The sequence below is a fragment of the Plecotus auritus genome (genome assembly GCF_963455305.1).
Source record: "Plecotus auritus genome assembly, chromosome: 8".
Taxonomy (NCBI): Eukaryota; Metazoa; Chordata; class Mammalia; order Chiroptera; family Vespertilionidae; genus Plecotus; species Plecotus auritus.
In genome coordinates, this window is record NC_137782.1 from 149125491 (window position 1) to 149197264 (window position 71774).

The 71774-nt window shown below is 47.6% G+C and overlaps 2 protein-coding genes across 5 annotated transcripts in view; one reads left to right on the forward strand and one right to left on the reverse strand.

Moving 5' to 3' along the window:
• Window positions 1-244: 244 nt before the first annotated feature.
• KCNK12 (potassium two pore domain channel subfamily K member 12) lies at window positions 245-36070 on the forward strand. Its single transcript, XM_080684021.1, has 2 exons — window positions 245-1227; window positions 35025-36070. The coding sequence occupies exons 1-2, from the start codon at window positions 837-839 to the stop codon at window positions 35924-35926; spliced, it is 1293 nt and encodes a 430-aa protein (XP_080540147.1). The 5' UTR covers window positions 245-836; the 3' UTR covers window positions 35927-36070.
• A 26243-nt stretch (window positions 36071-62313) lies between these two features.
• The window catches only part of MSH2 (mutS homolog 2), a 61178-nt gene continuing 51717 nt past the window's right edge, over window positions 62314-71774 (reverse strand). For all 4 annotated transcript variants that reach the window (XM_080684020.1, XM_080684018.1, XM_080684017.1 and 1 more), the window contains 5 exons: window positions 71088-71333; window positions 69984-70188; window positions 68475-68722; window positions 66271-66446; window positions 62314-62753 (listed from right to left, as the gene is read on the reverse strand). In XM_080684020.1, the coding sequence (XP_080540146.1) occupies window positions 62583-62753; window positions 66271-66446; window positions 68475-68722; window positions 69984-70188; window positions 71088-71333 (1046 nt within the window). In that variant the 3' untranslated portion in view covers window positions 62314-62582. The remainder of the gene's footprint in view (window positions 62754-66270; window positions 66447-68474; window positions 68723-69983; window positions 70189-71087; window positions 71334-71774) is intronic.

Sequence of the window (71774 nt, forward strand, 5' to 3'; positions counted from 1 at the left end):
TGGAGATAAGGGAGGAATTCTGAAGCCGAAGCGCCCCCGGCGGGGTGGCAGCAAGCACCGCAGTCTCGACACCTGCCTTGATGCCCCGCATTAGTGCCGCCAGAGCGACAGGGAGGCGGGAGGCATCGCAGCAGCTCAACTCCCCACCCCTTTCCTCTCTTCCTTACTCCCCCCACCCCCACCCCAACACCCCGCCCCAGGCGCTGGTAACTCCGCCTCTCCGTGCTGGGCGGCTCTCTGGCTTGAGCTGGAAAGGGAGCGCTTCCCAGGACTAAGCTCGGTGCTGAGGCTGAGAAGCCGACGCCGCCAGCTCAGGCCCGGGGACGGGAGCTGGACTGCCCGCGCAGCCCGCGCCTGGGAGCTGCGGACCCGGGAACGCCTGATGGGACGCCCCCAGAGGTTCTGTTCGCGCCCCGCAGCCAAGTCCCAGTCCTAGGTGCCCGGGCGCACAGCCCGCTCCGCCGCAGCCCGCGGCCTGACTGGAGGGGAGTATGCGGCCCCGGGCCCCGCGGACACCGGCCACAGGGCGGCGGGGACCTAGCTGCAGAACCCCGCGCCCGAGGGCGGCGGGTGAGGAACCGCGGGGGCCAACGAGTCGTCGGGGCAAGGAGACGAGCGCCCCAAGCCGGGCTCCGGAAGGGCCGCGGGACCCGCGTGCGGCCTGAGCGCTGAGGAGGAGGCGGAGGCGCCCGCCGTCCAGGCTCTGGAGAGACTGTGAGGGGCTCCGCAGCAGCCCCGGACCCCCGGCCACCATCCTCACGTTTCTGCTCCCGCGGGGGGGATGCCGCGGCCCGGGCCCCGAGCACCGCCCCGGCCCCGGGGCTGAGCTCCGGACCATGTCCTCCCGCAGCCCCCGGCCCCCGCCCCGCCGCTGCCGCCGCCGCCTGCCGCGTCCCTCCTGCTGCTGCTGTTGTTGCCGCCGCTCGCACCTCAACGAGGACACGGGGCGCTTCGTGCTGCTGGCGGCGCTCATCGGCCTCTACCTAGTGGCGGGCGCCACAGTCTTTTCGGCGCTGGAGAGCCCGAGCGAGGCGGAGGCGCGGGCGCGCTGGGGCGCCACCCTGCGCAACTTCAGCGCGGCGCACGGAGTGGCGGAGCCGGAGCTGCGCGCCTTCCTTCGGCACTACGAGGCCGCGCTGGCCGCTGGCGTCCGAGCCGACGCGCTGCGCCCGCGCTGGGACTTCCCCGGCGCCTTCTACTTCGTGGGCACCGTGGTATCCACCATAGGTGAGCAGCACGCCCCGCGCGCGTTTCTTCTCCGCGCCTTTCACCTGCTGCCCTTTCCGCTGCTGGGCGGCTGAGTCCGCGTCCATCAGCTACCCCGCCTCTTCTAATGCCCCATTGCCTACTTTCTTCTCGCCCTCTCCTCTCCGCCCGGGCCCCTCCTTCGGCCTCCTCTCTCTCTTAACTGGCTTTTGGTGCGGGAGGCCCATCCCTGGAGCTTACCCAGCGAAGACTCACCTGACAGCGTGGCCGGATGGGGTGGAACCCTCACCCCGGCGCTGGCAGACCAGGGGGCTGCCTGCGCTCCAGCACCGGCCAGCTCCATACATGAACCTCTGTGCGACTCCGTTTTTCCTCTATAAAGGACTTGTGAGCACATGGGCCTTCTGCTTCCTTCCTATTTCTCACTCTCCCTCCTCCCCCTCGGCCTCAGTTTCCTCATATAAATAATTTGGAAAGCCCTTTCTCTCCACTCACAGCGTTTTACTCTCCTCTTCTCTTTTTCCCTTTTTCCACGCGTTCTCCCCGCAGCATCCTTTAGCCCTTTCACCGGAGGAATGCAACCACTCTCCCCAGAATCTCTTTCCTAGATCCCCTTCCCGCCTGCTTTTCCTAGAGTTCATACTGCCCCCTCCTCACAGAAAAGCTGGGCGACTTGGAGGCCGGACTTCAGCTGCTCTTGTTCAGGGCCACACTTGGTTTTCTCTCCCTCCTCTGCATGCCCTCCCCCCACCCCCAACTTTCCCTCCAATTTCTCAACTTCTCTTCTGTGTTACCTTGGCACTTTTTCCAATCAATAGTGGCACTAAGGGGTAATTTGGGCAGGGTGGGGGGTAGTATCTCTATACTTTCCATCATGCCTTCTCTCTCTCTCTCTTTTTAAAAAAAGTATATTTTTATTGATTTCAGAGAGGGAGAGAGAGATAGAAACATCAATGATGAGAGAGAACCATTGATTGGCTGCCTCCTGCATGCCCCACACTGGAGATCAAGCCCGCAACCTGGGCATGTGCCCTGACCGGGAATCGAACTTGGTTCATAGGTTGAGGCTCAACCACTGAGCCATACTGGCCAGGCTCCTTCTTTCTTTTTGGTATAAACAGCTCATAGTTTCACAACCTTACAAAAAATGTTTTGCAAGTACTCCTTGAGGCCCCCTACTTTTCCCACTCCCCTCTCCTCTGAGCTTCTTCCGTAGAGATCCAGGAGCTACCACTGCTCCCCACTCCACCCCCACCCTCTCTTCTCCTTTCATGCATTTTCCCCCTCTCCCTGGCCCCTGAGTGTTACATGAAACAGACCTGTACAGGGTGCAGAATAAACACAAGCTTTTCATTTTGGCAAAATTGTGTGTGTGTCCAATCCACGCTTGCTTGGAGTCCCAGAGTAGGAGAAGGCACTGGGCTGTTTGGACCTCTAGTAGTTTTGGAGGAGGGGGCTGGATTCACTGGGCTGAGAAGTGAGGGAAATCATAGACATGCCTTCCATGGGTGGGTTCTGGTCTGGCTTGGTATGCCAGCCTAGGCTGGGGGTCACGGACTAACTGACCAGCGTAAGCCATCACAGATGGCTGCTGGGAGGCAGAAAGATGGCATCCATGCGCAGGATGTGAGCAGCTGGAGATGTCTCGCTCAGTGTGTATGTATCGTTTACTAAAGGGCTTCCTTTCCTTCAATGATTTTTCATGTGTCATGCTTGATCTGATTATTTTAAACTATAAAAGGCAAATATGGCCCAATTCCAATGCACAAATTGGATAAAAATACCCTTTAAAGGCCATATCATGTTGTTATGGTGATTGAAGATATAAAATGACCCCCTCAAAAAAAATCCCCTTTGAAGAACTGCATCAGGTTGCTATAGCAACTAGAGTGTTTTTTTAAGTGCTTTAAAAGTACTAAGGATGCTTAGTCCTGAAGGATGACATCATGTGTTCATAGCTCATTATTGATTTGTGCGCCTCCTTTTGTAAACACACTCTTTTGCTCTCTTCCACCTAGACACACACCTGTGCACATATTGGGAGGCCACAGCATTTCTTTCCCAGTGACAAAGGAAATGGTGTTAGCAGGATCCTCTTTCTCTGTGGGCTGTGAGTTCACACAGATTAGGCCCCATTCCTGGGACCTGCTGTCTCTGCACTTCTTTGATAAGCTCCCATCAATTTTTTCATTCACTGTCCAGCCATAGCTTCGAAAGCTTCTCTCGAGCTTTTTGCACAAAAAAATCAAGTCAGTGTTTTGGCAAATTGTTCCAAGCCCCAGCCTTTAATCTACTGGCAGGAATGGCTGTTCTTCAGTCAAGTGGAAAAGAACTATGTTCTCTTTCTCGATTTGTGTTTTTTGGATGTAGGCAAGTAGTGTAGGAGGGCTCCACGGAAGCGTGTGGCTGTGTTACGAATGACCCAACATTGTTTTCCAAAATCTGCTACAGGAAAACATTCATCTCTGAGAGGAGCTGCACTCAGGGACCAGAACCAGCCTGAGGACAGGTCAGCACTGCACGAGCCCCTTGCAGGGTCTGCCAAGATAGCAGCGCCAGTAGCATGATCTGGGGCAGTGGTCAGATAAGTTCTGCTGAATCCCAGAGTAGCATGATTGTCATTTCAGCCTTCTCTTGCAAAATGTACTTGGATGCGATTTAAGTAAAGACCTACTTATGTACACAGTGATCATCTTTCTGCTAACATCGTTCCTTCCCCTTAAATGCCCTGAGTCTTCAGACACGATGATTACTATTACTGGTGCTTTTATGGATTCAGCAGCTCGGGGAGCCAAAACTCAGTCCCAAAATGGGCATCAGGATTCTCTATCTGCTACCTTGTCCAGTGAAGAGAGAAATTAGCATGCACTCAGTTTTATTTGATTAGTGACTATCACAGCATGAATGGTCCGTGCAGCCGTGGGAACATTTTGAGTGTGTGTTGTGCAGACCCAGCTAAATGATTCATCTAGACCAGTGGTCGGCAATCTCATTAGTCAACAGAGCCAAATATCAATAGTACAACGATTGAAATTTCTTTTGAGAGCCAAATTTTTTAAACTTAAACTTCTTCTAACGCCCCTTCCTCAAAATAGACTCGCCCAGGCCATGGTATTTCGTGAAAGAGCCACACTCAAGGGGCCAAAGAGCCGCATGTGGCGTGTGAGCCGCAGTTTGCCGACCACTGATCTAGACTTTAGTATAGAAAATCCCTTCCTTCATTTATTACATAAACATGATGTATTGTGTATGTGAGACCTGGTGCTATGTTGTGAATAATTAAAGCTTATGCTACAAGGCAAAGGTGAAAGCATATTCCAACATGGGCCATTGGATCGATGATTAGAACAAGGAAGGGACCTTTGGTCCAGTCCCATGTAGCTCAGAATGTTAGGGCACTTGTCTCAGATCACAGTTAATTGTGTGTTCAGCTGGGTCCAGAATCCAAGCTATGTAGTGTTTGTTCTACCAATTTCATTGGGTTTTTGAGACTGAAGTATTTAATAATGGATGTGTGGCCCTGGCCAGTGTTGCTCCATGGTTAGAGTGTTGACTCTGGGCACTGAAGGGTCACGGGTTCGATTCCCAATCAAGGGCATGTACCTAGATTGCAGGTTCGATCCCCAGCCCCAATTAGGGCATGTGCAGGAGGCAACCAATCTCTCACATCTCTCTCTCTCTTCTCTCTCTTCTCTCTCTTCTCTCTCTTCTCTCTCTCTCTCTCTCTCTCTCTCTCTCTCTCTCTCTCTCTCTCTCTCTCTCTCTCTCTCTCGTCGTCCTTCCCTCCCTTTCACTTTCTCTAAAATCAATGGAGAAAATAGCCTTAGGTGAGGATTAGCAACAACAATAAAAATAATGGATGTGTGGGGGTGTGTGTGCCCTTTCTCGAGCCATCCGGGCAGGACTGGACAGGAGGATGCATTGTTAATCAGGCTGCCAACTAATCAAGTCCAGAGAAAACTTGAAGGAACAGGCTTATCTTAAAGGTCAGTCTGACTAGAAGCATCTGGCAGGTCTTAGACAGCTGGGAAGGCAAGATCCAACCGAAAAGGTCATCAGAGACACAGAAGCTACTGGCTCTCAGAGAGAGAGAGAGAGAGGGAGAGAGAGAGAGAGAGAGAGAGAGAGAGAGAGAGAGAGAGAGAGAGAGAGAGAGAGAGTGTGTGTGTGTGTGTGTGTGTTTAGGGGCAGAATTGGACCTTCAGCTAGAGGGAGACATAGAAGGAAAGTTCAGGTGTGGCTGTATGTACCGAGGGTTAAATGGAACATCATGATGAGATGGAATGTTTGTCCTGACAGTTGGCGTGAACAGGGTCCCATATCCAGAGCGAGGCAGCTTGCAACTGTGTAGGCACAAATGTGTGTCCACACAGCACAGACCCCGTGAGAAAACTTGCCTGTGATTATTTAACAATCGCTGAAGCTGTATAGCTCAATCTGAATAGCTCAAGCAAATAAAATCCAATTTTGTGGTCTAAATTACTCATATTGATTGCTTATACTGAACTGAACCCTAGGTAATTATTATTTATCCCACGTATGCTATGCCATATATTCCGAAGAGGTTGAAATCAAGTTTGTTTTAATGTGAATGTATCCATTTATTCACCCTTCCATTTAACAAAGTAACTTATCATAGATGCATGTGTGGCCGTTGGCATGTCATTATCTGCGTGCCCTGTGACTACATGAACTCCTGAAGATAAAGATGGTGGCTTGTATCTTTTTAGTAGTAAGCAATATTCTTGGAGGCAGTGCTCTATAAAGATATTTAAACAATTCAAAGAGTATTAATCCATCACTTGACATCCTAAAGGATGTTTTATTGGTTTACTTTGAAAAGATTAAAAGGAAACTCTCCACTGGGGTTTTAATTATGCAACTGCTGTCAGATTTACACATAGGGAGGAACATATTTAAAAGTCTTTCTCAAATGGCAGCTTGATATAAACAGAAATCTTTTTGCTTCCTTTTATTAGGTTTTCTGGCAGCATATTTCAGCTATAAAGCTAAAGCCATGGCTCCATAGACGAGATGGTGTAGGTATGAGACTTGTCACTTTCAGCACTGCATAATTTAGCTTGCGGCTTTCAAAATTAGGTACACTTAGTTATTCAATTGTGAGATTAGTAACAAGTCCTAACTTTTTCCCTCTTTTTTTAACATGGATTAAAAAAAAATTTTTTTTTGGCTTCAAAGGAAACATTATAAGATTGGAATAGTCACATTTGCATTAGACTTTCTTCTAACATGAATGTAATTCCAACAGAAGTGGTTCTGATACCAGGAGTGAAATACATTGCCCAGAAGGAGAGAAACACCTTTCCTCACTGATATTAGTCTCGTCAACTATTTTTTGTTGAAAGACTAGAGGCCCAATGCACGAAATTTGTGCAAGAGTAGGCCTTCCTTCCCTCCAGCTGCCGGCAGGCACCCGGGACCCGGACTTCCCTCGAAGCCCCACTTCGTCCGGAAGGTCATCCAGTCTAATTAGCATATTATGCTTTTATTTTTATAGATGATGCTATGACAACTTTGAAGGTCACTTAGGGGAAAAGCGGTAGCGTTAGATTTGAAGCTCTAGATGGAGAACAGGAAATGCATTCTCATTCACTGCTCCATCCTCAGCCCCCAGCACTGGACCCAGCCCATGGTAAACACTCGATAATTATTTATTCAATGAATAAGACAACAAGCCACTCGTGATCCAACTGCCCTAACCCAACTCTTCATTTTTGCAGGTTCTCTAAGGTTCTTTTCACACCTTTTGTAGGCAAAAGGAAGGGAACTAACTGATCTGTGCCAAGGTGTTATCAATGTTTCCCTGTTTCCACATAGCCTTCACATACCGATGTTAGTGGGTGCGTGATATGTCTTCCATTTGACTGATGTTCTGTAATTTACTACCCCTGTTGCTGAGGAGCTGGGTGGTTCCCTGTTTGGGGCTATTTTTAGTAATGCCACAGTGATCATCTTTATGCAGATGGCCTTTTCTTTTTGCAGTATCTCCTTGGGCTGAATTTCCAGCAGTGAAACTGCTGAGTCAATGAAACTGCTTGGGCTCTCTCCCGAGCTGAGCCTATACCTTTACAAAGCCTAGCAGAGACTGGACAGTTATGCAGCTAAATGTTTCATGGATTCTTCATTTTCTTTTAAAATATGTTTTATATTGATTTGAGAGAGAGGGGAAGGGAGAGGGAAAGAGATAGAAACATCAATGATGAGAGAGAAACATGAATCAACTGCCTCCTGCATACCCACTACTGGGGATTGATCCCACAACCTAGGTATGTGCCCTGACTGGGAATCGAACCCACAACCTTTTGGTGTATAGAACAACACTCCAACCAACTGAGCCACCCAGCCAGGGCCTTAGGTCTGTTCAAAGGTGAAGGTCAGTGCCCGCAACACCCCAACAATTATAGAAGGACTTCTTGCCATTGTGTGGCTGCCTCAGACTTAGGGGAGCTGGGAGACAGAGCAAAAGGCCATGTGCCCCTGCCGTCACCCGCTGCCCAGGGTCTCCCTCAGATTTCTGGTCCTCCCTTTGCTTCTACCCAGTTCCAGTGACTTTCTCAGGATCCAGGGTTGGGACAGGGGCTGCCAGTCAGCAAACCAGAAGGGGTAGGCGGGCACTGAGGTGAGCACCCTGGACAATCTTGACCTCTGACCTCACCCGAGGCAGTGGCAGGATTTTTATGCAAGGAAGGTTGGGAAAGAGAGGGTCTTGAGACTATGAGGTCATAAGACTTTCCACGGGATGGGAAACCTTTGCACAGTACAGGGGAGGTGCTGGGAGAGAGTAGAGAGAGAACTGAAGTCCATTGGCCCACACCTCCAGCCAGCTCTTGGCTGCCACCCTTCCTATCTGGCTCTGGCCCCAGAAGTTCTATCCTAAACCCTGCCATTCCCTAGCCAGCCACCAGGTCTAGCTCTTCCTCAGGGGAATCTAGGCCGCCTCTGCCAGCCACCTGTGGCTTTGGTGGAGGATGCTCTGGACCCTGTCTGTGAGTGTCACCTCCTCCCTGGGCTTGGGTTCCAGTCCCAACTCGGCCACTTACATGTGCTCCTGGCGAGTGGATGCATCTGTAACGTGGGTTTCCTCTGTGAAGTGAGGATGACAGTGTTTCCTGCCCCATGGGGTAACTTTAAGTATGAATGAGCTACTCTGTGCACAGTGCCTGGCAAGCCCGCGGTAAGCATTAGCTGCTCAGAGCTGGGCTGGCCCCGCTGGTGAAGCCTGCGCTGCCTCGCTACACAGGAGGGACCGGAGCACAGCTCACCCCCTGCGGCTCCCTGGCCACCGCACTCTGTGCCCAGCCCTCTGGGTCTCAGCCACCCCTGCAGTGTGGCATCTGCCTCATTGTGATTGGCCACTGTCTCTGGGGCATGTTGTGTCCTGTTATATAACTGGCCTGGGAGGGTGCTTTGAAAAATGCATTTTCTTTGGTACCTCAACTAGAATGTTTTAATAATTCCTCACATGTGTGTCTCTTTCATCTTTTTAAAGAACATATTTGGCAAATAATGAATGAGTGATGGAGTGGTGGGTTAAACCCCCGGTGCTTCTCTGTGCCCACCACTCCCAGAACAGTGCCTCCACCCACTGTCCTGGTTTCCGGGTGGGCTGGGGCCTCTTGGCTGTGCTTGGACTTAGGGGGAGGTTGTGGAGCTGAGACCAGCAGAGAAGCCAGAGGTGGCTGGGGCCAGGCCCTGCCACACGACTCTGGGGTAGACGGCAGTGGAGGTCGTTGGAGGATGGCACTGCGGCAAACAGCCCCATTGTGGTGGGAGCCACGGTGCTGCTCCAGGCCCCCAGGCCCAGGCCTCACCCTGCACCCTTCACTCTGGGTTGACACAGCTCCCCTGATGGGTGGAGAAAGCATTCCCAGTCAGAGGTCTCTGTGGGCAGGACCGGGAGGCTTTGGGGCCTGCCAGCATCTCCCCTCTCCAGACTCCACCATGCCAGGGGCAAGGCCTTTGTTTTAGGGTTCAGGAGGGGTGACCGAAGCATCAGTGACCTCACTGATTGTGTCCCTACACGTGTGGGACCTGCTTGCCAGTTTACTGTACTGTGTTTTCACCCATGTTTACTCAGGAACCTCCCCAGAACCAATGAGGATGCTATTACCCATTTCACAGACTCAGAGAGAGACTCAGAGAGGTTAAGTGACTTGCCTGGGGTCACACAGCAAGTGAGTCAATGCCAGGATAGAGGATTCAGGGTGCTCAGCATCCTCCCTGCTGCCCTGAGCATTACCACAAAGGGAGCAGAATCACATCCCACTCAGATCAGCTGGGAGGAGGGGCAGAGAATCTGAGGGTGTGAAACAAGGGCTCAAGCACAGTTTAGAACAGGGGTGGGCAAACTTTTTGACTCGAGGGCCACAATGGGTTCTTAAACTGGACCGGAGGGCCGGAACAAAAGCATGGATGGAGTGTTTGTGTGAACTAATATAAATTCAAAGTAAAGGAGCGGAGGGGAGAGCAAGAGAACCGGATAGCACAGCCGGATCCGGCCCGTGGGCCGTAGTTTGCCCACGGCTGGTTTAGAAACTTGGATTTGGCTGTGCTGTGCCCCTTGCAGCCCCAATGGCTAGACTGAACCGGAGGCTGCCTTCTTTCTCTCCTTCACAACCCTCACCTCTCCATGAGGGAGGCCGCCAGGCGGAAGGAGAGGGTGGAAGGGTGTGTGCTCTGTGCAGCTCACTGGAGCTCTGGAGCCCGTGTTGGAGCAAGCTTTGGAGGCCCCTTGCACCAAGATGCTGCCCAGAGAGGGGACTTCGTGACTGGAGGGCTCTTTGCCTTGCATCTGGGATAGCAGCAGTGGGCAAAGAGAGGCAGAAACAGAAACCCAAATAAGCCAGGAGAGTCTGGGGACACAGCCAGCTCAGGCCAAGCCTCCCAACAGCCAACTGGTTTATGAGAGACTCTGCCCAAGGTCCTGTCCTGAGGCACAACTACCTGGATGTTAGGAGAGGGCATGACACCGAGCACCTGCCAGTGCACTACCCTCTCTAGTCACTTAACTGCTGGCCATCCCCCCTCACCCCCTGCTCCACTTCACCCCAACCCCTCCCAGTCACCCCCTCAGTCCCCACCCCTAAACTCCTAGCATTTTAAGCCTCTAGGCCATTGCTCATGCTGTTCTCTCCACCTGGAATGCCCTTCCCTCTCTCTCCATCTTCTACTGAGTGAACTTGATCTTCAAGGCCCAGCTCAAATGGGGCCACTAGAATGAGACCTTCTGTGAGGTCCCTCTTACTGCCCCCAGACTCAATGCTAACTGTTTGATTCTATGCCACTTTCCCTGGCCATCATATAAGCCTCTGTTCAGTGGGGTGAGATATGTCAAAAGCTGGCCCAGGACCCAGCACATAGTAAGTGTCAGAAATCCCTTCTTCCTCTTCCAGGTCAGGAGCTATGTCTCAGCAGTGTTTGTCACTGCCACAATTAATAACAGTAATAGCCATAATGGCAGCAGCTGTGCACTGAATGACTACTTATGAAGTGGGCCCTGTGTCTGGAGATGCAGATCATGAAAGCAAAGAGGTAGTTTCTGTAAATCATGGGGCATAGTGCTTGGCACGAAGTGGTGATTGATCAAAGTATGTTGAGTGGATGGAATAAATAAATGTGACTGCTGGGGCGTTGGGGTAGGGGTGGAAAAGGCTGGGCCCAGGCCAGGCTCCAAGAACCTCCCAGCTCCTTGCTCTCCCTCCATGCCCCTGGAGCCAGAGAGGCTGGCTGTGCACCGGCCCCTCTTCTGGACCTGGTTTAACGATCTCTCAACGGCTGTCAGGTACGCCGCAGGCAGCCAGCTCACTCTGGCTGGGGCTCCCCTGGTGGACACTGCGGTCTCCGTGGCTCTCTGAGTCAGCTTGGTCCTTTTCCCACCCTGCCTGGGGCCCGGCAGGATCCTGACAGTGAAACCAAATCAGAGGATTCTGAGCCTCAGCCCCAATCGCCCACGAGTGGTGGGAAAAGTCCTGGAAAAGGCGGCCAGGTTTCTGGTCCCAGCTCTCCCACCAACTCAGATTCCCCATCTGGACCTGGCCTTGGCGGCACCCCCGACCCTAAAGCCGGCTGAGGTCTACCTCTTAGCCCAGTAGTTCCACCTTGTCCCTCACCTGTACATGGCCCACCCCCTTAGAAAACAGATGTTGGCTCACAAATGGGACCAAAGTTTTATCAGTAACTAAACACAGTTCCACCAACCAGGAAGAACCACCTCCTCCCACACAACCCAGCACCATCACAATGCCTCCAAAAATACTAAGGGAGGCTTTTATTGGAATTGGGTGTCCCAGCTTTCTGGAAAGTTACAGTTAGAGATAAACACAAACCCTGAATCTCACTCTGCGTGACTTCTCCCTAGTCCTTTCCAAATGGCCACGCTCTCATTCCTGGCTGCCAAGTGCTCTGAATTCTGAGCTGCTAACACCAGGACCTGCCAGAAATGCTGCTGGGACAGCCCAGGCCCAGAGGGAACGGAAAACAGAAAATGCTGCCCATGCTGAGGTGGTTGGCATTTCCTATGGGGGCAGGGCGCATTTTGGAGACCATGCAGGTTTTGATGACTGGACTCTATTTTTAAATGAAGGGCGAGGAAGGAAAGCTGAGATGGCACATGAGCCTGATCCGAGGGAGGTCCGGGAACCCGGGCAGGCAGGCAGGAAAGAGGACCCTGCCTTTGTGGGCCCTGGAGTGGGACTGCAGAACCTGGCCCTCCCAGCATCCGGGAGCCTGGCTCTGCCCTTTTCTGCTGTATCTCCCAGTCCCTGGCACAGGGCTTGGCACATCCAGGGGGCTCCAGGAATTTTTGTGGAATGAATGTTTGCCTCCCAGATTCCCAGTTCTCCCTAGGGTCCAGTTTAAGAAAATCCCCACTTACAAATCAGAGGATGATTCACTTTGTAAAAAAGCTTCAGTTTGGGAAAGAATTCGCTCCAGGCTTCTGTACGTAAGCCAGCGCCCAAGTGCATTCAAAGTGAGCTGCAACATGCAACGTGTGTCAGAGAGCCAGCAGCTGCCTGAAGTCCCCTGGACTGCCATTGCCACCCTCACACAAACCCCGAATCCCTAAGGCAGCACAGTCCCTAATGCCAGGGGGTGGTCAAATTAGTGAGCACTACCCATGACCCAGTGGGCAATTAGAATCGAGTATGACACAAGCTCACGTCGGTAGAGTGCCCTGTACTGGCTGGAGCTGGTGGGGCAGCTGGACTGTGTGCCTAATGTAAAGCACCTTACAAAGCCCTTTGAATCACATTGTTCAGCCAGGCAGGTGGGTATTGTTCGTAGCTCCACTTTAAGAATAAATACAGCCCTGGCCAGGGAGCTCAGTTGGTTAGAGCAGTGGTCGGCAAACTCATTAGTTAACAGAGCCAAATATCAACAGTACAACAATTGAAATTTCTTTTGAGAGCCAAATTTTTTAAACTTAAACTTCTTCTAACACCACTTCTTCAAAATAGACTCGCCCAGGCCGTGGTATTTTGTGGAAGAGCCACACTCAAGGGGCCAAAGAGCCGCATGTGACTCGCGAGCCGCAGTTTGCCGACCACGGGGTTAGAGGATTGTCCTGACACGCCAAAGTTGCAGGTTCGATCTCCGGTTAGGGCACATACAAGAAGTCAAACAATGAATGCATGAATAAATAAAACACATCAATGTTTCTCTCCCTGCCTCTCTCTCTCTAAAATTAATAAGTAATTGTTTAAAGTTAAAATAAGGACATCTGCATTATGGAGACAAATTGCCATGTGAAGTAGGGGTTGGGAAGAGGTGCTGAGGGCCTGGTCCTGCGTTTGAATTTCAGCTCTGTCATTGATGAGTGGGGTTGCCAGGGCATGTCTGCTGCTCATTCACTGAAGAAGTCGGGCTCCCCGCCTTCCCCTCCACCGCTCTCCAGCCTCCCATGCATGGCCCACCCAAGACCCCGAGCTCACGTTCCTTGACCATCTCATCCACAATGTTTTTCTTCGTGCCACTCCAGAAGGTACTTTGTTCTACCTACGTCCTTGCTATGACCAGTAACTGCACTGCCTTCGACGTTTTTGACTCCGAACACCTCTCCTTCTGACCGCCCACCTCTCATCCCTCCAGCTCTCCAATGAGGGCCACAAGACCTCCGGTTTCCTACTATGTTTCCAGCATCTTTGGGTCCTTAACTTCTTTTTTAATCCAGCTGAGATTTACTGTATTTCCTCTGCAGGGACCCTTAGCTTCCTGTGCTATTATCCCCACTCTGCCACCATCAGAATGCCAGCTTTCCACCTATTCCTCCCCTGCACTCAAGTTGCTGAATGTGGCTGGAGAAAACCACGCAAAGATGCTGACTGGTCCGAATTTAAATCAGTGACCACGCCAGCTGTCAGGCTCTCCTTTTACATTTCTTACTGTGTGCCCCCCTTCCCACTTCCAGCCTCCCATCCCCCTCATTCTCTAATCAAACCTTATTGAGAAAATAAAGGTAATCAGATAGGGACTCTTATCTTCACACCCCAAATCCACTCTTATGATAGCAGATGAATTATCCACTTTCAAATGCCTGCTGCACTGGGTCCCATTTCCTCTAACTTTCTCAAGGACTCTGTTCTTGTCATTACCCACTCCCATTCGTTGTTAATTTGTCCTCCATGCAAACATACTGTATTTTCTTTCTTCTTAATGGAAACCTCTGTTGACCACTGCGTCCTCCTCCACTACCTCTCCATTTCTCTGCTCTCCTTTACAGAAAAACTTCTCATAAGAGTAGTCAACTTCTCCCTTCCTCCCCTCCCTTCTCTCCTGGATCCATGTCAACCAAGAGTCCACCCCACCTTGCCACTGAGTCTGCTCCTGTAAGGCCCCTAATGGCCTCCTTCCTGCAAAATCAGGGGTTACTTCCTGGGGCCCGGCAGCATCTCAGTAACATTTGATACAACTGACCATTCCTCCTTCTTAAAATCCACTTTTCTCTTGGCTCATGGGACATCATACTCTCCTTTATCCTCACTGGCTGCTGGCCTCAGTTTCCCTTGCTGGATTCCCTCCTCTGTGTGACCTCATTGTTGAAGGACCCCATGTTTATTCCTCAGACTCTTTCCTTGGGTAGGAGAGGAAAAACTTTCTTTCTCTACCCTCTTAGGTTCTGTTTCTGGGGTCCTGCAAATTAAATTGACAAAAGCCAGAGTAACAGGAAAAGGGGCTTATTATGTATGTATATAGGTGGCGCTTTATAGAAAAAAATTGAATACCCAAAGAAGCAGTTAGGCCAGAGGCTTATATACCAGCTTAATAAATTGTGCAGAAGTTATAAGACAAAGGAAAAGGGGGTTGGGCTTTTAGGAGTGGTAAATTGTGGAAGGTAAATATATAGGGAAGTAATGGAAGATAAGTGTTATTTTAGTTAGGTTTGTTTTGCAGACTTAATCTCATGCAGTTTCAGGTGATAAGAGTATCTCTGGTGATTAAGAGTTTCTGGTACAGTTGAAGGGAGGGGGGTCATCTTCACAAAGGGAAATGTATGCCCTACATTTAGGCAGATAGGGGAGAGAGTGGAGAGCTTTTCCTGTGTCTGGTGTTTCTCCACTGCCTTCAGCTCAAAATAATCCTTATGCCAAAGCTGTATATATTAGGTGTGCATACTCTGATCCCTTCACACACATGACTTTAAATCCCATCTATCTGCTGATGACTTCCAGGTGAAAAAAACTCCGATCCTCCACCACACTAAGCCTCAAGACCACAGGTCCAACTGCCTACTTGACATCTTCGTGTAGATATCTAATATGTGTCAAAACTTAAAAGACTCTATCCTATCACAGTCTTCCTCACCTCAATAAATGGCACATGAGGAACTGTCTTGATTCCTCTTCCTCCCTAATCTCCCATATCCATCATCAAATTCTCTCAGTTCAATCTTCAAAATGCATTCCAATTCCATCCACTTGTGTCCATGCCTATGGCTACTGGTCTACTCCAGCCACCACCATCGTCTGTTTCTGGGGCAACTGGGTCAGTCTCTTAATCAACCCCCAGCTTCCTCTCTGTGTCTTGACCACCTCTTCTCCACACAGCAGCCTAAACAATCTTTCAAGGTGTAAATCAGATCAAGTCCTTCCTTAACTTGAAACCTTTCAATGACTTCCCATTGCAGGAAATCTGGCTCCTCACAGCCTGCAAGGTCCTGCATCGTCTGGCACTGCTCCTTCTCAGCCTCACTGGCACTGCTCTGTTTTGCTCAACTCACTACAGCTAAACTGGACTTATTAGACCCCAGGGCATTTGTACTTGCTGTTCTTACTCCTTGGAGCATGGCTCCCTGACTCTTAGACTGACTTTTTAACTGCATTCAAGCCTCAATGTCTATGGCTAAAATGTCACATCTTGAGGAGCTTTCCCTGACCACCATGACTATAGCAATGTCCCCCACTCACCTCCAGCCACTGTCCATCTCACTTACATGAACCATCTGGCTCATGTATTTATTTGTTTGTTGTCTGATTGGCCACTTCCTGCTCTACCAAAGCAGGGTTCTTGTCTCTCTCATTCACTGTTATATTCTCAACGGCCTAGCCCAGCACCTGATATTGAACAAATGAATGAACTTCCAAAGCTTCCGTTTTAACATCTATAAAGTGGGAATAATAATAGTGCCTATTTCACATGGTTGTTGGGAGAATTATGAGACAATGAATGTAGGTGCTTAGTCTGGCCCTGGCATTTAATAAGCACTCTAAAGTGAGTTAGGTTTTTTTTTTGTGTGTGTGTGTGTGTTTTAATTAATAAATAATTTGGCTGAGGCCACAAAGTGAATGGCAAAGCTGGATCCAGAGCTGATGACAGGTAAAACTGCTTTAGTAGGTTTAGGTCAGATCAGAGGGCCTTGCAAGCCAGACAGAAATGTTTTGACTTGGCCATTAGGAGCAATAAGGCTTAGCTATTATATGTTCTTGAGCAGGAGTGTAACGTGATGATGAGTGCTTTAGAAGAGCATTCTGGCTGATTAGTCATTATTTAGTTACACCATTAAATCAGGCATCTAGTTAGTCTAATTGTTGGTCTCTAGACTGCCTGGAAACATCCAGATAATTGTGAAATCCCTTGTTTTGGCTGTTCACCTCGAACATTTCAATCAGCCCACTACCAGCTGTCCCTCCACTTTATGGGGAGCTTACGTGTCTCTCTGGGTAGTAAATCCTTGAGGAGTGTGTACTTAGTTTGTATATTCAGCTCTGAACTGCAGTGTGGTTCCAAACTCATTCAAAAGGATTGCCAGTGTGTGTTATTTCTTCATGAACTCTAAGTGGCTCAAGATCTATGATATTTATAATTGTGTTCTATAGCTACTGGCATACACACTTTGAACAAAGAGCAGAATTTGGCATGTTGGCAGCTATATATAACTCTGACAATGACGTCTGCCTCACAGGGTCATGGGGAAGACCCTCACATAATAGGCGGAGGGTCAATCAATGTTTGTTCATTCGTTTATGTGGGAACTCAGGATGCTGAATGTTTATAATGCAGAGTGATTGGGCAGAGGGGGCAAAGGATAGGGGCCAGGGATTTTTCCCCCCTGGCTTGCATAGTTCCTGACAAGAAGTCTATGATTTTTGTCTTTGTATATAAGTAATGTGCCTTTTTTCCCCCCTCTGGAGAGAGAGAGAGCGAGAGTGAGAAATATCGATTTGTTGTTCTACTCATTCATACATTCTTTGGTAGATTCTTGTATGTGCCCTGACCAGGAATCAAACCCACAACCTTAGTGTGTATCGGGATGATGCTGTAATCAACTGAGCTACCTGGCCAGGGCTTTCTCTGGCTGCTTTTAAGATTTCTTTTCATCCATGATTTTCAGCAATTTATTTTGATGTTCTTTGGTATTTTCTTTGTGTTTATTCTACTGGGGACTTACTGAACTTCTTGGATCTGTGTTTATAAATTTTATCATATTTTTTCATATATTTTTATTGCTACCCCACCATCTATTTTTGGACTTGAATTACACATATGTTAGACCACCTGATATTGTCTCACAGGTAACCGATGAGCTTTGCTTTCTTTTTTTTTTTTCTTCTCTCTTTTTCAGACTTTTTTCTCCTCACTGTGCTTTATTTCAGATAATTGTTATTGCTTTGTCTTCAAGTTCAGTCTTTTTTTCTGCAGTGTCTAATCTACAGTTAATCTTATCCAGTGACATTTTAATTTCAGATATTGTATTTTTTATCTCTACAAGTTCCACTTCATTCTTTTTCATTTTGCTCATTTTTTTCCTCATTATCTTTACCTTTTCCTTTATATCCTTGAGCATATTTAACATATTTGTAACAGCTGTTTAAATGTCTCTGCTGTTAATTTCCTGATTGCTAGCATTTCTGGCTCTGTTTCCATTGACCAATTTTTTTTTCTCTTGTTTGTAGATTACATCTTCTTGCTTCTTTGCTTGTCTGATAATTTATTAGAGACATTGTAAATTTTACATTGTTGGTTCTTGATTATGTAGTACTCCATTAAAAAGGGTTGGACTTTTTCTGGCAGAAACTTAGGTTAATTATAGATAAGTCTGATATTTTCCAGGCTTGTTTTTAAGCTTTTTATAGGCCAGTCTAAAGGAGCCTTTCTCTGGAACTAATTTAGCCACACTATTCAGGCATAACCTTTCTGGGGTCTCTACTATTCAGTGAATTTAGTGAAACCTTGGCACCCTGGCAGGTTGGAACTTGGGTGGTTTCTGGATCTGTGAAAGCTCTGGGAATTGTTTGGCTTACAACTCTAGCAATTGTTCTTTCCTGGAAGTTATTTTTTTCCTTGGTCTTGAGGAGCTTCACCCTATACCTGTACAGACTGTTCTTCAGCCAAAGATTCTAGAGAACCCCTGATGCAAATTTCAGGAGCTCTTTCTCTTGATGGTTCCTTCCTCTCTGGTTACTGCCTTTGCTATAGCTGCCTTGTCCTCCTTGAACTTAAATTTGTCTCCTCAACTCAGTGAAACTGCCCCACTCCGGATACCCCTCCATCGATTGCCACCTGAAAATTGCCTCTAGGCATAAAACCAGGGCAATCAAAGGTCTCACATTGTTTGTTTCCCTTTTCTCAGGTATCATAATCCTATACTACTAGTTTTCCAGTGTCTGAAAATAATTGTTTAGTAGATTTTTATACAATTTCTTCGTTGTTTATGGTAGGAGGGAAATCTAGATCCAGGTATACCCTCATGGCCTGAAGTAAAAATGTATGTGGTTAGATTCTGGATATGTTTTGAAAGTAGATTGGCAGGCTTTGCCATTGGATCAGATATGGGATATGAGGGAAAAAAGACTCCAAAAGGACTCTAAGACTTTTGACATTAGCCATTGGAAGGATGGATTTGCCATTTACTGAGATGAGGAAGACTATAGTAGAATCAAGGAGGAGGGTGGCTGGGGGAGAGAGATGAGAATCAAAAACTTATTTGAAAATATTAATTTTGACATGTTATTCAACTTAGACTTCAAGTTAGATGTCTGTTTGATAGTTAGATATGCAAGTCTAGAACTCAAGGGAAAGGATGGAGCTGAGATACAAATTTGGAACTTATTAGCCTACTACAGGCCCTACGCACGAAATTAGTGCACTGGGGGAGGGGTCCCCTCAACCCAGCCTGTGCCCTCTCACAGTCTGGGAGCCTTCAGGGGATGTCCAACTGACAGCTTAGGCCCACTCCCCGCAGGTAAAGGGCCTAAGCCGTTAGTCAGACATCCTTAGCACTGCAGCGGAGGTGGGGCTGTGCTCGCCAGCCATGAGCCCGGCTTCTGGCTGAGCAGCGCTCCCCCGTGGGAGCACACTGACCACCAGGGGGCAGCTCCTGCATTGAGCACCTGCCCCCTGGTGGTCAGTGCGCATCATAGCGACTGGTTGTTCTCATTCCACCATTCAGTCAATTTATTATATAGCATATTAGCATTTTATTATATAGGATAAACCACTGGTTATTAACCCTGGCTGCAGTGGTACTACAATCACTTAAGAAACTTAGAGGAAAAAAAATCAATGTTCAGACTTGAACCTAAGCCCATACAATCAGAATCTCTGGGGATATGACCTAGGAATTGATATTTTTTAAAGTTCTTCAGATGATTCTAATGTGCAGGCAGGGGTGAGAACAACTCCTAAGTGTTATTTAAAGCCCTGCCAAAGATCAGCTAGGACAGTGGTTCTCAACCCTGGCTGCATATTAAAATTACCTGGAGAGTTTTAAAAAGTCTTAATGCCCAGGCTGTTCTCCCCGCACCCTCCAACATTCCGATTGCATCATACTCTCTGGTGGTGGGGCTTAGAAATTAGTGTTTTGTTAAACTCTTCAGATAACTCCAATGTACAGCCAGGCTGAACCCCTGATTCCAGGGAGTGATCAGGGTACCCAGAAGAGAAGAGATCTGAAGACTGAACCTTAGTGTCTGAAAGATGAAAGAGTGGCTAAGCTAGGAGGAGAACCAGGAGAGAGAGGGGTGGCAGGCTTCCTCCAGATGTCTGAACTGTGGCTGTCCATTCCCATTGAAGAATTAAAAATAGAAGATCAGTGTGCATGGGTGAGGCTGTGGACTCGTGTTTCTCTGTAGGTCAGTGGGTGTTTCCCAAGGTTCTTTGGGCACTTCATCTCCTTCCCCTCCTCAGCTGTCACCTTCCCTGAGCTGCATCCTCCCTCATCACTCACCATGCATTCCCCGGCTGTCTACCTTCCACAAATCATGTTGAAATTTCATATCCACTGGAAACCTTCCTTCCCATTCTCAGTGTTGTTGCTGGTTTACACATTTATGTCCCTTTAGCATCATTTTCATAGGGTCTCAGAGGGAGAGCAGATAAATTCAGGTGATTAGATGATTATCTTGAACCAGAAATCTACCAACCTTTTAAAATGTGAGGATCACTTTAAATGCTAGAAATGTTTTTACAGAATCCATATGATGGAAGTTACATATACTTTCAGTATCCATTAATAGGGAAAATGCATATTGATAGAAAGTCTTCTGAATCAACTCACTACCACTTTTAAATGCATTAATGGTTTTACATTTACATATATTTGGAAACTAATAGCACAAGAATATAGGAGAAAGTTATTAGGGCTGAGAACAATGTTCAGTGAACAAATAGATTCAGACACCTTTGCAATCATTGTAGAGTTGTAGGAGTCCATGTTATCATGGCCCCACAGCTCTAGGCCCTGGGAAGCCATTGGAAGTTTTAGAATGGGGGAGGGGATGTTCCTGGGGCACTTAAGTTCATATATATATATATATTTTTTAATTGATTTCAGAGAGGAAGGGAGAGGGAGAGAGAGATAGAAACATCAATGATGGGAGAGAATCATTGATTGGCTGCCTCCTGCATGCCCCCTACTGGGGATCAAGCCCACAACCCAGGCATCTGCCCTTGATTGGAATTGAACCTGGGACCCTTCTGTCAGCAAGCCAACGCTCTATCCACTGAGTCAAACCAGCCAGGACGGCACTTAAGTTCCTGCTTCCTTTACAGCTTTTCCCTGTCCATAGTGGTCTCTTTCTCTGGGAGATGAATGTGGGGTGGGTTCCTCCTCAAGAGAGCGTGTAGATAAAGCCAGCTGGCCTCCTGAGCAAATTATTTACCCAAAGAAAGCAAAGGAATTTTCATGAAATCAAGGCATTTTTATTCTACTACCTTCCTTTCCTCCCTTCTTCCTTATCCCCTATCTTTAGAAATTCTGTTCCTTGTTCTCTCACAGGTCAAGTGGTCCACATGTCCAAGCCCTGTGTGATGCCCTTTACACACTTTATCTCATTTACTCCTCACCATCCTGTGGAAGTAGGTACAATTCATATCCTTACTTTACATATGAGGTAACTGAGGCAAAGAAAAGTTAAAGGGCTTTTTCAGATGGAAGAGCTAGTGAGCATGCCACCCCCACCCCGCCCCCCATGGCATAGTTGGCGCTGTCTGAAAGATGAGAAATTTAGACATAAAAGGTTCCAAATGAGTTGGGGAAGGACACTGAGCTATATCAGGCCTCCCACAGGGTCCATCCTCTGGCAGCAGTCTGCCTGGTCTCCTCCAGGATTCTACAAACTGGCCCCAGACCCTCCACACATGAGTGTGGTCAGCATTCCCCTTTGCTGCACCCTCAGCTCGAGTCAAACAGAACCTGGTACCGTGCACCTCTGGGTGTTTGCAACAGCAGTACCTCCCTCCGCCCAGAATGCCCCTCCTGTCCTCTCTTCTCCCTCAACCCAAGCCCAGGTAGCAGTCAAGGCCACTTCCTCTGCAGACCCCACCCTGACAGTTCAGGCTTCACTGACCCTCTTTCTTCGTTTCGGTCCTGCCTTTGATGATCTGACCACACATGTGTGACTTCCCTCCCCACCAGCCTGTTAGACCCGGCCCTAACAGATAATGACAAAAGGAATCGTCTTTAGTTCATTAAAATAATATCTGCTCGTTATAGAACACCTGAAAAGGAAGAAGCACAAAGAAGTAAAAGAAAAAACTCCCACATATTTCCACCAGTAAAGTAGAACTACTACAGAGATTTTGCCTTTGAGTCTTTTTTTCTGGACAAAATTTGGGATCTTTCTTTTCCTGTATTGATATGTGATGTACACATACGCTTTCCCAAGCGCCTGTTTTTGGAAGCACAGTAGCCTTGGCGATGTGCTGTAGTTTGTCAGAAGGGCAATCGCATCCCCCTCAGCCTTAGCCCAGGGACCTCCAAGGAGAGCCCTGGTGAAGACCCGGTGAGTGAGTGAGTGAAGGTGGGTTATGTTTGGTGCCTGATACGTGTTAGGTACAGGGGGCCATTCAGGAGGCTGGAAAATTACAGAGCACTCATGCTGGGCCCATGTCTGCCAACAAGGGCATTTAAAATGTATTTCATGAAATTCTAGCTTTTGCAATCTATGAGCTACGCAGGCAGAAAAGCACACAGGACTGATGTGTTTAGTGAGAACACTGGAACAATGGCGCTGGCCATCTCAAGGGCCTGGGAAGGTGGGGTTGGAAAGAGAAAGGCTGGGAACACCTTTCTCAGGAGAGTCCCTGACACTCAAAGCTGACAGGTGGAGGCCCTCACAGAGACGCCAGGGCTCCCGGGTTACGAGGCTGAGGTACAGGCTGGGACTACACTACTAGTAAGAACTGGTTCTGTGAGAACTCCTTCGGCCTAGCTCAGTGGTCGGCAAACTCATTAGTCAACAGAGCCAAATATCACCAGTACAACGATTGAAATTTCTTTTGAGAGCCAAATTTTTTAAACTTAAACTTCTACTAACACCACTTCTTCAAAATAGACTCGCCCAGGCTGTGGTATTTTGTGGAAGAGCCACACTCAAGGGGCCAAAGAGCCGCATGTGGCTCGCGAGCCGCAGTTTGCTGACCACAGGCCTAGCTTATTCCTGAGATGTCATGTGAGTGTTAAGGGGGGCAGAGGTTGGGCGGGGACGGGACAGTACAGGGGAGGGCTGGCATGTCTGTGAGCTTATCGTCAGGGTGAAGGTCAGTCTTTGCTTTCGTCTGAAAAGGGAAAGTCGGTCCAAAAGAAGAGGTGAAATTAGCGGTGGTATTTCTAGAATGTTGCTTGGCCTTTCACTGCCACCCAGAACTGAGGGAAGGCAGGCCCCGGGACCCGGCACCACATCTGGGGGTCCCCTGCTCCCAGGGGCGTCTTCCTGCCTTCATGGTGGAAAGAACCCCCGCCCCCTCCCACCATCAGCAGAAGCAGCTCTGAGAATCGAAGCTGGGTGGATGGTGCTTCACTCACTGGCAGAGAGATGGGAAATAAAGACTTTAAAGATGTTACACACCCTTCAACAGACCTCTAGAATCACAGCAGCGGGGAGGAGCAGGAGGGAGGACCCACCCCAGCCCAGCTTGCTGGCCCAGCTCCCAGGGGACCAGTCCATGGGCAGCGTCCACAGTCTCATGACCACCCTGATCTCCCATGTCCTTTTTCCCAAAGAGCCAACAGAACCCACACGTGGGGGAATACACCCCATTGCCTTTTGGGGTGTCTGTCCAGCCACGGGGCAGGAGCACATAGCAGGACAGCTGAGCTTCTGACAGGCTTCTACTCTGAGAGCCCTGGACAGTGCTGTCAGAGATCAGAGACCTGCAGAGGGAGGGTCAACCACTGTGAGGTCACTGCCCAAATTCTGACACCCCATCCCCCCTCCCCTTTCTTGCCTTGGACCATGCCATTCAGAGGCTCAGACTGTGCATCTGAAAACTAAAGATAATAGCACCTGCCTCATAGATAATTGGGAGGAAATAAACTGTGTGAAAATTACCTTTAAACCATAAATCCCATAGAAGCGTTGTAAGGACAGCAACACAGTGTCACGATCAGAGCTGAAAGGCAGCTGTCATCTGTGCTTGCTGCTGGGGTTGCTCCCTGCTGCAGCGGTGGCTGTGACAGGGTCTGCGATACAGTGCCCCGGCAGCTCTCTCCCACAGTTACACTGACACACCTGCTCAAGGAAGTTAAAGCCCCCACCTCACGTAATGCCTTTAATGACATCACATCCACATTTCAGTGTGTAGACGGACCAGGAGTAGAAAGTGTTTCCACGAGCCAGCGCTGAACACCTGCAAGCTTTCCGGTCTTTTCTGCTGGTCACTGTGGCATGCACTGGATCCCCGACCCTTGAGTGCTCTGTAGGCAGCAAGGAGCCTGGGTGCCGCCCCTTACGTTGGTACTCTCATCTTACATGCTGTCCCTGCTGAGGACCTCAAGAGTCACTGCAGCAGTGATTTCTCTGATAAAATGAGATTCTGTGCAATGAGGCCAGGGTCCAGCGGAAACCTCCCGTAGGCTTCTGAAAGCTCAGTCCGGCTGCAAGACCCCAGAACAAGCCCAGGGTGGCTGGCCCCACCCCCAGGAGACCCTCCCCTCAGACCTCCCAGGAAGCGGAGCAGGAAGGGCGGACAGTGGCAGAGGCACCTTACAGTTATAAAGGTTTGAGTCTAGACTATAGTAGTCCCCCTTATCACGCAGGATCAGTTCCAAGTCTCCCAGGGCATGCCTGAAGCAACAGACTGTACCAAACCATATGTACACTATGATTTTTCCCAACATACATACATACATATTTTTCCGTTAAAGGAAGCACTTTACAGCTTCTCTTTGGCAGGTCTGAATTGCCAGCATCACTACTCTTGTACTTCGGGGCCATTAAGTAAAATAAGGGTTACTTGAACACAAGCACCTCGATACCATGACAGTCCATCCGGTAACCGAGAGGGCTATAAAGTGGGCAGGTAGCGTATACAGCCTGAATATGCTGGACAGAGGGATGATTCATGTCCTGGGCCGGACAGAGTAGGATGGTATGGCATTTCATCATGCTACTCAGAAGTACATGCAATGTAAAACTTATCCATTATTTCCGGAATTTTCCACGTAATATTTTCAGATTGTCGTTGACTGTGGGTAACTGAAACCACTGGAAGCAAAGCCATGGACAAGGGGAGACGACTGTGATTTACAAAAACCCAACACCACTTGTTCTGTTTCTTGAGCCCCTACCAAACACCCAGGATTGTGTTGGATCTGAGTGAGACTAGAATTGTGACTCTGCTCCTTGGGCCGTGCACATCCCGAAGAGCTTGTGGAAAGCAGTCAGCTATGGGCTAAGAAGACTAGACTCCACCCCTGGAGCCCAAGCCCCCAGTGGTGGTGGTGAGAGCTGGCATCAGACACACGGGAACGGTGGGGGGGGGGGGGGGGGAGGCACCTGAGGACCAGGGGCCTGAGCGGGGCCTGAGCGTGTGCGCCTGGCTGGAGGAGCCCAGCAGGTCCGGCGGAAGCAGCTGGTTCCTTGCTGCCCCCATCTTGCCTGGGAGGTTATTTCTCTGTATATAAATAGTCCCCTGCAGTTAGCAGGATAAATATAAACACAGCCTCCTGATCAGGGCTCAGAAACCAAGCTTTGCATCTGAGCTCCCTGCTGCCACCGCTGCTGTAAAGCACAGGATGCGCAAGAGGCAACATGCACATGGCTTCTGCAGCCGAGCACGGGCGCATCAGTCCGCTCGGCTGCCACGAAGGAGTGCACAGCCCGGGGGCTCCTGGCTCACAGTTCTGGGGGCCAGAAGTGCAAGCTCAAGGTGGCAGCAGGATTGTGGTGTTTAGGCCTCTCTCCTTGACGTGGAGTTGGCTTTCTTCTCTCTGTGTCGTCACATGGTCTTCCCTCTGTGCGTGTCTGTGTCCTAATCTCCTCTTCTTACAAGGATACCAGGCATAGGCAGGGCCTACTTACGACCTCATTTTACCTCAATCACCTCTTTGCAAGCCCTGGCAGCCACACTCACATTCCGAGTTACTGCAGGGTTAGGGCTTCAACTTACGAATTTGGGGGAACAAGAGGCCATGGAGGCCATCCCTCTGCCTTCAGACTGACACAGGTCAGAACCTTCCTGGGCAAAGGAGGGTCCGTCTGCATTTTAAAGGCCACCCTGGAGAAAGAGATTCCATATATTTGGTGGGACTATGCTAACCTGAAGATTTCCGGGAATTGCTGTTGCTTACTACATGTGACTAAAAGCCAGCTTACTTCCCCAAAGGAGGTGAACAGATTGAAGTGATAAAACTAGAATAAGCCGAACTGTATGCTCTAAGAGGTCAGGGTGGTGACCTAGCACAGTGCTTGCACATAGCAGGTATTCAACAGATGTTGTGAACAGGAGAAAGAAGGGGGAGGGACGAATTACGGAAGCCAAAAAATAATCGAAAATTGATGAGAAATGTACCAGCTGCCGGGACACAGTCCTTTAGCAATTGCTCACACTACCTTGGCTCTGCGTGTCCACGGAGCCGGCGAACCCTGGCACTCAGTGTGCGGGAGCCGGGGCACAAGTGTGCCTAGAAAACCAACCCTGCAGATCCTGAATTCCAGAAGAAACGAATCTAGTGCATCTTTAAACAAGGGCCGTGGGAGATGGTTTTTCCCTTTGGTTTTGTGGAAGACAGACATCACCTGCAAATGGGTGTTCCCACCACGCCAAGGCAGGAGGTGAAACATTCAAGCACAGTGAAAGCATTTCCGTCGCAGTGGAAAGAAGGATGATTTGGTCCATCGTTGCTATTTTCTGACGACCTGACTTAATACAGAGATAGCATCCTTACTGCTGAGGGTCTCCACGCTCTCGATGAGGGCCTTTAATGGGGAGAGCCAGTGCCTGGCACGTAAATATTTGTTGCGTGAAGACTTCCCTGGGACACCTTATCCATATGATCCCTGAATCTACATCCCAATCCAGAACCCACAGACCCTCCCCCACCACCGCCACCTGCTTGGCTAAGGCATCTTTATTATTCGGCCAGTGGCACCTCCTCTGGGAAGCCCTCCCAGACCTCTTCTCTTGTGTCTTGGCTTCCTGCGATGTCTCCTATGCTGTCATTTTCATAGGGTATCATTCTCTTGAGAACAGGGGCCTTGCCGTATTCACTTTTATTTATAAATCTAAAAAAATAACAATGCTTGTTGGGGGAGAAGGTTTGGTTTTAAAAGTAGTAACTGCCCTGTTTTGACCACAGGAAGTGTGAAATATTTATAAAAACATACAGAAGATAATTAAAGTAAGAATCACCTATATTTCCACAACCTAGGAGGCATGCCCCACCTATGAATTAAATACCTGTGTGTTCACACACATGCACAGATAGAGCCAAATAAAGTAGAAGGTTGGAAGGAGTTTCTTTAAGAGCCAATAATGAGTGGCATCCAGTAAAAGGCTGTGCGGGAATGCTGAGTGCAGAACCATTTTGAGAAGTCGAAAGCAGCCCCGGCGAGCAGGGAACGGGCCTGGCACTCACAGCTGGGCTGGGTGCTCAGATGTGGCGCGTCACACCTCCAGTGCACGGCACACCTACATCAGACAGTGCTACTTTATGACCATGGCCAAGTGAGATGGAAACAAGACCACGCACCCATAATCATCTCTGAACAAAGACCAAAGAACATTTTCCAAACCACACACAAAAATGACCCAGCACCCCTAGCTGGTTAAGATGAGTGACTGCTGTTTCCTCTCCAATCACAGCTTTGGCCTGGCGTCGTTATTCCCACCTCCTAGGCAAGAAATATCAAGAGGCCCAATCCCAGAAATATCCCTGCTCCCTGGCAGCATCCAATCCACAGCACAGCCTTGCTTCCTTGAGCCCTCCCTAGCGTGGCCAAACTCAAGCCCAAATTCCGACTAAGTCCTTTCTGCTGCCCGCTGGCTGAGATGCCCCACAGCTCCCCGTGGTGCCCCGGTGCCCCGGCTCCCTTGTCGCAGTGAATGCATACACTCAGTTGTTTGTTTTGTTAATCCTCACCCCAGGATATTTTTCCATTGATTTTTAGAGAGAGTGGAAGGGAGGGGGAGGGGAAAGAGAGAGAGAAAGAGAGGAACAGTGATGCAAGAGAGACACACCGATTGGTTTTGCACCTGCAACTGATGTATGTGCCCTTGACCGGAATCAAACCTGGGGCCCTTTAGTCAAACCGGCTAGGGCAGTGCACCCAATTTTATTCAACTTCAGGTGTGTTATTTGGCTGCGGGGCATGTACAATATCACACATTACCATGTTCCTTTCCCAGCCCTTTCCTGGCACATTGCAGGCCTCAAGAATATGTGAGGTGAATTCATTAAAACTACGATGGAACCAAGTTTCTGGTGCAGTGCCTGCTGGTGACCACCAGACAAACTGCCAGTTCTGTCAGGAACTTAGCAGTTGTCCCCTGGACGCCTGCATTACAGAGGCTGAGAGGACATCTGAGACCGGGCTGTGTCCTTATCGACAACACAGAAAAACACAAAGGCTTAAACGGTGCTCTGGGACAGTCATCACGGGTGCCGGGCCACCGCAAGCAGCACGTGACTAAATGAACGTGCTGCTGGGGGATGAGTCGATGCAGAGAGGAGAAGGGGAAGGATGTAAAGCTGTCGCAGACCTTGAAAGGTGGGGATGGTAGGTGCACAGGCGTGGAGGAGAGACCGTGCGTGGTACACGTCTGCTGGACACTGGGCTGTGCAGGCTGGGGCTCTGCCTGTCCTGCTCCCCTCATCGCCCACAGGGCCTGACACAGAGCAGGCTTTCCTGGCCTTGGATTTAGTCTCCTACCACAGTTCTGGGCTGAGGCTAGGGCTCTGCTCTTTTTGTGAGGGGCGGCGGGGGGCGGGGGGGGGGGGGGAGAGGGGGCGGTGATCTCACTTCTGAATTAGTCACAGAGAGACAGGGACAGATCTGAGGGAGGAGGGGACAGGGCAAGGCTGGGCTCTGTAAGTGAGTCACCTTCCTGCCAGCTCCAGCTCCAGGGCTTGACAGCTGCTCCCGGGGGGTCGCTCAGGAGGAGCCGCCCCGGAGGCAGGAGTGGTTACCCAGCTTTTAATAACTCATTTTGCTGAATGATTTGTGGGGAGGAGAGAAAGCCTTAATCACACAGATGAAGCACAGAGTCTTGGGGTCGGATCAAGTCAGCCCTCTGGCGAGGAAAGCAGTGCCAAGGCCCAAAGGCAGTTCTCAGGATCGCTTGCCCATTGCTCACAGTTTACCCAAACTTTTCTGATGTAAAAACTCACCCACCTGCAGCCTGTGGGCTTCAGTCTTCTGGTTCCCTGCCGGCTCAGCCGCCCCCACCTGCCCTCCTGCCCTCCTCAAACAGAGAACATCCTTCCAAAGGCCCCACCGAACAAGCCAGCATCAAAGAGGAAAATGGGGAGGGCCCGCTTCCTCCATGACCTTGCTGGCTACTGCCTCTTCGGCCTGAGTCATGGAGCATCCAGCACGAGCCCAGCCCCACACCGGCTCCGGAGCAAAGGAAACCACGCCCGCGGCCCTCGGGGAGCTGTCTGTCCATCTAGTGTGCAACTTAGACCAACCCACACGCGCCAACAAACAGAGCAGCCCGGCCTCAACTTTCCCACCAGAGTGCCATTTGCCAGCACCCCGCCTGCTGCCACACTCAGTTTGGGGACGGTGCCTCCCTCTAGCGGGGCCTCTCCCCCCCGCTCAGGGCAAACCCAGAGGGAATGTTGCCACTCACCTGGAACCACTGAGGAAACGGAGGCCCACGGAGGTGAAAGGACAGCAAGTCAATGATAGAGTCTGTCTTGGGGGAGCTTTTTCTTGTCGTCCAAAATTCCTAGTCAAGGCCTGTCTGTATCTCGCATCAGGTAAAATCGTGATGCATGTCAGCTGTGATACAAAGGCCACGCCTCGCACGTGGAGCTTCCTGGTTGAGCGTGCTGTGTTTTAAGCACTTATCATGGCCCAGGCACTGTGGGAAGCATGGGGAAACCAACTCCTCATTTACTCCTCACAACAACCTTCCGAGGTGGACGAAGGCCCCTTTTAAAGGGAGAAGTAGCATGTTCACATGGAGGCGCCAGAGGGTGAGGCCACAGCCCCTGCTCCCAGCCTCCTCTGCTCTCACCTCTCCAAGAAAGGAGGTGACGTTGCCCTTCCCAAGCGGCAGGAATGGAGACTTACTGAGCTTGGTTTCTGCAGCTGGAGGTTTCAGTGCTTGTCAGTTTCTAGAGGGCAGAGCATGTTGCCAGATGCCAGGCTCAGGAGCTGGAGACTCTCCTAGAGGTGAAGCTTTCACTCCCACGAAGCTCAAGTTCAGCCCCAGTACAAGGTGGAGGGAAGTCCCTCAGCCTTGTCCTTTTCCTTCTTGCACAGGCTCATCCACTGCATCGGCAAGAGTTACTGCACATTGTCTGTGGGGCAGGCACCGAGCTGCCCGTGGGGACCAGCCATGCTGAACCCCCCGCACAGTGGCCCTGTGCACTCTCCCAGTGGGGTGCGCCTTTCTCAAACCACCACCCAACCTTCAGACCTGAATACAAGTACCTTCTCCTCTCGGTCTTTCCCAGTCACTGTATGAAGAGGCTGGTCCGGTGCACCTGGGCCTTGGGGATCGTATTGTTTCCCAGGTGATTCTGTTGTGCAGCCAGAGTGAAAACTGCTGCACCAGCCAGAAGCAACCTGCTTCTTTTTCTCCCGAACTCTTGTACGTTTGACTTCTCCCTTATCACATTGCAAGCTCCTTCCTCTACTTTCAAATCTGGGCTCTGCCACTTGCTTGTTCTATGATCTGGGCAAGTTATTTAACCTCAGTATCTTTACCTATTAAATGACTTTGTTTATTAATCTCACAATTGGGGATGATAATCATTCTCAGTGTCATTCGTCAAATCTAAGACACTATCGATTACAAATGTACCACTACTACATACCATTAAGAATTTAAAATGCTATCAAATAAACTGTCAGGTCATCAATTGCAAGATCCATCCCGATTTCAGGGATGTTAAAATTCAAGGGGAAAAGCTGTGACTTAGAATGAGTGAGTGCCTCAGAGTTGTTGTGAGGATGAAATGCATTGATATACATGAAGTCTTGGCAAAGTGCCTGGAGATAGTGAGGGCTCAACACTATCAGCTACTATTATCCCCCTCCACATTTTCACTCCTCACTGAATGCTTTAATGACTTTTCCCAGTCATTCTTCCAGCCCCTCTTCTCCCCAAAGGTTCTGGATTTATCCAAGCTGGTTGTCCTCCCCAGGAAAGTGACTTGGATAAGGGTGACCTGGACAGCCCTGAGGGTCCTAGGGAAGCCTCTCTGGCCCAGTGTCCTCTCAGGTCCAGCCCTCCTCCATGGAGCATGGCCAGAAGCTTCCCTTTTTCTCCTCGAGAATCAGTGTCTGAGCTCCAGCCACAGAGCAGCCTGACAGCAGCCCCACCCTCCACCCTCCACCCTCCACCCCACAGCCCACCCACAGCTCCCTCTGTTCCCTGTTTGGAGAGGGAGGGGCACTGGAAGGCCTGGCTGCTGACCTGGCCTTGGGTGCGAGCTTCAGGCTGCTTGATTATTAAAGTGAGGCTGTTAATCCCTCCTCTAGCCATTCAGGAAAGATCGACAAAGCATCATGATGTACACTTTAAATAGCTTACCATTTTATGTCAACTATCGATAATTAATGAAAGCGTAATATGCAAATTGACCGAACGGCCAAACAGTGGAACAACCGTCCGGACGTCCTTCCGGACGACCTTCCAGATGAAGCCAGGGCTGCGAGGGCAGAGGCAGTCGGGGCTGCGAAAGCCTACTCTTGCAGGAATGTTGTGCATAGGGCCTCTAGTATCTCAATAAATCTGAAATTAAGAACAGAAATTTCAATCAAAGTATTTGAAATTGGGCAGATTCCAATCAGAAGGGGCACTGGGGATACCTTATAACATTGTTTTTTAAAGGAATTGCTTTAGCCCATTTGCATCAGAATCATCAGGGGACATTTGCTAGATGCAGATTCCTGGGCCCCTCTCCTGACCTCCTAAATAAACCTCTGGAGTGGGACCTGCCTTTAAATCTGCATGGCCCGGGGGAGGAGGGGTTAATCCTTACCTAAGGATATTTTCCCATTGGTTTTTAGGGAGAGTGGAAGAGAAAGGGAAAGACAGAAAAACATGGATGTGAGAAAAACACATTGATTGGTTGCCTTCTGCACAAGCCCCCACCAGGGCCTTGGCAGGATAACCAAGGTTCCTGTCCTTGACTGGAATTGAACCCGGGACCCTTTGGTCCACAGGCTGACTCTCTATCCAAACTGGCTAGGGCAGAATCTGCATTTTAATCATGCATGTCAGTTGCTTGGAACAGCCCTGGTTTATACATGCTATTCTGGGGGTAATTATTAGTAGGGTCTTTTTACTCTCAAAGGATGAAATGCATTGATATACATGAAGTACCCTGAACTGGACTGTCAATTATATTTCTTCTCCTTGGAGTTGATACTACAGAACCAACAGGACAAGGTGCCTGAGGTGGTGAGCCAAGACTTGCCGTCTTCTGGAACAGTGGAAAGGACTCCAGGGTCAGCTCAGCCACTTACAAGCTATAATGTGGGCGAGTATCCTCAACTCCCATGGCCCATGTCCTGGCCTACATTGTTGCGTTGATGATGCTTCCCTCACAGAGTGGCTGGAGGGATTTGACATGTCCAGCATCTGGCAAAGAGGCTCCACCTAGAGCCACCGAAACAGATCAGAGCTGGCCTCCCCATCTTGATTCCAGATTCCTTAAGCTGAACTCTGGAGGCCCTGTCACTAGGGCCCCATTTGCGAAGGCGGCACCAGACAGGCTGTGGGAATGAGCTTCACAGCTTTTGTCAAAGTAGCACAATAAAGCCCCCAAGTGTCTGCTCTTTGCAAACTGGGATGGCAGATCAATTATGGCATAAACAAAATAGCAGGCTTGGAGCAAACCCGGGGACAGATTACGCCTCTGCAGGGTGTGATTGGGGAAGGAGGGGTTCTTGGTATGGCTGGGTTTGTCTTTTCTCTGCTTAAAGCTTCAAGGCCCCTCTCCAGAGCCAGCCTAGCTCCCACAGATTGTCAGAGCTCCGGGGACCACTCCTCCACTCTGGGAAGCAGCAGCCCAGGCAGGAAACCCCCCCCCCCGCCCCCCCGCTGCCCTCAGCAGGAAGCCTGACCTCAGGGACTCAGCTTCCCCAGAGCTCAGACCTCAGGAATTGGGCCAGTGAGAGGGACATTTGCATTGGGTGCCCTCTGTGTTGTCAGAGAACCTTGTGACCTGCCTGTCCACTTCTGGGCAGACAGTGCCACACTCACAGCCAATCAAGCACTTGACATCATTTTAGGCCTGCAGTCACAACCATGAAGAGACCCCAGGACAAGTTCTGGCCCAGCCTCTCTGTGGGGACAGCAGGGAAAAGCTGTGTCCTGGCTCAGGGATGAGCTGCTAGCAGCAGAAGGGTGAGCTCTGTACAAAACCTCTAAGAAGGCAACCCAGAGACTCTGTGAGGGTAGGGACTGCATCTGTCTGGTTTTCCACCATATCCCTGAGCCTAGTATGAGGCCTGCCAAACTATGTCACCAGTACATGTCTGCTGAGGAATGAGTGAATGGGTGGTGGTTGATCTTCCAGCTGCATATCTGGTGGTGCTGCCTTGTAGAGGCCCTCCCTCGGTAGAGGAGAACAGGGGGTGGAGAAATAGGTTGCGTTCTGGTTCCATCATTCAGGAACATCCAGGAGGACAGTTGCTCATGCAATACTGGTTGATGTGATAACCACGCTGGCTACTTAAGTGACTAATGGGCGGGAAGCGTATACAGAGTGGATATGCTGGAAAAAGGGAGGATTCATGTCTTAGGCAGGATAGCATGAAATTGCATCACATTACTCAGAATGGTGGATAATTTAAAACGTATGAATTTTTTTATTTGTGGAATTTTCCATTTAATATTTTCAGACCATGGTTGACCATGGGTAACTAAAACCATGGAAAGCAAACCTGCAGATAAGAAGTAAATCAGAGGTGATTTTTTTAAATGAACTTAAGAACTTGAATTTGGCTTTAAAGAGGAGCAAAATTCCTCTATCAAATTCCTGGTTACATTGCTAATTTGGTTTTTCATTCTCTTGTGGCCAAATTCTAAATCTAGGGATATAATCCATCTTCCTCGACGTGAGGGTTGTGATCATAAGATTTTCTCGTAACTTGAGTCATTAGGCATAAGATCAAGACCATGGTCAGGCAAGTGGGTATTTCCTCCAGGGAATCTAGAGGACGATTAACACACAGGTTTAAGGAATTACTCTGAAAAAAATATTTTCTCAGATCCTTTTAAGGAAATAGTAAGCCCAGGGAGACAAAACTCTACACACACACACCCCCCACACACACTTCCTGGGGCTGGCCCCACCCTACTAGCAGCACAGGTAGCCCTCCTGACATTGGGTATGAATTAACCCCTGACCTTTGCTGTAGAGGTGTTGAAAGGTGCTACAGTGCTATTTAGACAGATGATTCATTTTCAGCTCAGACTCCAAGCAGCAGCAACTCTTCCTACAAAGAGACTAAACGCCCTCCTGTAACCAGAGTCAGGCAACCTTGAGTCCCACAAAGAGACTACAGCCAGCAGCAGGCTGAGAGCTCAGGTTGGGGGGCAGAGCTGCCACTCTGTGCTGCCCTGCATGGCATGGGCAGAGCCTTCTGCAGAAATCAATTGATAAAGAATCTCCTTTCAAGACTGTGCTTTGAATAAGTGGGTAAGTTAAGACTTAATTATAAGAGTTCAAAGCAAATAAGCAGCTACCCAGGCACAGAACAGACCTGCCAAGACAAAAGCGACCCCAGACACACACAGCACAGGCCTGCATTGGACCAAATCCTTTCCCTTGGCAAGTGTGAGCAAGGATGACGTGGTCCTTGGGTGAGAAGAAGCTGACATGGCAGCCATGTTTACTCTCTGAGGATTGTGGCCTCCTTCTGAAACAATCCTTTTGTCAGTTTCATAAACCCCTTTTCAGAGACCATCAAATATAGCTACCTGGACTGAACACACTCTACCTGGTCCCCAGAAATCCCATAAAAAATGAAGCCTTTATGGAATTCTATCCTAACAAGGCCCAGGTGTGCCACTGTTACATTAAAAAAACCGATTGGAGGGGTGGAAGAGCAGGTGACACTTGCTTTGCGGCATCTCAGTGGTTTGCACCCCTGTGCAGTGGTTTCTGTTGTGTCCTGATGGATCCTTCTAGTGACCATCTTGCCTCGCCCATTTTGGTTTATAGATCCCCAACAGGAGGGGCCCTGTCTCCTCCAACAGTTTATGGGCTGCCAAGATCAGAAACAATGTCTAGTGCCACTAAGGGAGAGAAATGTCTAAATACTGATTCCCCTCCACTTGAGTGATGATACCACTCCAGGCAGGAGCCATGTCATCACCTGCATACACATAGCGCCCACCCCACAGGGGCCTCCTGCCCAGCCAGGACCTCCCTGACCCTTGCCCTGTCTCCACAGGTTTCGGCATGACCACCCCAGCCACTGTGGGTGGGAAGGCCTTCCTCATCGCCTACGGGCTGTTCGGCTGCGCTGGGACCATCCTGTTCTTCAACCTCTTCCTGGAGCGCATCATCTCGCTGCTGGCCTTCATCATGCGCGCCTGCCGGGAGCACCAGCTGCGCCGCAGCGGCTTGCTGCCCGCCACCTTCGGCCGAGGCTCTGCACTCTCGGAGGCCGACTGCCTGGCGGGCTGGAAGCCCTCGGTGTACCACGTGCTGCTGATTCTGGGCCTGTTCGCCGTGCTGCTGTCGTGCTGCGCCTCGGCCATGTACACCAGCGTGGAAGGCTGGGACTACGTGGACTCGCTCTACTTCTGCTTCGTCACCTTCAGCACCATCGGCTTCGGGGACCTGGTGAGCAGCCAGCACGCCGCCTACCGGAACCAGGGGCTGTACCGCCTCGGGAACTTCCTCTTCATCCTGCTCGGCGTGTGCTGCATCTACTCGCTCTTCAATGTCATCTCCATCCTCATCAAGCAGGTGCTCAACTGGATGCTGCGCAAGCTGAGCTGCCGCTGCTGCGCGCGCTGCTGCCCGGCTCCAGGCGCGCCCCTGGCCCGGCGCAACGCCATCACCCCTGGCTCCAGGCTTCGCCGCCGCCTGACTGCGCTCGGCGTCGACACCGCGACCTGCGACAGCGACGCCGAGGGCCGCCGCCTGTCGGGCGAGCTCATCTCCATGCGCGACCTCACCGCCTCCAACAAGGTATCGCTGGCGCTGCTGCAGAAGCAGCTGTCCGAGACGGCCAACGGCTACCCGCGCAGCGTGTGCGTCAACACGCGCCAGAACGGCTTCTCGGGCGGCGTGGGCGCGCTGGGCATCATGAACAACCGCCTGGCCGAGACCAGTGCCTCCAGGTAGACCGCCCACCTGCCTGCCGCCTTGCCCCGTGCGCCAGGGACCCCCAGGCTGGCGTACCACCAGGCGTGGCTTGCTTCCCTTCTCTCAGACGCTGGCGCTTTCTTAATCTTTATCCAATAAAATGAAACCAAAAAAAATTTTTTTAAAAAAAAAAAAAGAAATACTCTTTGGACAGGCCTGATGTTATCAGGGGCAGGTTTTGGGGGAACCTGTTTTCTTTGTGGGTCCCCTCTTGGAGAACCGTGGCCCCCAGCAGATTCTCCTCCAGGGAGAGAAAAAGTGGCACCCAGACCCTCACGCGATGCATACTGCAGCCAGTCCTGGGTTGTGCAGACTGGCATTAAACCCGGTCCCCATGGGCATAAGCAGCCGGCAACCCAAAAACATATGGTGCAACTTTACATGGCTCTGAGTTACCTCCGCAGCATTTAGAATCCTGGCCCAGCCTAGCAGCTTCCTTCTGGTCGTCAGAAGTGATATAGTCACAGTTGTGATAGATGGGGATGGGGAGAGCCATCTGTTACCTCCTGATGTATATATATAGCACAGCCGCTACACACAAGTGGTGTAGTATTACGCAATGAGATGAAACAAGCACCAACTTGGAGACTGTGGCGTTTCTGAGATTTGGAAATGGCAATGGTAAGGGGCTTAGCTGGCCTTTCTCAGCCTGTATTTCACTTAGCACAGTACCCAGGGCAGCTACCTGTAATGAGGGAAACCAGGGTGGCCTGCTGGAGGGGAGCACTGGGCTGCAGGAGCCCCGCTCTGCGTCACCTGCCAGATCTCAGAGGCTCCAGGCATATCTCTGAACCCCCCAACCCTCCTTTCTCTCACCAGCACCACCCACCAGATCGCTTCTCATCATTAACCAGGAATGTGCGTCTTCTCAGACAAGGTTCTGCTTTGTTAGTATGGGTTCTTTTTCCTCCTTAACTCTTGATCAGTTCAACATTTTTCCCTTTAGAGAGAGCCTGAGGGTGCAGAGCACAGCCCCAGCCCACCCTCCTTCTCTGATGAATAGGGCTCTGCCAGCCACACCCTGGGGGCACCAGGAACCCAGAGCAGCCATTTTACACATGTCAGAGAATTGGGCTTCAGAGCCCATAATGTTTTGGGGGCACATCCCATTCTAAACCCTATGTGGCCCCCACAGATAATCAAGTGAATGTGTTTCCTCCACAGAGTACATACTGGAGGTGGAGGAAGCCGGGAGGGAGGGAGCTAGGGAACAGGTAGATAGAAACAATTTTAGGATTCCAGTTTTGCTCTGGATGATCCTCAAGCTGAGGGACAGGCTCTCCAAGACGCTCCCTCTGCCACACGGGGGTCACTGACCTGGAGGAGGGCCAGATTCCACTCCTTTATTGAAAGGAAGGGGGGTCTTGGACTATGAAGGAACAAAACTTTCAGCTCATTTTTCTCATCTGGAAAGATGATGATCCCAAGGACAAATGCCAGAGTTTAGTCAGACATGGTATGACCCAGCAATATACATATACAGCTTCTGACAGGAAGTCTTAGAAAGCACCAGATGCCTCACACCACCGTCTGCCCAAGAGGCATTGAAAGCTGTGAAACCTCCCTCCCTGGCAGTGAGGAAAGCATATGTGTCTGGAACACATACACACACGTGCGCACACACACACACACACACGCATGCACATACACTATTAAGAGTCACACTTGAATGTCAGCCTCCCCTTTTCCCTTCTAGTTCATGGCAGAAGGAAAAAAATGACTCTCCAGCTACTTTGGGTAATTTCTAATTTGGGCTGAAATAGTTTTTTAAACACAAACCCTAAACTGGGGACGAAGCCAGGGAGGTAGAGTGTCCAGGAGAGAGGTCAGTGTTGCTAAATCCTGAAGGGTAGGCTTCCGGAAAGCCATGCTTCCAGGAGCCACTGTGACGGTCAGGCAAGCTCCTGAGCATCCCCACCCCACACCCACCCGGAGTCTGAGTGACGGTTGTGGTCACACTAAAGGGACTGCACACTCAGGCACACGTTCTCTAGGGCAGGGCCCTCTCACAGGGCCTAGAAATAAAGTGTCAGATTCATCCCTTAAAAGAAGGAAAGATTAAAAAGCATCCAATTAGACGTGTCACCTAGGCAACGAGAAATAACTTGGGGATCTGAGCCATCCAGAGGGGGAAGTAGAGATCCCCATGATAGAGGCATCTAGATTGTGCAGCCAGCCTAGAGAGAGTGAGCCCCAGAGACAGCACGGGAGGCCTAAGACCCAGCTGGCAAGGCTCTTTGAGGTAGACAGGCCAAAGAGGTGTCCAGGTGATCCCAGTGACCACACACATGACTGTGCAGGAGCCCATCCCCACAGAAGGGAACAGGACCTGCCCCCAGAAAAGAACAACTCGAAAGCCCCTTTGGCAGGCTTCTCTGTCAGCCGTGCTTCCCGAAGTCTACCCTATGGTGCGCATGCCTCTGCCTTCGCTGTTTTCACTTCTTTTCCTACACTTTGCCTTTGAAAGGAGGCCACTGTGGGCAGCTTGGGCAAGCTTCTGAAGGAACTGTAGGTGTGAGGGGGCCGGGAATAACCTTCCCTCTAAGCCACCTCCAGAAGAACAGCAGTCCACCAACGTACAGTGGCAGCTCAGGACCCAGTGTCACGTGTGTTTTTTGCCCATGTTCTTCTGGTCCCTCCCCCATCTCAGTACATCATTGTCAGTCACCTCAGGCCAAAAGGCTCCCCAGATGCTAGGAAATGCTTCCTGGGAAAAGCCGGGCCCCCAAATTCAGGGGGATTAATGGAGCCTAGACCACACCTAAAGGGATCGTTCGACACCCTGCTTAAGGGTGGGCACTGAGAACCAGAGTCCTTGACAAGCAGGAGTGGGGCCTCCCCATCATTCCAGGAACAGTGACATTGACAGGGACCCCCTTCTTTGGTGCAGGTTCTTCAGAACCTCAGGTTAAGAGAGCATTCCATTTTCTTAGATGCTGTGGCCTCTCCCACCATGTGGGGTCTCCAGTTTGACCCACAGCTGTCTGCTCACTGCAGTCTACAACTCCCCCAGGCACCAGGAGTCACTTCCTAACCTTAGGCCCACACTCACCCCCTCTAATGCTGGGATGCTGGGGCTGAGGGGCAAAGATGGCATGAGCTCTTAAGGAGCCCTTGCCACCCTCTGTGGCCACTCAGAGGGTCTTGGCGAATAGCAGGGTCTTCTGACCCCAGACGGCTCACCCATGGGGCCCTTGCTTGCTAATAAGGCCAGAAGGTTAGACCCCTATGTCCTCTGACTGAAGCCAGAGCCTCCTGGCCTGGTAAAGGAGGCACAAGTCTTGGGCAGTGGACAATGCCTGACAGTCCTGAGCATTTGCCAGGAGCCTCACACATCACAGTAACACACACACACACACACACACACAACCAGCCTTACAAAGAGCGACTAGCTCCATTCCCCCAAGGAAAAATCCTAGTCTGTGTCACTTTAAGAAGAAAGATTTCCCATTTTTAACTCCCCAGAGATCTACTAGAGCCTGGAAAATTCTTTTCTGCCTGGGGGAGTTCCACGCACACGTTGCATGAATTTTATTTTAGACAGAAGCCAGCGACCAAACCCAAGTCAAGCCCTGGCAAATAGCTGCTGAATTTACCCCGGCTCCTGCATCCCTCGGTCAGGCCTCCTGGCAGGGGCCCTCTTCCTGTGTGCTTTGGGGTAAGGGGTGGCTGAAATCTCATGGCCAAAGGCACCCCGAGATTCTGGGGAACTGAGGCTGAGGGCAGCCCACAGAGAGCTGTGGGCCCGATGGTTTCATCTTACTGTAACTTCTTACCTTCTTAACCAACAAAAAGCACAATTCCACATGCACACTGTCTGGGAAGTACCTCCGCACAGATTGCTGAGGGCACTGCTGAGTCCAGAAGAGGCTGCTGGGGCCTCTGTTGCAGTAGTTATATAACATGCTCGCTCCATTCCCTGGGGTGGGGAGGGCTGGAGAGCTGCTGAACCCAGCGTGGACTCGTGGACTCGGGCCTGGACTCTTCCCCTGGAGCAGCTTGGCACGCACCTTCAGGCTCGCGCAGCATCTCGGCCAGCCCAGCCGGTCTCATTTTGCATTGAGAAGCTGTGAGATTTCTGCACTAACCTGACCCAAGCCCTCTTCCCCTTTCTTCTAGCCTCTTCCCCGCCCCCTCCTCCTTAGGGAAGCTCCCCCTGGCTTTACAAATTATTTTCTATGCTTCATGTTCTCTCAGGAGGGGTGGGTAGAGCATGCGGGGCAGGCCTGCAGGGTTTCTTAAACAATACATTTATTTTTCTGAGCAGCACTCCAAGAGAGGGCTTGAAGGGTGTCTGAATTAACGATGAATAAAATGTAGCCTGCCACCCCTTGAGCTGTTTGCTTTCTGTCTGTCAGAGCCACCTGCCTCCCATCTCCCTGCTCACACCTCCTCTCTGGGGCCCCAGGGGACTTCTGTTTGGAGGATTGGGCTTGGGTGGCAGCTCCCAGAGGAGTTGGTGGGGGCAACAATGAACCTTGCAGGCAGCTGGGGCCGATGGGCCAAGGCCAGTATCGAATAGCCAGAGCCAGAAAGAAGGCAGGGCTGCCCAGGAAACGAGCTGGGGGAGTTGGAGGATGTGGCCCTGGTTTCCAGCTCTGGCTGTGCACTGGTCTTTCCAAAGGCAGCTTTAAAGATACTGATGCCCAGGCTTCTCCCCGCCCCCGCCACCCCCACCCCCGAGATTCCGATTTCAATGGCATGAGGAGGAGCACAGGCAGGCACTGGAATTTGGGGGAAGCTGCTAAGGTGATTCTAATGGTCAGCCAAGGTCTTGAACCTACACTTGAACACAGAGCACTCACCCTGTGGTGTGGAAAGAGCTCTCCTGTAGAAGTTCGGAGGTCTGATTTCTAGTCCTGTGCCTGGCAGTCACTGTGCTTGCTCAGATCCACAGTGTCCCTCACCTCCCAGGAGTTTTATGAAAAGTAAATGAGAGGCTGGGAAGTCTGAAAACTATAAACTGCTCCATAAATGCAGTGTCACCATGGTTAGAGGAATTTCATAACAATAAGGGACCAGGCAGCTCCTGTCACCTCTGCAGAGGAGCCTTTCTGCAGGGCCAGCTGGGAAGAAGGCTGCACACAATGCCTTTGCAAACCTGTCTTTATTGGCACCACCTTAATACCATCAGAGTAGTGCCAAATAGTGCACACTCCTCCGAGGCTCTCTCTCCCCTCCACAGCCCCCTCCCAGACCATCATCCTTTTCCTTCAGGTTGCCTTAGAGCTGAGAAATAATTGGCAGGTCACGCAGATCCTGACCCTACCCACCTCGATCTGCAAAGTCACTCTCTAGCCTCCTGCAACCCAAAACGTTTCATTCAACTGCAGTAACATCCACGCTGGTCTTTTGGTCTTTTTAATGCTGGTCAAAGGTACTTAATTAATTTCATGACCTTCCTATGAATCACCCCCAGCAGTTTGTAAAACATGGGCCTCCAGTCCTTCTGGAAAGAAACCTTCCCGTTTCCCTGCTTCCAGCTAAGATCCTGCTTCCAGCCAGCTGCGGCAGGCAGCAGAGGGGTCTGGGCTCAGGTCACCCATCAGCCCTCCTCTCCCTTTGGGAATCAGCTCAGGCAGGTGTTTCGGCTGCAGGAAGTGGTGCTTACTTGCCTTGCAAGTCCTAAGGCCTGTGATTTGTGATACCTATGGCAGTTTAGACCCCCAGCCAGCATCCCTGGATGGACCACCAACCCACTCCCTTCCACGGTCAGTTAGCTTTCTGTGAAAATATCTTTTCCTAATGAGAAGATAAGAAAAAAGAACTTCCATTTTCCCAGTCAGGCCCTTGGACAAGAGATTTGCATATTCATCTCACTATCCCTTATCAATCCTAGGAATTTGGTACTTTTCTCCCATTTTGTCCTCGGTCAGAGAGATTAAGTATTTGTCTAATTGGGGGCCAGGCACCCAGTGCTGGAGGCTGGAGAGACAGGGTGAGAAAGACAGCACAGTCCTCACTGTCCCTGAACTGCAGACTCATGAGAGGCCGACAGGGCACGGAGTATGGCAGGAGGTCACAGGGCCGTCTGGGCTGCCGGCGCACCCAGGGACGGGCAGGCCGGTCAGGGTGGTCAGGGAAGGCTCTCAGAGGTAGGCTGTCCAAGCTGAGCCCGAGAGCGAGCCCCAGTGAGCCTGCTGGTGGGGCAGGAAGTGTCAGGCAGAAGGAGTGGATGTGAGACAGAGACGGGAACCGTGTGCAGAACCACAGGCCTGGAGTCCGCACAGTGCTCCCTTGACTATAAGAATTGGCATCTGGGCAAAGAAATTACACTCCTGGCCCTTCCTACTCCATTCTGAGGGAAATGCCCACAGGAGGGGTTGGTGGACTCTCTAAAGGCTTAACCATAGGCAACCAGTGCTCCGCAATGAGAGGTCGCTTCTGCTCACTTCTGGGACTTTGAGCAGATCTCTTCCCCTCACCGAGGCTCCTCCCCCATGTCAGCAAAACAGGGGGACAGGGGGGACGAGCTGGCCTTTTGACTCTCACTCTGAGGCTCAGGAGGGGGGGGAAGAGAAATAATAGTGTTCCACGGGGTTCCTATGAAGAACCACCTTTAGCAAATATCTGCCAAGTGCCTGACCCAACGTGCACAATCTGTGCCAGTTCTTTCTCCATACACTGAGCTGAGCAGGACCGCCATCTGGATGCAGGATGGAAGGACACGTGTCCCGCTGAGGACTGGCCAGCTTCCTGCGGAAAGCTGCGGCTTCAACACACATACCCAACCCTGTGCAAGGCCTTGTGAGCTGCAGGTCTCTAGTGTCCTTGGTCTCCGCTTCCTCTAAAGCAAATAAAGTCCAGTCTCTACAGCTATGCTATTCAATGCAGCAGCCACTGACCACACACAGTGCTATTTCATTTTAAGTGAATTTAAATTAAATGTAAAATTTAGCTCTTCAATTGCACTAACCACATTTCAAGTGCTCAGACAATTAACACCAGAGTTTATAGACCTCTTTAACCCACATCCCATCCTCTCTGCTCCTCCACCTAAAATTGCTCTGGATCAGGTTCGTAAAGTCCATCTTTCCATACCCAGGTCACAGTACTCATCTGCCATGTGGGGCGTCTGCCTGCAGGAAGACAGGGGAGGCCACTGTGCAAAGGGAAGCAGAGGCAGGCCTAGCTGCCAGCCTGAGCCCAGCTGTGGCCACTGAGGCTTGGCACCTGCAGTTCTTCCTCCACATCTGGGAGCCTCCTCAGCTTTCTTCCTACCAGTGTGAGCCAGTAATTTCCACCTTTGCCTAAGGGGTGAATTAGGTTACCTTGAAACTGAAAAAATTTGGGCCAACACTGTTTCTTTACCCCACCCCCACACCCACCCCCACACCCACACCCACACCCCCACCCCCAAAAAACTCCTTCCTTGCTCCTTGAGGTCTGAAATGCCTTTTACAGCAATAAGCTTGTCCATGGGCAAGTTCAGTCGTGGAAGGTAGACATCCCTGGGAGAGAGTACAGTGACATATTCACACTAAAGTGTGAATGACTGACCATGGAGCCTCTCCTGAGACCAGTTTCTGATGGAGCAGGAGGGAAGAGCCTTGGCTCCTGGCAAAGGGAGAAGGGGATCATACTACTCAGATAAAGGCCACAGAAAAGGCCATTTGAGGGCATCGTGGATCCATCTTGCTGACTTCTGGCTTCAGGGAACTGAAGCTGAATGTAAGCTCTTCCCTTAAAAAACAAATTTCTAGTCATCCCCTGATACATTTCTAACAAATGCTTAATATTTGTTGACTTAATATTTATGTGACAAGGTCTCTGCCCCCCCCCACCCCCAGCTTCTAATATTAACCAAATACCCAACATTCGCATGAGTCTCTCAGTCTGTCTGCCTCTTTCATGTTCCAACTTCCTTGCTTCTCTTTGGAGCATCCAGAGCAAGAGGGCGGGAGGGAGATTTCTACTGGCCGAGAGCCTGAGAGAGAGCATCTCTATTTTAGAACCTTGGAGCGTTTGCCCTTCTCAGCTCACCTATCCTCACCCCACCCCCCTCCCTATTAAGAGGTTTCCATTTCCATTGGTTAAAAATCAAAATAATAAAAAGGGAGAAATTATTGTTTTGGCAATTTTATTCATCCTAAACAAGTCAACAAGAATGTTGCAAAAGCACTGGAGGCAGAATCAAGCCTTGGGGCCCAGAGACATCTTAGGGTGCAGCCTTGTCTGGGTGTGGCAGTCCCCCTCAACCTCTTTCCCTGAAGGCATCAACCCCCCCTGCCCCCGCAGCCTCATGTGAGCAAACAACACCCCCCACCCCCTCCCCCCTCCAAGCCATCTGGCCACAGGAGGAGCAAGCCAAGCATCACTGGCCTTTCATTCCCTGCTTGGGCTCACCCACCAGGTACACTGCTTAGAGCCACACAGGAAAGCAGCCGGTGGACAAGGCCAGATTCCAGCCTGGGTCGGTCACTCGCTCCTGAAAGGGAGATGATGGGACAGGCCACCCGCAGCCCTAGTTTAGTCTGACCCTCCTGTGTCACAGAGGAGGAGTCTGGGCAGAGAAGAGAAGCGACTCGCCCAGCCTCCTGGTTGAATGTGGGAAAAGCCAGACTAGAAGCAGATCAGCTGGCACCCCTGGCAAAGAGCCTCTGCTTTTCCCACCACACCAGTCAGAGCCAGGAGAACATGGCCCTGACCCCTACCCCCAAAGGGATGCTACACACTAGGGTTTGTGGGTTACCTCTCTCCTAACATTTCATCTCCATTGCTCACTTCAAGGCCTTCAAGATCTAACCCCAGGTAACTTAGTCCACCTGGCTCCTAAATCCTCTGCCCACTGGCTCTACACAGTGTCATACCCAAAAGTACCTCTCCCCACAGAATTCCAAGGTCCAGTGCAAGTGCCTTCAGTCTTTGCAACCTCACAGGAAGTTTCCTCTCTGCCTTTGTCAATCCCTGCTGAACGGGAGGGGCGATCTCTTTCCTCCATCTTGGGGATGTGTACCAGGCACCTCGCACCCAGTAGAAGGCCACAAGTACCCATGAGGGTCCCTGTACACACAAGTATGCCAGTCCTGCCTGGGCCTGCCAGAGTCACCAGGTAAGCAAATGAGCCCCCACAGGGACTCAAGTAAAACAGGGTTATATAGTCCTGGCTGCTGTGGCTCAGTTGGTTGGACCATCATCCTATGCACTAACAGGGGTCCTCAAACTACGGCCCGCGGGCCACACGCGGCCCACCGAGGACGTTTATCCGGCCCGCCGGGTGCCACTGCCTGTCCTGCTTAGCAGCCGACTCGTCCCGGGCCCGCAGTGCGTATAGGAATTTGTTCATAGTTGTTTTTTTAAACTATAGTCCGGCCCTCCAATGGTCTGAGGGACAGTGAACTGGCCCCCTGTTTAAAAAGTTTGAGGACCCCTGCAAAGGTCACAGTTCGATTCCCAGTCAGGGCACATACCTAGGTTGTGAGCTGGATCCCCAGTTGGGGGCCATACAGGAGGCAACTGATCTCCCTATCGATGTCTGTCTCTCTCTCTCTCCGCCCTCTTCTTTCTTCTCTCTCTAAAATAAAAACCAAATCCCCCCCCCTCCAAAAATAAACCCACTAGGTTATAATAATCCATGCCCAAAAGATGACACGTGTGAAATAATAATGTCTACTATTGAAGGCCATATGAAGAAAAATGAGGAGGATTACTATGATTTTACTGACAGAAACATTTCTCTCCATAATGTGACTGGAGGTGTAAACAACCAGGGAGAAAGGACATATTGTGGTTTCCACTTACATGGCCAAGCAAATAAATGACTGATAACAGAGCCCTGCAGAGGGCTGTTTATGACAAAGCTGCAGGCAGAAATAGTAGGCCTAGCTGGTACCTCAAGAGGACGGGAAAGGGGGCTAGTGGGGAGCGGTGGGGTGGGCACAAAGGTAAACAGCTTTGTGGTTAGTCAAAGGCTCACAGGCCCAGCCTCAAAGGGAACAGAGCAGTCATGGCAGCTTGTTCCACCAGCGCTGGGCCCGCTGATGGAGCATCAGCCCACCATGGCCTAGACAGGATTCTGTGAGGGACAGGCTCACAGCCAGGATGGGGAGAGACTTTGGAACCAGAAGGCTCTGGCAGGGCAGACCACAGTCACACTGGGCAGTCACACCAAGGACACAGTCCGGGCTCCCACACCCTCTGCCCGTTGGCTCCCGGCCCTGTCTCAGTGACATCAGCTTGAAGTCAGGCCTGGCAAACAGTGCTCCTGGGCAGCCCCAGGTCCCGCAGTGAGGCCTCCTCTCCCTCCTCCTCTGTGGCCTGCCCTCAGCTTTTACACTCTGGAATAAGCATGTGGAAGGGTGGAGTCTGCTGTCTGTGGGGAGGGCAGGGCTGAGGGGCATGGAAGGGGAGAAGGCCCAAGACAGGCAGGGCCAGCCAGCCCTGGCCTGGGCTCCACCTGTCCCAGCACACAGCATTCTGGGACAGGTCTGTTGAGAATGTGGCCATACTTGTCCTCAGATTCCTCTCACACCAAGGAGGGGAACAGGCTTCTGAGGCTGACACCTGAGTGACCAGATCTTGGGGAGGCCGGCTCTTCCCTCAGCCCCTACTGCAGACCCTCCATCATATCTGAGCCGGAATGGTGGGTTTTTCTATTCAGACTGACCTAGATGAGGGTCCCATTAAGCAAATTTCTTAAGCTCTCTGAGCATCAGTTTCAACATCTTGAAATGGGAAAAATGGACCTACCTTATTCCATCAGTGTGAGAATTAACTGAGACGATGGTTATAAAATGCCAGACACAGTGTCCGGCACAGGCATTTGAATGAATATCAATTCCCCTTCTTCCCTCCCCTTATCAATGCACAAGTTCTACTTTTCCTGTGCCAATATTACTATCAGGAGCCATCCATCCACCCACCCAACCATCCATCTATGCAACCATCCATCTATCCAACCATCCATCCATCCATCCATCCATCCATCCATCCATCCCTGCATTTATATTACATCATTCATTGAGCACCTTCCATGCAAAAGCTTCTGCAAGTTGTCCAGAGACGTATATCATAGAAACATACAATCTTAGAAGGAAAAATTAAATGTTAGGACCAGGATATAAATAACTTGGCAGAAAGTGAAAAGTATCATAAAGGAGGCACAGAGAAAGTGTTGGGAGATTAAGCACTCCCAGGCCTCTCTTCAAACTCCAATAGAAGAAAATTACCAGGATTACATTTTATTTGATAAAACATTTCTCCTTCTCCAATGGAGACCACAAGACATTTACCCCCGTTTTACACAAGGATGAAGCCTCCGATTCTAATTATCCTAACCTGGGCCATGGCTTTGTCTCCCCTTTTATTTCACTGTGTTCAGCAATTAGTTGCTCCACTGAGGACTGTGTTCAGAGCCCAGATTCCTTCCAAGATTTTAATTGGACCGTCCATGAGGGATTTCGAAGCCAACAAAATGAGCTAAATGAGGAGATGATGGATACATTAAAGACAGCTGCCTCAGGCCAGAGATTCCCCACACAACAGGGTGCAGGTGAGTCAGTAAAGGGAGAGTTTTGCAGCGTCAGCAGCCCCTTAAAGACCTCTCCCCACCACCTGAGTCCTGCTCACACTTGTCAACCCCAGTAAGATTTAGGGGGAAAATATCTCCCTATGAAAAGTGCCTCATAAACAGCATGGAGTTGCATTTCTCAGCAGATGAAAGAGAAATGTTGTTGCCACAGAGAAGCAAGTACCTGCCAACATGATGAATGGAACACTGCATCATCTCTGCAGGCCACTAGTCACCCCTGCAGGAGGGATCTGACTGCAAGATTCCTGCAGGACGCTGCCGAGAAAATGCCGCAGATGCTGCTGGTGGAGTTGCTTGTTTGTGGATTTAGAGACAGAAGACACCGTTCTGCCACTTACCAGCCATGTGTTCGTGTGTTCAGGCAGACCCTTCCGCTCTCTGAGTCTAATCCGCAGGTAAGTGGGGAAATTGCCCACCTTACCACGTCAGCTTGCTCTCTGGGAGCACAGGAGGCACAAGGCGTGGTGGGAAGCCAGGCCCTCTATCACTCAGTAGCTCAGTGACCCCGAGCAAGCGACCTCCCTTTTCTGAGCCTCCATTTCTGTGTCTGAATAGATTACAGGTTTGTGTGGGGATTAAATGAGGTTATGTGCAGAAGTAATGGCACAAACCAGGTTGCTCCTTGGTTCTTGTTCCCTTCCCCTTTGCTGTCCACACGCAGTAGTTTCCCTGGGTCCTGGGTCTCCCTGGGTCCCCAAGCTAAGGCCCACGCCCTTCACTAACACCCCAGGCTCAATAATTCTGGCTCCTAGAATGATTTCCCAAAATGCTTTCTCGTTTCACTACACACTCATGCTCCAGTTCAGCCTTTACATGACTCGAGTCATTTTCTCAGTGCTGGCTTTTGTGAGTTCAGCACAAAGAGATACTCTTATTCCTCAGGGCGGCCATTGCTGGCTCATACAGGCCTCTGTGGGAGTCAGAACCAGGTGCCCTCTGAGCACACAAAGCCTGGGCAGGGCATATAGTGGAGGGAAGGCTGGAGTGTAGCCACTTAGCCACTAGCTGGCTGCCCTCATGCAAGGGGCAGATATACCACATCCCTGCTCCTGTTCCTTTTACTTTGCCTCTTCCTCCTCCCCGTCCCCCATCACCACCACCACCACCACCACCACCACCATGATACAGCAGCTGACACTTGCTAGGAACCAGACACTACTCAGCTTCTCCCACGCAGCATCTGTTCTAACCTCTCAAGTCTCCTAGAAAGAAGTGTGTGGAGCTCAGCTGGCGTGGCTCAGTGGTTGAGTGTTGATCTATGAACCAAGAGGTCACGGTTCAATTCCCAGTCAGGGCACATGCCCAGGTTGTAGGATGGATCCCAAGTGTGGGGCATGCAGAAGGCAGCTGATCAGTGATTCTCATCATTGATGTTTCTATCTCTCTCTCCCTCTCCCTTCTCTGAAATCAATAAAAAATATATGCATATAAAAAAGGAAACGTGTGGCAATGTGCTGTTTTCCTCAGTCCAGCACCCCTTCTTCACTTCTTTGGATCACGGTTCTCCCCATCTCCCCTGGGGGACCTCTCCACCCCTGTTTGGCATGGTTCTGGCAGGGCTGCCCTTTCAAGGTGATTGGAATCCTTCCTGGGACTTTAAACGTGGACCCTGAAGACAGAGGCCCTCTTCCCTCTGGACGGAGAGTTGGAGGGATTTGACCCTGTTGCTGTCTGTTGGTGGCCATGACCCCCCTCACATAAAGGAACCCAAGGACAAGGCAGACACTCACAGAGGCCAGGAGGAGAGAGGGAAGGCAAGGCCATGCTGCCACTGCCTGAGATCAGCAGCGCCTACCCCAGACAGTTTTGTGTAAGTTAATAAGGGTTGGCTTTCTCTCACCTGAAAGCAAAATAATTAGCAAATAGACAAGTAAATTAAATAGATTTGTTACTATCCTCACTTTACAGATGTGGAAAATGAAGGTAGGTGCCTGAGGTCCAGAGCACAGCAGAGACCGTGCATGACTGTATTTCATTCTACTTGAGTGTCCCATGTGGCCACATGCTGGATGCTGTACAGAGAGAACAGTGTAGAAATGGTTATTTTTCTCTTAAAAGTAACAATCTAGAAGTCCAGTCACATGTTACCGACATGACCCCACTTGATCAAATGCATGTATGTGATGCCATATTTACGGTTTGCACGATACTGCAAAACCACTCACATCAGTGGATGTACGTGGTGCATCTGGAATCTGAGTAATTTGCAGAAGCATGGGTCTCAGAACCTCTTTTGAGGCCCATTAGGAGTTGGTGGTCATGGCTTTTCATTCTGGCTCACTTAGTACATGAGTCATCCAGGGACCCTTTGTTCACAAGCAACAAAAGGGAATTGGTTGGCTTAATGACTCAGAAACCCCAAGGACTCCAATTACTGTGGCCAGCTCACTTTTGCACCTTTCCCCCACCCACCCCTGATAGCTCTCCCCTCTGTGGGCCCACTCAGCTTGTTCCCCACTGCTGATGGGCTCCCTGGGATGGCTGGGTGGGGTGGGGGAAGGGGAAGGGAGGTGAGAGGCATGCCCACAGACAGCTCCAGGCAAGCAACATCCCAATTTCACAATCTTGGAGGAAGGAGAGACTATAACCTGGTGGCACAGCTTGGTTCACTGACCCATCTCTGTGGCTAGGACAACAGGCCCAGTGACTGGCAGCCCCTTCAGATCTGCATAGAGGGGCTTCACCAGGAAATGTTGGGAGGGGATGGTGAACAGACAAAATATCAGCTACCACCTCACTGTCAACACGGATTAGAATTTGGGGACAGCTTAGTGGAGGTCATCCAGTACAGCCTCCCCCGACACAGAGGGATGTGGCACACAGGTGCTTCCCATCTTCATTCTTGGCAATTCCACCTCAGACCACCTGTGTGACCTTGGTTTCCTCATATCTGGTCAAATATTTGAATTTGACAGTGTTGTCTGAAGACCCTCCCAGCTCTGATCATCCAAGGACTGTCATAGTTACAAGAAACGAAGCCCTCTTGGGCTTGAGCCCCAGCCAATGCTGGAACTGGCGCTAAAGTAATGAAAGTGGGGGTGGGGGGGGGGGGCCTGGCCAAAGGCATGCAGGGAAGGACTGAGGCCATGACAGGAGGCCAAGCAAAGTGAAGATCAGGAAGTCGCTGGGCCTGGGCTTCATTGCTTGTAAATGAGAAAGAACTGACATCAGACCATTCAAAGTGGTCAGGGTGTTTCAGAAATTTGGTCCTTAGGCTGCCTGGGAAGACTATGGGGCCAGGATGGAAGCCCCAGAAAAGGAACCTGAGAGGGTAAAATCTACATGTGGAATGAAAGCAACTCCGCTTCAAGCCAAGGAAGTTGGGCCATTCCTAACACAACTGTAGGGCTGCTAGGATGTCTTAAAGCCAGAAGAGGCTGAGTCAGCAGGGCTCCCAGGGGATGGTGCCCTCTTTTGAGCTGCCACCTGGGACCTCTGGTGACCATAGAATCTGAGCAGGAGTCACCATGGGACTAGCTCTGACACTGTGATGCCTCCACCAGCTCACCAAGTGTCCCTAGCCATGTAGATGGAATTGCTCACTAACTCCCGAGACACACGGAGGAAGGGCTGCCTTTGAAACTCTTAAGACCAGTTGAGGACAAACAGGAGTCTGTCTCAGATAAGGAGGAATCAAGAGACAGACATGGATTGATTCCAAGCAGTCTGAGAGATAATGTCATTAAGAGAGCCACAAATATCTACTGAGAAGTCAGAAGAAAGCAGAAATGGCCTCAAAAAACCCTGTGAGGTAACCCTGAGATTGTCGGCAGGATTCTGGGAAGGGAGGAATTTGGCCAATGACATGTAAGTCCTGAACTTGCCATTCTTCCCCCAGAGTTTGCTCTGCAGCGAGGTGTCCTTGAAACACAATTTCTTCCCCAAAGGGACTACAGTATTTACAGCGCTGCCCTTTAGAACTATGGCACAATTTCTAGAAAAAAGAAACTGCTCTTTCTTCTAGTTCCTTTATTTTCTAGCCTGTCAGTTCTCAGGCCAAGGGAAAACCTGGTGGGAGGATGGATGAGAGAAGGGGATCATCTTAATAAGTATAATGGTCCTTCTGAAAGTCTACAAACAAGGTGAAGCTCAGTAATTACCACGTAGATAAAAAAAAAATCAGATCAGGTTCCTTATTTCCAGCTAAGTTAATCAATCCCAAGAGGAGGGGAGAAATAATTTCCGAATACATAAAAATGTATTACCAATTTTTAAATTGAATTTATTGGGGCGACATTAGTTAATTATATAGGTTTCAGGTGTACAGTTCTACAATCCATCATCTGTATATTGTAGTGTGTTCACCATCCAAAGTCAATTGTCCTTCCATCACCCTTTATTCCCCCTGTACTCTCCTCCACTTCCCCCACCCCCTTTCCTTCTGATAATTACCATACTGTTGTCTGTGTCTGAGTTGTTTTCTTAATCCCTTCCCTTCTCACACAGCCCCCAACACCCCTCCCCTCTGACAGAGGGAAACTTATGTATGTTGGGGGGTATCAGAGTCCCTGCTCAGTGTCAATAATCCAGGTCCACGGGAATAGCACTGTGCACAAGTGTTTCCTGAGAAGGGACTTCATGTCTGCTGTGCTCAGAACTGTGTGCGAGACAGACAAGGTCCTGAGTTTTTAGATTAGTTGGATTCCATAGAAACAGTGATCACAGAGTGGAGTCAAGTCCGAAGAAGTTAATTATGAGGAAAAGAGAAGAACAGAAGCCAGATGATGCCTTGAGGGGAAATATACCAGGTGGGGCTGCAAAGACGATGGTTAGAAGAGGAAACATCATCATCCAAAGCATTTACAAGCACCAAATTAAAAATCCCTTGCCATTGTCCAGCATCATCCTACGAACCAGGTCATGGTTTGATTCCCGGTCAGGGCATGTGCCCGATCTCCAGTGTGGCATGTGCAAGAGGCAGCCAATCAATGATCCTCTATCATTGATGTTTCTATTTTCCTCTCCCTCTCCTTTCCTCTCTGAAATCAATAAAAATATATATTTTTTAAAAATCCCTTACCATTCCCAAAATGAGCTTTGGTCAACTGCCCCTACGGGGTAGAGAGGATGGCTAAAGGACTTTATTTCCCAGGCTCTCTCAGTGTGGATACGTAACTCAACTCTGGCCAAGATGCAAGTGGAAGCAATGTGTACAACCTTCATGTTTTCTTAAAGGTAGGAAATTGCATCCTTGCACCTTCCTCCAAACTTGCCAGGGAAGTAAATTACTTTTAATCACAATTTTAAGGGTGCTTGAAGATATTTTGTGATATTAAATACTCCTTGATTTAGTTTAGATTTTTCTCTATCAATTTAGATGGTCTCCAAGAAAAGGACATGTTATGCAGTAATGCAAACATGCTAACATGCAAAGATCACCATTTATATATACTTTTAGACCGTTTTCTTTAATTTTCAATTTAAAATTGACTTTTATCAAAGTAGTAAACATAATTTTTTGAAAATCTAATGGTAGCAACGTGAGATTTACAATGAAAAACAGCAGCTCCTTTTCACGCTGCCCCAGTGGCAGCCACTTTCGGCTGAGAATACTCTAGCATTTATTCCCACTTTAAAATTACATGCGTATACTGTTATTTCATAACTTCTAATTTTAGACATTATCTTACACAGAGTGGCAGATTTATTCTTACACCCTTCCCCATCCCAATATGCATAGTTGTTAACTATTTTTCTTAAATCACTGTTGGTGTTTAAATTATTATAACTAAATGAGTAAATTCACAGTTTACTATCATGATATTTACTTTTAAAAATAACATCTTGATATTCCAGGAGTTAATAATCCCACCCACTCCCCCTTTTTCCCCAATTGCTGTTTCTTTGTAGCTTTTAATAACTCAACCCCAAATTCCTCCTAACACAAACACAGCACGCCCACGTGTTCCATTTGTGACTGGTATCCATCCTCCCAGGATTCCTGTCCTCCAACTGGTTGCTGCCTAGATTTGTTTCAAGTTACTAGTTTTCAGTCTTGAAGGTTACTTATGTCATATCCAATCCTGAAGGATAGAGCCTCACTATCTCCTCATCCCTATGATGGACTCACCCCAAACCTAGACTTAAGTTCATGGAGCTGAGGCTTGAAAGTGTTGCTCTGATCTAACCAGCTTGCCTTGCCCACCTCAGAGATCCTCCTCCATTCTGTCGGCTTGGAACTCATTGGGTCTTTTTTTCTCCCATGTCTGAGTCTAGTGAAGGGGCCACCAAAAGGGTTTCAGGGAAAAGTATTATCAGTGAATACTTCCAAGGCCTCAACGTACTTGGACCACAGTTAATAAAAAAAAATAAAGCAGCAAAGTGTTCTGTTGCTGATTAGAGCATTGGGAGTTAGATTATTAACATGGCACTAAAAAAGGGAGGGATGAGGGCACTCCAATGCTGGCATAGAATAATTGCAATGAAGGCTTGAGCTCTTTTTTAGCATATATGGAAAAATCATCTATAATAATGAAAGCATAATATGCAAATCGACCGAACGACTGTCCAGACGACCACTTTATGACACGCACTGGCACCAGGCCAGCCAAGGTGGGTGCGATGCGATTGGTCGGGGGCCCCGCCATCGCCCTGTAGAGGGAGGCCCAGGCCATCCTCCGCGGGGTGATCGATGCGGGGGCTCCGCAATCAATCGCCCCAAAGAGGGGGAAAGGCCCAGGTCACCCGGCCCAGGCCACAGAGGGAGGCCCAAGCCACCTGGCTGGTGGTGCTGTGGCGGGTGGGCGGGGCCTCCCTCTACGGGGTGATCCATCTGGGGGCCCCGCGATTGATCCAATTGATCGCCTTACAGAGGGAGGCCTAGGCCACCAGCCACTGTGGTGGGTGTGCGGGGCTGGCCAACGATTTCCCTGCAGAGGGAGACCCAGGCCAGCCAAGAGATCACACCCCACACCTGTTGCCCACAGAGGGAGGCGACCGGTGGCGGGGTGCGGGGGGGGACAGTGCTGCACAGATGGCAAGCAGTGGCAGTGGCTGGGGCAGGGCCAGTTGCCATCAGCCAGGGGAAGGAAAGCCCTGATATAGGCCCTAATCGCCAGCCAGGCCTAGGAACCCTACCCGAGGGGTTCTGGAATGTGAGAGGGTGTAGGTTGGGTTGAGGGACCCCCCCCCCATGCACAAATTTCATGCACCAGGCCTCTAGTCCTATATAATAAAAGGGTAATATACAAATTGACCCTAATGGCGGAACGACCGGTCGCTCCACCAGGAAGCAGACACTCAACACAGGAGGTGGTCAGTGTGCTCCCACAGGGGGAGCTCCGCTCAGCCACAAGCCGGGCTGATGGCTGCGAGTGCAGTGGCGATGGCAGGAGCCTCTTCCGCCTCTCCGGCAGCGCTAAGGATGTCCAACTGTGGCTTAGGCTGAGCGGGCCTAAGCTGTTAATCGGACATCCTCCAAGGGCTCCCGAGCTGCCAGAGGGATGTCCCCTGGGGATCGGGTCTAAGCTGGCAGGTAGACATCCTCTGAGGGCTCCAGGACTGCAAGAGAGCACAGGCCAGGCTGAGGGACCTCCCCCAACCCCACAAGTGCACGAATTTTCATACACCGGGCCTGTAGTTTCATATAATTATGAAACATTAAATACCACCCCAGAGAACACAAAGTGGTGGCCCTTGAACAAAATCAGAACTGCAGACAATTTTCTTGGCCAGCAGTGTTTTTAAATTTTTGAATGCTTTCAGATTAGGGCATTCACCTTAACCCCACTATTCTCTGTACCCCACACCTGCCTTGCCCTGGTGTGGCAATTTAGAACTCAAATAATCCAACCCCCTTAAATTACACAAGAGGGTTGAAAATCCAAGGAGGGATAATTTCAAGACAGCTGCTAAGTGGCAAAGCAAGGATGAACACAACTCAAACAGCCTTTCTGATACACCACATTGCTGCGCACTTTAATCCATTATGTCCAGGCCTGTGCAGACTCACCAAGCACATATTGAGTGATGGAGAAGACCCCCATGGTTATTCCCCAAAGGCTGGCTAAAATATTCCTGGCTCAGGACAGAACAAAACATAACCTCAAAGTCAAGTGACCAAAAGATTGGAGTCCACCAGCTTTAGCATCTTCCTCCAAACACTGTTGACATTTAATTCTAACTCCTCATTTTCCAGGCTTCTGGCTGACCTCTCTTTTCATTTAAACATAATCCTTTGTCCAAACACAGTGTGTCAGCACTTGGTGACTGGTGCACTTGTGAAACAATGCAGCTTCTTAATTGCTGTTCCCCAGGTGGGCAGCAGGGGCCCAGGTGAATGCCTTGGGGCATGGAGACAAGCCTTCCACAGGAGTGCCAGCTTCCATGTAGAATCAGAAATACAAACATCTGCACCACACTCCCTTTACTTTGCTTAACTCCCATTGCATTGCCCACACCCTTTTAGACTTATTTAGAAAGACTAAATTTATCACATGTGTGTATCTCAGATTCCTAACTGTATTTTAAGCCTCTAAATGAAAAAAAAAGACAGCTCTCAGAGACAAGTTGCTGCGGATCAAATCCCAGCTCTGCCACTTACTGGCTGTGTGACCTGGGCAAGTTACTGAATCTGAACTGAGGGTTCTCATCTATGGAGCACAGATAATAGAAGTACATACCTACCTTTTAGTATTAAGAGGAGGAGCCTTTCAGAAGCCCCACACACTGCCTGGACCTTTTCAGATGCTCACAAAGTATTTAATGTTGCCAGATTGTTCATGCACATTGTAATATTAAGGGTTCAATGTGGAAAGTCATTTTCATGATTAATCCGGCTGAGCCGGGCAATGTTTAGCAATAAAACCTCATTATGTGAAGAAAAATGTTTAGCAATAAAACCTCATTATGTGAAGAAAAATGAATAAAAGACATCTTGCTGGATGGATGATGTATATTAAAATTTCAGATCAGTTGCTGAACTAAAAATAGTTGTATTAGTTAGATTGAACTATACTTAATTTGGTTTTAAGCTATCTCCATTCAAAATTATTCATAATATTAAAGTGACCATTATAACTGGTGTCAACAAAATTATAGGAAATAAACACAATAGTAATCCTATATAATAAAAGCCTAGTATGCTAAGTGTCTGGTCGTCATAGACAGTCCTTGGGTTACGTTGGACTTGATGTATGGCATTTCGTGGTTATGTCGCGATCTCCCGTTTATTTATAAAAAAAAAAAGTTCTGTCATTTCAATGTATGTACATATGTGCTTTATGTTATTTACCACAAGGTCAGAAATTGTTATCTTTCTTTTAAATTTTTTTTACTGTTTCACTTCATTGCTGCTGTGTACGTGCTCCATGTGAGTGACATAGGTGCTTATGTAGGTGGGTTCCGACTTACGGCGAAAATCACATTACATCGTGCCATAGGAACAGATCTCCGATGTAACCCGAGGACCTACTGTATATATAAAAGCCTAATATGCTAAGTGTCCGACCGTTCATTTGACTGTTCGACCAGTCACTATGATGCACACTGACCACCAGGGGGCAGACGCTCCAACCAGTAGGTTAGCTTGCTGCTGGGGTCTGGCCCATCAGGACTGAGCAAGATGGGCCGGATATACCCTGGAGCCCTCCCGCAGTCCCTCCTCAGCTGGCCAACCTCCTTTGTCCCTCCCCGGCCCCGATTGTGCACCAGTAGGGGTCCCTGAGCTCTTTTGCAATCCAGGACCCCTCAGGGGATGTCGGAGAGCTGGTTTTGGCCCAATCCGCAGGCCAGGCTGAGGGACCCCACCAGTGCACGAATTCGTGCACCAGCCCTCTAGTAATGTGATAATATAGGTTAATTGCTATGGTTGTAATTACTGGTTGATTCTGAACACCAACAAATTCATTGTCATTGTTCTTTTTGTTAGAATAAGAAATTGTCCAGACAGAATTTTCCCTCCTTCTAAATTTAGCCATTTCAGGGAGTTTGTAATTTCTCTTCACTCTTGGAGGTGAACCAAAGACAGTGGCAATGTAGTCTTCTATTCACCAAGGCTAAAAATAAGAGCAGGATGGTCCAGTGAAGGCCACCAACATCCCAGACTGTTATGCCACTGCTGAATTTCCCAGATCGCTGGGTGAAAGATGTGTGTGGGCACTTCTGTTTGGACAAACCACATGCCAAAGCAAAAATATGCCAACTTACATTGAATTTGGACCATGTTCTGAATGTTGTCTGACACCATGGACGCTCTGCTTCCAGGGAGGTGGGGAAGCTGCTGTACAAAGGCCAGACAAGGGCTTCCCGTGCCCCCTCAGAGAACCGGAGACACTGCCACGGCAATGAGACATTTTCTAGCTCAGCACTGCACCAGAATGCGCAGACATCGGAAAAATGGCAAAACAGGCAAGTTCTAAAGCAGCACAACCAGAGAAAGCAGCAGCTGTATGTATCAAGAATAGGGAGAATAGGCAGAAAACTATTAAGTTTGGCTCCACTTCCAGTTTTAGTCTAAAAATATGTGTATCATTCTGGGCATTTTCATCACCTTCCCTGGCCACTCTATCTCCTTAACCCAAACACATTAGGAAGGCAGTAAAAGATCTTCTTCGTATATGAAAATTCCCTTTACTTGTTTGTTTTCCCCATAAGCTGATTAATTGTTTCGTTTATTTCGGACCATGGGCTGGTTTTTCTTCTGACTGATCTGTACACCGTTTTCTTCTGTGCATCCATTTTAATCAACAGAAAAACTAACAAGCTTAAAGAGCCACTCAGTACTGAATCAGCAGCTCATACCATATGCTGTGGGTAAAAACATACTTCCCAAAAATGCTAAATGCAGAAAGACCAAGGATAGAAGATGCATTTAATACTCAAGAAGTCTAACAGGATGTGCTTAGTGTGTGGAACATTGAGAGTTTAAGGAGAAAATGTTATTTTTTTTTTTAATATATCCTAAAACATCTTTCTTCTGTTCTGTTACAAAGAATATTTTAAGGAAAAAAATTGCATCTTGGATGGATTCTTAGTGCTTTTAAAAATACCAAAAAAGCCCTAGCTGGTTTGGCTCAGTGGAGAGAGTGTTGGTCTGCAGCCTGAAGGGTCCTGGGTTCAATTCCTGTCAAGGGCACATGCCTGGGTTGTGGGTGTGATCCCCAGAAGTGGGCGTGCAGGAGGCAACCAATCAATGATCCTCTCTCATCATTGATGTTTTTTTTCTCTCTCTCTCTCCCTTCCTCTCTGAAATCAACAAAAATATATATATATTTTTAAAAAGTATTTTCTCAGAAATGTGGTTGTGTGACCAACAGATTTTATAATAAAGTATGGTTGAGTTCAAAATTTTGGATATTAATATATTCAGTTTTATTCTGTTATTTTTCAAGTTCATGTTTGAGTGAAGAAAAAGAAACCACATTATAATTAAAATTTTAAAATCCAAACGTCTTTTGACAGATCAGATATTAGTTTATCTTTTGCTTTACTTACATTCAACACTCCAAAGGAAGAAGACTTTAATTGACGGTCCGGTTGATTCATTAGTATATCCATGTAATAAGCACAGCTTACATCTGAAACAGGTCTATTATGTATTTTTTATTCTCAAAAACATCTTAGAACTAAACACAAAGTCTCATTGCGAGAAATGAATGTCACCTGATTTATCAGAACCCGATAGACATTTCTCAGAATTAACACCCCCTCCCTCCAATTCTGTAGCCCTCACAAATAAATCCATGGACTGACTGACCACCATTTTATACATAATTTTGTGCAGCAGTCAAAAAACACTCCTTCACAGCTAACCAGAGGATGAATGCTGAAATTGCTTTTGTTAGTTATATAAATCTTTCACTTATAAGCGACTAAATGACTTTGTAAACCCATAAAAATGTCCACATTTAAATTCTTCCTCTGTAAGTTTATCTTCTCCCCAAGCTTTTGGTATCCATAAAAGAAAAACTATTGTAACTCATTCTAATGATGATTTTAAAAAGGGTATGGTACAGCATGGCTCAGTGGTTGAGCATTGACCTATGAACCAGGAAGTCATGGTTCAATTCCTAGTCAGGGCACATGCCCAGGTTGTGGGCTCAATACCATGTGGAGTGTGCAGGAGGTAGCCGATCAGTGATTCTCTCTCATCATTGATGTTTCTCTCTCCCCCTCTGAAATCAACAAAAAATATATATATTTTTTTTTAAAAAAGGGGAAGATGGTAAACTGAGCATTTTAAAGGGCTCAGTAAGATAAGCATTTTAAAGGGCTCATTGGTCTTAAATTTTCATGTTGTCACACCTAATTTTAAGTTCTTAAAACATAATTATATACTTTTACAACAATTATAAAACAAGCACCTACAAAATCACCCACCCCTTAGGTCAAAACAGAATGCTCTAATGCTCGAATCTCCCTCCCCATCCCTTAGACAACCCACTCATATGAATGGGACAAACTGTATTATTCCTTATGTCATTTGCTTAGTTTTTAAGATAACATCCATGTTGTTTTATGCAGCTATCATTCATTTTTTCATAGCTGGGCTGTTCCCATTCTTGCATACACATCATAGCACAATGTGTACAAAGCACCTCTATAGAGTATGCACCTAGGAGAATTGCTGGGTCATATGCATATTCTCAATTTTATTAGACTAGAGGCCCAGTGCACGAAAATTCATGCACTGGGGGGAGGGGGGTCCCTCAGCCTGGTCTGCACCCTCTCACAGTCCAGGAGTCCTCAGGGGATATTCTACTGATGGGAGGTGACCAGACAGGGAATCGGGACGGCGCTGCCCCCATCACTCTGCCACTGCTGCCCCGCCTTCCTCTGTGGAAGGTGACCGGATGGGCTGATCAGGGCTGTGCTGGCACCCCTCATCGCTACTCCGCCGCTGCTGGTGGCCGCCCCCCGCCCGCTGGGATGTGCCTTGGCTGGCCTTGCACCCCCTGCTTGCCAGCCCTGCCCCCTGCCAACTGGTCGTTCCTCCATTTGGTTGATTTGCATATTATGCTTTTATTATATAGGATTATATAGGATAATTATTCCCATCAGCAGAGATGTCCCACATCCTCACCAACAGTTGGCTGACACACTTAAAATGCCTGTCAATCTGGGCAGAGTCCTGAGGGGGAGCCAAGCATGGTTTTCATTTTTCTGACTGGTGATTAAATCTAAATGTATAAACCATTTAGATTTCCTCTTGGGTAAAGTGCCTGAACTTTTTGAAAAATAAGCTTTGAGATACAATTCACATAATATACACTGTACACATTTAAAGTGTAAGGTTCAATGACTTTTAATATATGTACAGATATGTACAAACATCAGCAGTCAGTTTTAGAAGATTTTTATCTCAAAAAGAAACCCCATACCCTATAGCTATCACCTACCTAGCCAGCAGCCCCTGCCTGACAGCCCAATGCACCTGTTCATCTACTTTGTTTCTGCACTTTCCCTATTTGGACTCTCACATAGATGGAAACTCTTGTGACTGGCTTCTTCACTAATGTTTCCAAGGTTCATCTAAGTTGTAGCATGTATCAGTACTTCATGCCTATTATAACAGAGAATATTCCATTGTATGGATATCCCACATTTTGCATATCCATTCATCTGTTGGTAGACATTTGCGTTATTTTCAATTTTTTTTTGCTATTGTAATACTGCTGTAAACATTTGTGTGCAAGTTTTTGTGTGGACATGTTTTTCTTGATATACACCTAGGAATGGAAATGCTGGATCATGATAACGTTTGAGGAAATGCCAGACTGTTTTCCAAAGCAACTGCAACATTTTAAATTTCCACAAGCAGTGTGTGAGCTGCTTCTTCACATCCTCCTCAATACCTGTTCTCTGCCTTTTGACTTTAGATACCTAATGGGTACAAAGTGATGGCTCACTGTAGTTTTGACTTGCATTTCCCTGATGACAATCTGCATATTTTCATGTGCTTATTAGCCACTTGTATATGTTTTGGAAAAGGATCTATTCAGATCCTTTGCCTTTTAACTGGTCTTTTTGTTATTGAGTTGTATTGACTCTTTAAAATTTTGTAAAGACTCTTTAAGTGCCCATTTTTCTTAGTGATTTTATAGAAATACTTTATATAGTTTGGATATAAATCCTTCGATATTTTATGCAGTACTAATATGTTCTCCCGTTATGCATCTAGTCTTTTTCACTTTGTGATGCCTTTTAATGAAAAGCAGTTCTCAATTTCAATATAGCTAAGTATATCAAATTTTATGGATTGTGTTTGTGACTTAAATCTTTCACAAAGCCGAGGTCATAAAAATATTTTCCTGCATTACTTTCTATAGAACTTATAAAACTAAACATTATAAGCTTGGTAGTTTTGCCTTACACATTTGGATCAAATATTCACTGGAGTTTGATTTTTAGATATGATCCAATTTTATTTTATTCCTACATAAATAAGCCATCATCCCTTCACAATTTATTACAAGACTGCCCTTTCCCCCATATTCAGCAAGGCCAGTCACTAACTTTTAACCTCTCCTTCCCTTTCCTGTAGAACAAGTGAAGTAGATAGACTAAATCAGGGTTCCCAATATGAAAGGTTTTGTTAAAATCCAGATTTTTAAGTCTCTCCATAGACTAGGGGTAGAGAAATGGCAAACAGGGCGGGGATCACATCAGGACTCTGGATTTACAGTAAGTTCCCTGGCTAATGTGTATGCATCCAACCTGGCTCCTGCCAAGAGATGGACACTCCGGGGAAATCACTGGAAAGGATTTCCTTGGTTTCTTCTGCTTTAAGATCCTTCACTTTTACAAAGTCTCTGTGCTATTTATTTCTTCCATATCATTTGGGAATAAAATATGCGTAGAAGTCCTATTACAAAGAAATACAATACACATAAAATTTCACAAACTACATAATAATTTTATTTATAAAATTCAACATATTGTATACTATTGCCCATGTCCCTTTAAGTATTCCTCAGTTACTTTTCAAAATAAAGATCTCTGAAAATGTACTCAGGTAGAGTAAAGCACTACTCAGTACTTTATTAAGTTGGTATGCCATGGGCATCAACTGCCACCACTATGGAGAAAGGATTAATATAAAACAATATAAAAGTATTACAGACAACAGCTTATCAAGATTATCTTCATTCCATTAGTGGGATTTTCTCACGTAGTAACCTTTATTCGTGAAATGATTTCATTTACAAACCCATTATTCTTTGCTATCACCTCAGCTTTCAGCTGTTTCAATTTCATTGTGATGTTTTCTTCGGACATTTCAATAAAAGGCATTTGCTTCACCTTGGATAAAAACTCTTGAATAATTTTTTCACCTTGCTGAAAAACATGGGAACGTTCCATTAGTCTTCAAAGTGTCTTTTCTAGAAGTCACATTCAATAATAATAAATTGCTTCATTAGACTTCTATATAAACATGACACTCAATATTTAAAAACATTCTTTACATTTTAAGTGCGCACTGTCTAGAATACAGTTGACCCTTGAATAAAATGGAAGTTAGGAGTGCTGGGCAGTTGCAAATCTGTGTATAACTTTTGACTCCCCAAAAACTACATCCCTAGCTGGTTTGACTTAGTGGATAGAGCGTCAGCCTGCGGACTGAAGGGTCCTGGGTTCAATTCTGGTCAAGGACATATACCTTGGTTGCAGCCTCGATACCCAGTAGGGGGCATGCAGGAGGCAGCTGATCAATGTTTCTCATCAATGTTTCTAACTCTCTATCCCTCTCCCTTCCTCTCTGTAAAATCAATAAAATATATAATAAAACAAAAACAAACAAAAGTTAACTACAGATAGCCTGCTAGTTGACTGGAAGCCTTACTGATAACAAAAACAGTCAATGAACACATACTGCTATTTTGTATGTTATGTGTATTATATACTGTAGTCCTAAAAATAAGTTAGCTAAAGAAAATGTTATTAAGAAAGTCATGAGAAAATATATTTAAAGTATTTATTGAAAAAATCCACATAAAAGTGCACCCTGCGCAAATTCAAACCCTGTTGTTCAACGGTGAATTGTATAGCAAAACCCTTAGTTGATCATACTTCTTTATAGCAAGACATTGCAAAGGATATTTATTTTTAAACTTATTTTACTGCTCAGTTATTACCATTCTAAAGAATGCTTATTACTTGCCATGTGACCTGTGGGCAAATTCTTTACCAACATTCCTCATCCATAAAATGAGGAAAATTCTACCAACTTCACAGGGCTGTTGTGAGAGTTAAAGAATTAATATGTTAAGGTGCAGAGCCTGGCAAAGGGTAAGCCCTATATAAATGTTTACTATCATATACAAAGAAGGTCTGCTTTTCACATAGGAAGCCCGTTGGTAATAAGCACCTTAAAGGTGAAAGAAAGGTAGATATCGTAATGGTAAGGGAAAAAAATACTTCTCTATTAATGAACAAGTGTACTTTTGTCTCCCTTTAGCTTAAACATTGTTCACAATACACTGTAATGATTATTATCAAAGAACATGACTTCTGTTCCAATTGGAAGGTAAAACAGATGAAATCATACCTTTTAAGCTCAAAAAGCATATAAATCAGCAATTATGGTACCAATCAGCTAGTCTTCAAGTAAGAACAACAAAAAATTCGCTGGATAAAAGCTTAAAGCGTGACAAGTAAAAGTGGTCACAATGTATACCACAGTACATGTTGCCAGAAATGAGCAATAGTGAATTACGATTCTTTTATTTCCATTGTTACAGAGAACTAGAACTACTATTCCTTTAATTTTTAAAAAGTACATTGAGCACAGCCTTGTTCCTTTCATCCTATCCAATAAAAGAATAATATGCAAATTGACCGTCACTCCAACACACAAGATGGCTGCCCCCATGTGGACACAAGATGGCCGCCACAAGATGGACAGCAGGGGAGGGCAGTTGGGAGGGACCAGGTCTGCAAGGGAGGGCAGTTGGGGGCGACCAAGCCTGCAGGGGAGGGCAGTTAGGGGTGACCAGGCTGGCAGGCAGGCGAGCAGTTGGGAGCCAGCAGTCCTGGATTGTGGGAGAAATCCCAGATTGGAGAGGGTGCAGGCTGGGCTGAGGGACACCTGTGCACGAATTTCATGCACTGGGCCTCTAGTGAGTGAGAGAGTGTGTGCGTGTGCGTGTGTGTACACACACACACACACACACACACACACACACACACACACGAGGCCTGGTGCACAAAATTTGTACACGGCTGGAGGGTGGGGGATGTCAGCCCAGCCTGCACCCTCTCCAATCCAGGACATCCCTTTCACAATCCTGGACCGCTGGCTCCTAATCGCTCACCTGCCTGCCTGCCTGGTCGCCCCTAACTGCCCCCGCCCGCCCCGCCCCCACCCCCTGCTGGCCTGATCGCCCCTAACTGATCCCCCTCTGCCAGCCAGGTTGCCCCCAACTGCCACCCCCACTGGCCTGGTCACCTCTTATTGCCCCCCTCTGCCAGCCTAGTCACTCCTCACTACTCCCCATGCAAGCCTAATTGCCCCCAATTGCCCCTGCCAGCCTGGTCGCCCCTAACTGCCCCCCCCCCCCCCCACTGGCCTGGTCACCCCCAACTGCCCCTCCTGCCGGCCTGGTCATCCCTCACGGACCCCCGCTGGCATGGTCACCTCACGCAGCCTGCTTGTTCAGTTGTTTGGTTGTCCCTCACTAACCCCCCTGCCGGCCTGGTCGTAGACAGCCATCTTGTGAGGAAGTGACAGTAAATTTGCATATTACCTCTTTATTATATAGGATGTTAATCCTTATCCAAGGCTATTTTTTTCAAATTATTTTTTTAAAAAGAGTGGTAGGAAGGGAGGAGGGGAAAGAGAGAAGGAGGGAGGGGGGAGATGTGAGAGAGAAACATTGATTGGTTGCCTCTTGAACATGCCCCAACCAGGGCCAGGGATTGAACCTGCAACCCAGGTACATGCCCTTGACCATGCATCACACCTAAGACCCTTCAGTGCACAGGCTGACACTCTAACCACTGAACCACACAGGCCAGGGCTAGGCTTGTACCTTTCTGTATGAGCCTCTCAATTTCACCCATCACTCAGAGAAAGCATTTCTCCCATGAGAACAAACATACTGCCCACAAAGAACTTTCACTAGTAAACATTTGTCATATGCCACTTTATTCTCTATGATTATGATATATTCATTGTTCTTATCTCTCCAACTATATTGTAAACAACTGGAGGACAAGAACTATTTTTATTTCGTTGGTGTCATCTTAACTAAGCACTGAGTAACTATACAACTTATCTGGACTTGATATTCATTTATGAAGCATTCAAAGATCTGCTTGGACATCTATTAACTCCTTTGAATTACTTATTTTAAACCTAGACTAATAGTCCTATCCTCCTACTTTTTTTTTTTTTTTTAAATATATTTTATTGATTTTTTACAGAGAGGAAGGGAGAGGGATAGAGAGTTAGAAACATCGATGAGAGAGAAACATCCATCAGCTGCCTCCTGCACACCCCCTACTGGGGATGTGCCCGCAACCCAGGTACATGCCCTTGACCGGAATCGAACCCGGGACCCCTCAGTCCGCAGGCTGTCGCTCTGTCCACTGAGCCAAACCGGTCAGGGCTATCCTCCTACTTTTTAAATCTGGTAACTAAATGTTATCTTTTGAGCATGCAGATGTTTATATAGTGCACAAATCAAAATGATACAGAGAATTCTTTGCGATGAGAAGAAATGTAAGTGAACACAAATAATGAATGATCAGTAAATATACATTATAATCATATAGGGAAAAAGTAGCTTATCTTGGTGACCTGATCTATGTAACAATACAGAGGTTAAATAACTGCAGAATCAATCTGACAAACCTCTCTTTCCAGATAGCACCTCTTTGCTGCAGGTTCCATTTCATCATTTCCTTGTGATGCTCCAATATTCTGAAACTCCTCCAGTTCCAGGGCCTTCTGTTTAGCACACTCTATTACATGCCTGGGAAAATTAGCAAGCTCTGCAACGTGAATCCCAAAACTTTGATCACAGACACCTACAAGAAAGTGGGAAGAGGAGTGTGGGGAGAGGGACAGAGTAGGAAGAGACAGCAATTTATGTAAATGGAACTTATCCTTCTTACCCTGTCATTAGAAAACTCAATTTTGTATTATTTCAAACACATTAGCGAAATGTTTCATAGTAACGGAGATAAAGGCATTTTAATTAAGCTTCCAGTGAAAAGTGATTATGACTTGGCACAGTGCTATATTTTATCCTTGACAAATGTAGCAGAAAAATAAAAATAGCAGAGAAAAGGCTTGACAGATAATCCTCAAAAGCCTAGACAAATATCTGAATTCTGAAGAAAAATTAATCAAGTCTATCTCTCTGAGGTTTTTTCATTTCATAAGGGAGAAATTAAAGTACTAAGAAAAATAAATAAATGTAAAAGTGTCACTAATTAAGAGGAGCATTTAATTAAAAATATACTATTAGTGAATGGTCTAGCCCAGCTGTGGTCAAACTACGGCCCGCGGGCCGGATCCGGCCCATTCAGCTGTTCTATCCGGCCCTCGGAGCCGAAAGAGCGAAGGGTTCTCTTGCTCTCCCCTCCGCTCCTTTACTTTGAATTTATATTAGTTCACACAAACACTCCATCCATGCTTTTGTTCTGGCCCTCCGGTCCAATTTAAGAACCCATTGTGGCCCTTGAGTCAAAAAGTTTGCCCACCCCTGGTCTAGCCTCTGAATCTGCCTACATAATTTCTAGAAATGGTGACTCCAGAAAACTGGCTGGATAAATAAATTTAAGAAGAATAATAGAAGGAAATTTAAATATTTACAATACTTTTCTTAGAAAAGTTACCATTTTATATAATCTCATTCTGATTCTAAACTACTACAAACAAATGACAATGGAATTTTTGGACCCAAATCATTAGTAAATTTATAGACTAGGTAGATGAACTTCATTTCTATTTGCAGAAAATAAACTGACTCAAGGTATTCCTTCCAAATGTTTAATACACATGATGCTCGCAGTTATTATGAGGCTTCCATTTTTGCCTCAATTATATACCAACTGTAAATTACTGGGGGCCTACATATATATCCCATGCATTCTTGAGCTGGGACTAAAAGAAGTAGAAACAAAATAGGAGCATATGTTCATAAGCATCCACAGTGAAGGAAAAACTTATTCCTATCTTCTCTGTACTTTATCTGTGTTTTTTAAAAAATGTTCTGAACCCATTTCTATTTCACCCAAAACATAATAATTTAAAAGCAAAACCTCAACTTTATGTGAAATGCCAGGACCAACTACAAGTATCTATATTTTATGTCGATAATAATAATGCAAACACAGTAACTCAAAAGAATTCCTACTGAAGCATAAATAACAAAGGATAAAATAACCAAAACTAATTATCTCATTTATGTGCAACCTACTGATGCAGAAAAACATGTTCATGGAAAGTCAGAAAGCCATCTGAACAAGTTATTCTGGTGAGTGGTGAAATGTTTAAGTAATAAAAACGATACAGCACATTAACCCCATGAACTCAGTAATCTGATTAGCTGCCAGACCCATGAATGACAGCCTTTCCCGAAAGGATGAAATGCCAATAACTCATTCCTTATGTGGCAACTACTAACAATTTCAGGAATTCTGGAACCCCCAGCTTTAAATGAACCTGTTTATGTAATATACCATTACATAACCTAATGAGATTATCATAATAAATAGTTTATTAAACAGTAAAAGCTAGAGCCTTGGAACTTCAGAGCTTATTGTTACTATCTAATAGCTAATGGGAGGCAGTATAAAATTCCTCTGTGATGCTGTTGAAGAGTATAAATTATTCTTTATGTGGTTGTTTTAGAATGCGTGATCCTACTATAAGACACAGAAACAGAGATGTACCACGTCTCTACTCCCAGAGTGTGAATTAAGAGATAAATGTGTTCTGTAAAAAAGTCAATAATTCATACTAACTTAGAATAAGGCAATTACTGATTATTTCAAGCAAGTTTCCCATTATCACACTCTGAATTCTCAGTATACCAGTGGTCTACTCACCTTTCTTTACCTGATAAAGCATAGTTAAGGTTTCTTCAGTAGTTAGTGCTGTGACATGTAGATTATTAACAGTTGGTATCTGGTTGGCCAAGGCAGTAAGTTCATGAAAATGGGTTGCAAACATGCAAAAAGCACCAATTTTTGTTGCAATGTATTCTGATATAGCCCACGCTAACCCAAATCCATCGTAGGTAGAGGTTCCTCTTCCCAATTCATCTATGATTATTAAAGAATCTTTGGTTGCAGACCTGAAACACAAAATTACGGGAAAATTTCCCAAAAATAATAATGCAAGAAAACAAAATTAAGATAAAAAAAGGTAATATAACAGAAAAGATATGCCACAAACAAGATTCATTATTCTAATGTTAACATTTTCAACCAAGTCAATAGCAAGAAAACAAAATTAAGATAATATAAAAGAAAAGATAAGCCACAAACAACAGATTCAGTATTTTAATGTTAAAATTTTCAACAAAGTCAATAAAAAGCACTAAAACTTCAGGAGAAAAAATGGGCATGAACATGAATAATGGGTAGAAGGAACAAAAGGTGAATAAATCAAATTAGCCAAGATTTAAAAATAATAATAATTCCAGCCCTAGCTGGTAGTTCAGTTGGTTAGAACAGTGGTCGGCAAACTCATTAGCCAACAGAGAGGCTAACCCAATTTGCCAACCACTGGGTTAGAACATCATCCCGATACACCAAGGTTGTGGGTATGATCTCCGAACATACAAGAATCAACCAAGGAATGCATAGGTAAGTGGAACAACAAATTCATATTTCTCTCTCACGCTAAAATCAGTAAGTAAAAATTTAAAAAATATATAACACTAAATGAAAATGGAACAAGGGTATAATAATATGAAGAGTGGGCCACATGCTGGTGGTCAAGAAAATTTGTATGCCTGCCACAATACTACCAAATGTAAGGAGGGGAATTTTTAAAAAATTATTATCAACACAATTTACTAAGGATACCAAAACTCAAAGGACATAGCGCCTTCATGTCCTTAAAGAAGCTCCTGAAAAGTGAAATAAAAACAAGAGATTTCAGTAACCTCTAAAATAAAAACCTAATAAATTTCAGGCATGGCAGAGTTCAGTGAGGAAATAGCCAAGACCTTAGGTTCATGTGGTGGTGGTGGTGGGGGGAAATCACTGGAGAAGTAGAATTTCTGTCATTAGGGCCTGTAAAGCTTGGAAAGGACGTGGGCAAAGGGCAAGGAGGGACATTCCAGGCAGTGTGAACAGTGCAGGAAAGGCATGGTAGTGGGGGACTATAAAGTGAACAACGACCAGAAACCTTAAGACACCTTTAAAAATCAAAGCTTTCCACAACTATCACCAATCACCCTTTTAAGAGAATATAAAATACAAAAAGCTCACAAAAATCTATTACACTAGATAAAAGTCATCAGATGTTTTACAGGTGAATCTGCAAATGTACTTCTCATAGGACAGGGACATTCATTTCCATTTTCAGGGACTGGGAAATGCACTCACCTGAGAATAGAAGCAGTTTCTAACATTTCAGCCATGAAGGTGGAGACTCCTTTCAATTGACTGTCACCAGCCCCTACCCGAGCCAAGATACAGTCCACGATGGACACCTCTGCCGACTCACATGGCACAAAACACCCAATTTGGGCCATGAGAACTATTACCCCAGTTTGGCGAATATATGTTGATTTACCTCCCATATTGGGGCCTATAAAACACATTACATTGAAAAGCAAAATTATTAAATTTGACTATGGCCTGGAAAGATCACACAGACATTTTCCCTTAGCTCACAGAGCTGCCTGCAGAATAATTTTATGACATTCAGAGTAGTACAGGCCCAATTGACTTAACACTGTAACTCATTAATAAATGGACCATTAGTGAATGGATCAGTATGGTCAAATCCTTCAACCACTTAAAAACACACTAAAGCCCTAAGACATGATCTTACAATTTTGGAAAATGCACAATTTACATATCTGGGTTAGATCATATAAACAACTTGAAAATCCATTTGGGGAAATAGAACACATTTGCCCAAAGACTCCTTACTCCCTCACTTTCGTTTTTTGGAATCTGGTTAAGATCTCTCAAAACATTTTAGTTTGAGACATGCTACATTATTCTCTTAAGTGCCATGACTTTAAAAGAACTGCTATCCTGGTGTGGGCTAGAAGGGGACAATGGGGGGGAAAAAGAGGGACATCTGTAATACTTTCAACAATAAATATTTTTTTAAGAAATAAAAAAATAAAAAGTACCGCTACCCTAAACTGAGGTGATTCAGCAGCCAGTTCTGCTTGATTTTCAATGACCTCACTACTGAAAGGTAAGCAATGAGGAAGAAGGGGTATTCATTTTTAAATGCCCTGAACTCCTAAAACAGAAGTTTCTTATAAATACAGTATTTTCTCAAAAGCCTTTACTCCCTCTCCCAAATCTTCCCCCTACTCCAAATATGAATATATTACTCATTGATATGAATAACATGTTCTTTTTCTAATGTCAAAAATTTGGATTTTCTTTATCAATTTTAAGCATATTTTCACCCCAACATTAAAAAAAGAAACATTACCCATAAACTAGGTATTTGTTTGTTTTTACCAGTAATGATATGAAACATCTGTTTATCTTTTTCAAAGTGAACATCATTGGGAATAAATGCAACTTCATCTTGAACTTCAACACAAGCATGTCTGGATGCTTTCAAAATAATTCTTCCTTGTCCTTTCTCCAAAATGACTGGTCGTACATATGGAACTGGCGCTCCATTTGATACATGAGCAAAGCTGACAACAGCATCTAGCTGAGCTAACACATCATTGAGTGTCTGCATTGGTTCTACATAGCCTATATAAAAACAGAAAATGTGCACAGGAACATTGAATAACAATAAAAAAAATACATATAAGCAACTGTAAGAATAAATTTAACTTCCCCATTTGGTAATTCAAACTCTAATTTCCTAATTTATATACTTTTTAAAAATTAATATAAGTTTGCCACTAAACGTGAAAGTAACACCTAAAACTCAACATGTTAAAGTGTGTTACTATATCTTCCCCCACTATGAACAGATTTCAAAAATACAAAGAGTATGATGCCCCCTTGCCAAAATACATCTATACTAAATCTATACTAATAATAGAGGAATATGCAAATTGTCCAGGATGCCATCACAGTAACAGTAACGACCGAACAGCAGGCTGCATGGGGTGACCAGGCCAGCAGGGGGGCAGTTGGGGGCGACCAGGCCGGCGGGGGGGCAGGCAGTGATGGGCGACCAGGCTG

What these genes read in the sequence shown, in the direction of transcription:
- KCNK12 (XM_080684021.1), top strand. Translation starts at nt 837, where the DNA reads ATGTCCTCCCGCAGCCCCCGGCCCCCGCCCCGCCGCTGCCGCCGCCGC. An exon ending in CACCGTGGTATCCACCATAG is followed by an intron (nt 1,228 to 35,024) that starts GTGAGCAGCACG and finishes CTGTCTCCACAG; the next exon opens with GTTTCGGCATGACCACCCCA.